Here is a 60,948-nt window from a genome sequence, read left to right on the forward strand (position 1 = left end):
AAAAAGTTTTTCCTCATGTTTAACCTGCACCTTCCCAAATGCAACTTGAGTCCATTGTTCCGTGTTCTGCCATCCGTGACCACTGCGAACAGCCTCTCTCCAGCCTCTTTGCAGCCTCCCTTCAGTAAGCTGAAGGCTGTTATCAAGTCCTGCTTCAGTCTTCTCTTCTGCAGACTAAACCGTCCCAGTTCCCTCAACCTTTCTTCATAGGTCACATGCTCCAGCCCCCTAATTATTTTGGTCGCCGCCTCTGGACCCTCTCCAGTGTATCCACATCCTTCCTATAACTGGGGGCCCAGAACTGGACACAGTACTCCAGATGCGGCCTCACCAAACCTGAATAAAAAGGAATAATCACTTCTCTGCATCTACTGGCAACCCTCCTCTTGATGCGACCTAATATTCCGTTAGCTTTCTTGGCTACAGTGGCACACTGTTAACTCATGTCCAGTTTCTCATCCACTTCAGCTCCCAGGTCTTTTCCTGCAGAACTACTACTGAACCAGTCAGACCCCAGCCTTTAACAATGCTTGGTTTTCTTCCGGCCCCGGTGCAGGACTCTGCACTTGTCCTTATTGAACCTCATCAGATTTTTTGCAGCCCAGTCTTCCAATTTGTTGAAGTCACTCTGGACCGTAGCCCTACCCTCCAGCATATCTACCTCTGCCCCTAGCTCATTGTCATCCACAAACTTGCTGAGGGTGGAATCCAACCCCTCATTCAGGTCATTGATAAGTATGTTGAACAGACCAGGCTCCAGAACTGAACCGAAGTGGAACTCCACTAGAAACCGACCGCCATCCCGACATTGAGCCGTTGATCACGTCCCACTGGGCCCAACCTTCTAGCCAGCTTTCTATCCATCTTACTGTCCGTTTATCCAATCCACATTCCTTTAACTTGCCATCCACACCACCTGTGAATGCTGAAGTCGCCTCCCATCAGGTCTCTTGATTGCTCCCTGCCAGCCACTCAGCCTGTGTCCTTTTTTTTGGGCCTCTGCTCATAGCAGCCAGAGAGGAAGGACAGGCTCCCTGGCCAAGGCTGTTGGTGGATGGTTTTTGTTTCACTTAGAACAAAAGTGTTCCCTTGGCTCATTGAAAGGTACCGCAGGCTGTCTGATTGCTGGCACTCATAGGGGCAGGGAATACCAGGCTCCAGGCCAGCCATACAAGCAGGAACACATGCCAGGACACAAATGACATCCTGTGTTTGTTGCTGATTTCAGCTTGGAAACTTTTGGGATAACCAGTGCTCCACAGAATCTCCGCTGGCTTCCTCTGAGCCTCCCCTGCAATGCCATCCACCTGTGTGGCATGTGCCATGACACATGGATAGGCCAACCTAGAGAAAGTGGTGGTGAGAGGCCCTAAGAGCTGCCTTTACTAGCTCAGCGGGTGGAGCAGTGGACTTTCGGGAACTCTCAGCAAGTTCTGTGTAGTTGACTGGATGAGGGTGGGCACAATGGGGTCTTTTTACCCTCCCCTTGCTGAGGAAGAGCAAGAGAAGAAATGAAAAGCCTTCAAGCACCAAGGTGTCTGGAAAGGTCTGACAATGTCCTTTTCAGGAGCCTTTGCCAGCAGCAAGGACCGATGTAGTCACTAATTGCTCTGGGGCCTATGTTAGGAAAACCTCTGCTGAAGCCTGGGGTTGAACCAAGGACCTTTAGATCTTCAGTCTAATGCTCTCCCAACTGAGCTACTTCAGCAGCTGCTCAAAAGTTGCCACCTCACTATTGGAAATGTTTTTCTCAGCTATTGTTGCCTTTGCGAGTGTCCTTGAGAGGCAGGAGGAATATTGGCAACTTCCTTCAGCTTGAGTTCCTCTTTTGCCCCATTTCTGCCTTACTTCCTGGTTCACCCAGTGGCCGCAGGGGACTGCAGGATACTGATGGTAAGGAAGAAGATGGGATCTGACCCTTTCACCACAAGAGTATCTTACCACATCCTGGCCACTTAGCCTCAGGATCATTGTGTGACCGGATGGTGCCCAAGCTTTTGAAGAGGGACAAGAAGTAAACAGGGCCACTCGTGTGTAAAGGCCAAGAGTTACAAAGCAAAGCAACCCCATGAAGAGTCTTTGAAGAAGTGACCCATCGGGATGAAGCATCCAGAGGTCCTCAAGTGCTCTCGGCCATTCTCCCTGTTGAAGGAAAAGATCCAGGATCATTGAACCATGGAGATAAATGTGTGGTTGTGCAGATCATGTCGGAGAGAGAGCTATGGTTTCTTCAACCATGGGATTCTCTTCTGGGCATACACGTTGCAAGGAGGAGATGGGATGACTTAACAAAGAGAAGATTCAGGGGCAGAAAGAGTCCCAGTATGGGCTCAGGAACAAGGTGAGTGGGTTAAGAGAGTTGTTCCCAGGCAGAGGAGTTAGCTCAAGTGGTAGAGCGCTCAAACCGTTGTCCTGGTATAAGTGAATAACACGAATTCAGAGCTCCTCCTTGCCTGGCTATGTGTAGATCATTTATAGGTCCAGGGCACAAACGGAGCTGATGTGGAAAGACATGACACGACAGAGTGCTGAGGAGGACGGTGAGCTGGCAAAGGGTTTTTTTCTGCCCTCTTGGGGCATATGAGGATGGAACTGAAGAGAAGAAAATCCTCTTTTGCTCTCTGAGGGTGACAGAAACATCAATTGCTCCTCTCCAGACCTGAGGACAAGAAGAGACTTTTCCTGCCTAAGGCCAGGAGCTCAAAGGAGACAGAGAGGGAGAGAGAGAGAGCAGAGCCCTGGCTGGGCATCTCCAGGGATCATGATTCTAGCTAGTTCAAGTAGCTCTTTTGAAAAAGGGGCTTCAAAACAGGTTCCATTGTTTGTAGATGCTGAATGTCCAAATAGCAGAGCAGTATTTCCAAACCCATGTTGTGTGTAGCTCTGCGATATCAGAATCAACAACTCTGGAATCCCTCTTCTGGAATCGCTTATCGAGGCAGAACACTCCAGTGCACACACAGCCTTTGTGTCCCTCAGCCGTAGCCATGGGCAGCCACAGGGATGCTGTGGCCTGTGGAATAAGATCGGTGAGTCAGAAATTATGTTCAGACACAGGGGAATTAGCTCAGTTGGCAGAGGGCTCATTTAGCACACGAGAGGCTTTGGGATAAATGCCCACGTTCTCCAACAGAAGTGGTGACTTTTTTCCTTCTTTTCCAAGGCCGCGTCAGGCCGGGAGCGAAGCTTCTCCAGTGCCCTCTTCCATTTCCCTCCATTTTGCTCCCTGCAAAGAAACAGCCCATTTGGGTTCGAAAGCTGCTGGACCCCGGCCTCCTTGGCCTTAACGATTTCTCTTTAAAACAAAGGTTAACCTGGGTCATGTGCTATGATGACCTAATCTTTCAGATGTGACCAGTTCCCCATTTCTAGGGAGCTTCCAGCGCTGACCACAGTTTCCCCAGTACAGCAGTCCCAGGACACCTGTCCTCTGGGTCTTCACTGGCCAAGAGCCTTCCCCAAGCAATGTGGACCATGAAAGCCCTGTGGTTGCCATGACAATCTGGGCACTGGAGTAGGTCTTCCGGAGGTGGGGGACAGTTTTTTACACCCCTGAGAGACACCACCCAATTGTCTAGCGCGGATCTGTGCAAAGAGTCACCCCCCTTGGGAGCTAAACCTCCCCAGCTCCTCTGCCGGACAGGATCTAAACTCCAGCAGAGCGAAGCAGGCCCAGGTGTGGCTGGCAGGAGTCAGGTGTGGGCAGACAGCAGAGCTCAGGCTGAGGCAGGCCTCATGGCTTAGCTGGCTAAAACACCTCCCTTCTAAACAGGAACCCCTGGTTTCCTGTCCCAGGGGTGCCCAACTACTGCCCTTTCAGGAAACCTGCCAGGACATTGCACCACACGGATGTGAGATATAACCCCCAATGCCCATTCTGCTGGTTTCCAAGATGCTGACAGGGACTCGTAAGAGAGCTGCTGACACTTCAGTGCTCCTCTGCTGAGGTCCAGGGATCATAGATTCAAGTCTGTTGGTCAGTAATTATTGTTTGTGTTCCTTCATGCTGGTCCCTGCGTGTCAGCAGCCACCCCACATACTACTGGCGCCTGGGGGGCGGGGAGGCTGTTTGTGGCTGTGTCCTGGCCAGGGCTCTCCCCACCTTTGGTTCTCTGTGTTTTTAAGCCTCCCCATGGAGTTGTGAGCATTAGTTGCCTCCTGCTCCAGCTTCCCAGAGGAGGGGAGCTGTGGTGGGCTGCAGCCTGCAACTCCTGCTCCCTCCTGCTTTCCCCTGACTTGTCAGCCTGGCCCTGGGCCTCTTTCCTTTCGCATCAGAGGGACGAGGGACAAAGCTGAGTTGAAGTACAAGGGCCAAACTTGCGGGCGTGAGGTGCAGCTGTGAGAAAAGCAATGCCTGAGAGTGTGTGAAAAAAGGGGAAGACTTTGTCTTATTGTTAACCCCAATACGACCAGCTGGCAGGATTCTGACCAGGGATGCCATGGGAGGGACCTGTGAAAAACATATCATTTGTCACAGAAGCGGCTCTTGTTTCTGTGCTGGAAATCACCTCGTCCTTAGGAGTTCTAAATCTGCCCTTCCCCAAGCAACGTGGACCACAAAAGCTCTCTGATTGCCAGGATGATATGTGCGCTGAGCGAGGTCTACATTGTGTTGCGGGGGGGTGACAGTTTTTACATAGAGTCATGGAGTGACACCACCGAATTTTCTAGCCCGGACCTGTCCAAAGAGTCACCCCCCTTAGGAGTTAAACTCCACAGGCTCCTCTGCCTGACAGGATCTCCACTCAAGCAGAGCTGAGCAGGCCCAGATGGGGCGGCAGGGAGTGAGGTGGAGGCAGACAGGAGAACTCATCTGGGAACAGGTGCCATGGCTTAGTTGGCCAAAGCACCTGCCTTGTAAGCAGGGGATCCTGGGTTTGAGCCCCAGTGGTGTCTGGTTACCATCCATCTTTGGGGTTGGCTACTGTTGTCAAAGTGGCCACCAGTGTGGTGCTCTGCTCTCTTCAATGCTGATATCACTTGGCTGCGTGAATGTGTTCCCTCTGTGTGCTGCCCTGGCTCTGCAGATAGCTGACACAGCAGACTTGAAGAGAACTCCTAATGACCACAGAGTCTAGTAAGGTGCAAAGGCACGTTGGCCAGGTACATTGCTGTATTGGATACAGTAGAAGTTCCCTGTAGAGTTCTAAGTCAGGGCATACTACAAATATGCACCCACGGTCAATGGACTTAGCTTGGTCAGTGGCAGGACTTTCCACTGCCCCCTCGGCCAGACCCAGACCGCATCCCAAGATTACGTTCTTATTCACAGCTACAAACAACTTACTCATCACTCCTGACGTATTGAGGTGCACCCTTCTACGTAATCAGGTGCCACCTCTCACCTTGTACATGGTGGTTTGAACAAAACTCTATCCATCATATTACCCTTCTGCCCCTGTCATTGGGATGGGTCGGCCTGTTCTTTCTTATCTGTGGAATGGTCCAGGGTCGGGTGTTCTGGTACCATGTTCCTTTTTTCAACATGCTAAGTAGATAGGTTTCTGCAACATCAACCCTCTTCTTGCCAACTTCTGTGAGCAATGCATTCCTTTTGCTTACAGCTGCACTTTGCTTTCTGTTAGCAAAGTTTTGACCATTACTTTGGTTCAGGCCTCATACTAGGCCTGTACTTACTACATTCCCCCACTTTTTGTCCTTTTATGGGGAGGATGTTTACCCATCGTTCCGGAAAAGCATAATGTATGGACTAAGGATAACCCAGTGGGCTAAACACTGTTGTGTGGTTATCCGATGTCATCATCCATACATTCATGCCCCATCTGTCTTTTAGTCTGCACATTCCCTCGTACGACTATTAGGCAGATTTTATTATCCAATTATTTTTTAGTCCCTTATGATGGGCCTGGGAATGTTAGGCCCGGGACCTTGAGTTCGTGGGGGTGTGTCAGGCACCTATTGTCCTACTGAGGGCTTCGTGGGGATATAGAGACTATCCCAAAGATACAAATGTGTATTATGGAATATATGTGCATATGGAATATTTAATATATAGGTTTTATAACTTGGTGATATACCAATGTAGGTTACGGATATATATGGATATATATATGGAGTGTATATGCACATATGTCTCATTTACCAATGTCCCTACACTATTCGCATAGTAAACCTTAACTGGCTCTTGTACCCATCTAGGCACTGCCATCATGAGGTTTATACTCTTGTTCTCCTCATGATTCTGTCGTGGGATTTTATCAAATTCAGCAAATTGCAAAAAGATCGGCCTCATGTGATTTATGCCCTGTTGTTGTCTTTGGTTCATGATGGATGCCTGGTCTAAGATACGTGGCCAATTGTGAAGCTGTAACTGTAGCAAACTTTGCTGTACAATCTCTATTACCCTATTGCCATAGGCTGTACAGGCAACTGCCAGTGAAACGTCATTGTTTTGTATGCTGTTGATAAGAGACAGAATAGTAGCATTTAGGTGTTTAAACCCTTGTGCAATTAAATGCATATTGTCAATAGTGATTGCATTCTGATCCAGTAATAGACTACTAATTCCTCCCCCAGTTTTAACTGCTTTGCCTATTCCATTCACCACAGTGTTGATTTTTAAATTGAGATTTTCAATATCTGCCGAGTTCCATAGGGACATGCCAAGGCTAGACCCTCCCAGGGCTGTTCCCAATATATCCCCTGTGTCTCTATGTTGTTGTGGGGTATTTAGAGGGCCCTTCCAAAGTTGTAGCTGCATTTGCATCTCAGAGTTAAACCAATCCTTATAATGGCTAGGACATTGCCTTGGCATGTCCATACCTGTAAAATCCAGTCAAAGTGGCACATAAAGCCATCCTACATTCTCCACCATATATTCCGTCGTCGGGTGTAGGAAGATTCTGGATGTGGGCCATGGTTGTATAAATGGGCATCTTCCTTTGGGGTAGTATCCATGTGTGGAGGTGGGGAAGAGGATGGTGTTGGGGCTGCTGTAGGACAGGCATCCTCACAGACCTGCACATGGTAAATACATTTACTGGTACTCGGGGTTATAGACCAAGTCCCTGTGTATGTACCTGCATCCCTTAATTGTTTACTGCGAATGCGAATAGATGCACTCCACTTATTTTGCACATTTGTAAATTCCACCCTATTTAGCCAATCCCCATATGTTTTTACCTGTCCTTTAATGTAACTGATTACTGGGCTTACTGCTCGAAACCAATCCAGATATACTGTATTGGTTTGAAGCAGGTGTGGTTGTATAATGCATGTTAGAGTAAGGTCCTCCCCCACCATACCTGTAACGTATACCTCCATAATTTGCTTTGGCGCCACTAGAGCACGCTCGACATCCGGAGTTGCTCGTTTCCTTTCCTTATTTGTATGATGCTCATGGGGTTGTGGTGTACTACCTGGGTGAGAACGGGCGATAATCTCAATGGATTTACAGTTAACAACAACATCAACCTTCCAGCAGCATGCATACTCCCCCTGTGTCTCTGTACTTAAAATCAGTTCCTTTTCAATTCGTCTTCGTTCATTTTCAAGCTTTGGGATGGGAACGCGTTGAGTTTGGCTGCCGTTTTTAACTGTCCATCCCCACGCCATCAGAATCGGGAAGGGCGAAAACCTGAGGATGTTTTCCATTTGTCGCTTTCCTTGAGTTTCACACACCAGCTTTAATACAGTCCCGATAGGGTGCTGCTGACTTGCTGTCTCCCATCTGTCAGGGTTATCTGCTGTCCCGGGTTACCGAATGTGTTCGGTTGATCTTAATGACTTTAACCAGTCCCTTTGAGTCTTGGTCTATCACCAAAACTCCTGCCAAGGTCCATATCCATGTTGGCATCTTAACCTGTAAAAATACAAAACAACACTCGCTTCTCTCTTACAGATATATATATATATTTTTTAAGCAGTAATACTTCATAGCCATTTTATGGAGGCTAAAATAGGTGCCTCCATCAATCCCTGTTTTAGACTTTCCCATGCCTTAGTTGCCTCTTCTGTCCAGGTCCACTGTGGTCCTTTAAGTACCTCATACAGGGGACCTGCCTTTTCTGCGTATTCTACCATAAATTCTCTGCAAAAGTTAGTGAGTCCCAGAAAGGACTGCAGAGACTTGGTGTCTACCGGCATGGGCAGGTTAACAAGACACTTTACTCTTTCCTTATCAACAGACCTTCCCCCAGAACTGAGTCGAATTCCAAGATACTGCACTTCTCTCTGTTTAATCTGAGACTTCGAGGGGTTAAGTTTTAAGCCGTAAGCTTGGCAGCTAGTCAACAGCTGTTTCAGGAACTCTCCATGCTCCTGCTCTGTTTTACTGACTATTAAAATGTCATCTACATACTGAACAATTCTTCCCGTTTGTAATAGCCCCTCTTTCTCTGGCATATTTCTCACTGCTGTATGGAAAATAGTTGGTGCGTCACAGTACCCCATTGGCAAAACTTTCCAGCAGTATTGCATGCCTTGGAATACAAAAGCTGTTCGATACTGAGACTCTGGGTCTAAAGGTAGACTCCAAAAGCCGTTTGCCACATCAAGTACTGAGAACCATTCCATGTCAGGGGTGACCACCTCCAGCAGCTCGGGGTACGCTGCCACAACAGGAGCCCCCTGTTTGGCAGTCTTGTTTAACCCCCGATAGTCAAGAGTTAATCTCCATGTACCATCAGGTTTTTTTGACTGGCCAAATTGGTGCTGCGTTAGGCGCTGAACACCTAATTAAATTTCGTTTTTCCAATTCTGTTATTATTTGCCTTAATGAGTCCTTTGCTTCCTGAGGTATTGGGTACTGCTTTATAGATGGGGGTGTATCTCTCTCCAATGTAACAGAGGTCTGCATTTTACCCGTATCTAGGGAGTCTGCTGCCCAGACAGTTTGAATTTCAGTCCACCATCTCTCCCAGCCTTTTGGTGCGGGAGGCGGTTGTTTAGGCTTTATGGCTTTTACTGTCTGTGTAGCCAGTCCCATAGGGATTAGATTGGTATCAGTTGTACCTTGCATTACAGTGAGAGTTTGTCTAATACACATATTTGGAAAGTCCCAAATTAATCCCAGTTGTTTCATGGTTTCTGCCCCAATTAAGTTCTCTCTCCCTGCAATGGCGCACTTCTCATGAACGGTATGCATCCCCAACTGCAGGGGAAGGATTTTCACATCATATGTTCAGTTAGTTCCAGATATTCCCTGTATGTGCACAGACTCTCCAGCTGGGTATGCATCAAAACTGTCTCTTACGATAGGAATTCCAGCCCCTGTATCCAGTAGAAAATCTACTAGCCCTTCCCCGACTCGAATGCTTAAATGGGGGCGTCCCCATACATCTACCGTCATGGGTTGCTGAAAGATGCATTCTGAGTCGAGGATAGGGCTGTCCTATGCTATGGTATCGGTAGCAATTGGGTCGTTCAGTCCTGAAGTCAGGACCGTCGCCCTGGCTACCTTCGTCCCCGTCTTATCTTTTTCCTGTTGAGACTCCTTGCCAAACATGCATTCCTGCAGCTGTGCCTGCAGCCTCTCAATCTCTCCTTTCAAGTTCAAGTTTTCCTGTTTTAGAACTCCAGGAGGTACCCACGAACTCTCTCTATCACCTCCTCTGACTCTATTTGGTCCTCGACCTCTCCAACCCCGGCCACAACCATGGGGAGAGTATCTAGGACCCTCTGTCTTCCATTGTCCTAACTGAGTACGCAGCTCATTAACAGGAGTTCCTTCCTGCTGCTTAATTGCCGTCTCCACCTTTGCAATCCATTCATCCCAGGGTACCTCTTTACCTCCATTCTCACAGCAAGCGTTCATCCAGTCTAACACACCGGGAGGCAGCGCCTCCAAAACAATTTGCTTCAAATCTTCCACGTTAGCAGACCCTGCTGTTAATCTGAGATACGTTTGAATTCTGTCCGCCAGTTTGGCTGGAGCCTCCCCCTGCAATCTTGCAATTTCTTTGAGAGTAGCTAACTCACTGGACAACTTAAAGTTCTTCTGGACCACACGTTTAAGCATTTGTGCCACATCATCATCAAAACCGAGGGTGTGACAGTCCAGGGGTCCCAACAGTGTTTGCACCAAGGTTGGTTCCTGCAGCGTGTCAGTCCCGACTGCTCTGAGTGACTGCGAGAGCCTCTAGGGAGCCATGCCAGAAACTCACTGAAAAGTTCAGAGGAGGGAGGTCCAACAGCTCCAGCTAGCGCAGTTAGTTCATTAATCTGTAAAGCGTCGAGCCTGGCTGCAGAGCTGCTCACGCGCGGGGGATGGGAGCAGGTTCCTGATCTCTTTTCCTGGCTGCATCGTTACGGCGGGGCCAGGGCGTCCTTAAATGCTCAGTTAAATTTTTCATTACAGTTTCCACTTCACCCCATAACTTTAATGCAGGGGGGGTCTGTGACCGCGGGGGATCATCGGGTCCTATTTCTGTCCCATTTTCACCCATTTCTCCTGTTTTTACTGGAGCTGATCTAGGTTTTGGGGAGGGCTTATCCAGAACCTGGCTTACATCATAAGGTGGCGGTTGCGGTGCGGTAGCCCCTGCCCATGGGTCACAAAAGGGTGGGTCACCAGGGCCATTCCACAGGTCCCCAGTGCAACGCCCATCCCAACTGTCCCAAGTTCCTTCTCTTAATTTGGCAAGAGCCACCTGTTTCCATTTCTGTCCCCATTCCTCAGGCACTGGAACAGCACCTGAATTACATTGAATCCCAGGGGATGGCACTTTTTGCTTCTGCAGGTTTTCTACAGCTGTCTCCAGTTGTTTATTTTCCTGCTTTACTTGCTCGAGCATATCATGAGTCTGGATCGCCTGCTGCCCTGCTAAAAGAGCTTGGGCTTTCCAGTGCTCAACTGCACGGGTTACCTCTTCTACTTCCCCTGTTTTTTCTGTTACTTGTTTGGCCAACAGGCCAGCATGCTGTCTAAGCCATCTTACAGCCATAGACATAAGTTGCAAGGTTCTTGCTTTTTTACTTTTATTACTATTTTTTAGAGCCTCTGTTTCTACCATCGCTCTACATATGCCAGTCCACGTTTCCCCACTCTCTTTTTTAAATTCATATCGGCCCCCTTTACTGGCAATCCAGAGGGTCCAAGAGTTATCAAACTCCGTGGGGATCATAAGGGAAGGGATCAGGGGGTTCCCTAGCTCGAGGTTTTCTGCCATGTTAGATCGCGATTCCTACAGCGGGCAGCTTGCTTACTCACCAGGTCGGCGGTCGGGGTCACCAGTGTCGTCAGAGTTGGGGTCATCACGTGTCATCACGTCGGGGTCACCAGTGTCGTCAGAGTTGCCACCAGCGTGGTGCTCTGCTCTCTCCAATGTATCACTCGGCTGCATGCGTGTGTTCCCTCTGTGTGCTGCCCCAGCTCTGCAGATAGCTGACACAGCAGACTCAAAGAGAACCCCCAATGACCACAGAGTCTAGTAAGGTGCGAAGGCGCGTCGGCCAGGTTTATTGCTGTATTGGATACAGTAGTAGTTCCCTGTAGATTTCTTAGTCTAAGTCAGGGCATACTACAAATATGCACCCACGGTCAATGGACTCGGCTCAGTCAGTGGCGGGACTTTCCACTGCCCCCTCGGCCGGACCCAGACCACATCCCAAGATTACATTCTTATACACAGGTACAAACAACTTACTCATCACCCCTGACGTATTGAGGTGCACCCTTCTACGTAATCAGGTGCCACCTCTCACCTTGTACATGGTGGTTTGAACAAAACTCTATCTATCATATTACCCTTCTGCCCCTGTCATTGGGATGGGTCGGCCTGTTCTTTCTTATCTGTGGAATGGTCCAGGGTCGGGTGTTCTGGTACCATGTTCCTATTTCAACATGCTAAGTAGATAGGTTTCTGCAACATCAACCCTCTTCTTGCCAACTTCTGTGAGCAATGCGTTCCTTTTGCTTACAGCTGCACTTTGCTTTCTGTTAGCAAAGTTTTGACCATTACTTTGGTTCAGGCCTCATACTAGGCCTGTACTTACTAGAGCTACTGTTAGTAAAGAGGACTGGTGCATGTTAGATATGACCCCCAAATGTACATTCTCATGATTTCCATGATGCTGACAGGGACTCATAGCAGAGCTGCTGACAGCTCAGTGCTCCTGGCTCCTCTATTGGTGGGGGCAGGGTCCTGGGGGGTGGGGAGGCTCTCTCTGGGGGCCTGCAGGCCAGGGCTTTCCCCACCTTTGATACTCTGTGTTTTTCAAGCCCCCCCATGGAGCTGTCAGCATTAGCAGCCCCCTGCTGCAGGTTCCCAGAGGAGGGGAGTTGTGGTGGGCTGCAGCCTGGGATGACTCCTCCCTTCCGCTTTCCTCTGACTTCTGAATGCTGGACTGAATGCTGGACTAATCTCGACCTTCACAGCCTCCTCTGGTGAGGAGTTCCATTGGTTGGCTGTGAGCTGTGTGAAAAATGCTTCCTCTTTGGTTCTGGTAGAGCTGTTGTCTATTAATTTCATTCAGTGATGCTCGTTCTCGTGTTGTAAGGAGTAAATAGTGTTTTCATATTTATGGTCTTGTCAGGGGTGGTGTATTCAGAACCCCCTTTATGTTTCACAGGGCAGCGTAAACTTGCGGCCACAGTCAGTAGTCCAAGTGCTGTCTGCAGGGCAGCGTGGCCTTGTGGACAGAATCAAGGCAGCAAGGTCCTTAATGGATGGGCGCTTTGGAAGGGGGCGGGGTCACAACCACAGACCCCACAGCAGGGAGCTGGTTTCTGGCTAAATCACGTGGCTAAGCAAGTCCAGCAGTCTCTGCAGCTGTGCCAGGATTGTGTTCCCAGCACCCCCACAGAACGTGAAGTTTGCGTCAGTTGGGAACTGGCTGTTTTCCTGGCAGAAGGCCCCTTCTGCAGCCTGGGAAGCAGCAGGAGCATCTGAGCTCCTGGAGCTCCTTTTGAAAGGTAAGTCCTGGGGTTGGGGGGCAGCTGAGGTGGATTAAGCCTGGCTGTTGGTTGGGGCCGTGGCAGGGGAGTAGCGGGATGAAGGCTGGGGTGGGTTAAAGCTGCAGGTGGTGAAGTTGAGCCAGGGCCATGCAGCCCTGCAGAGGATTGAGCTGGAGCTGAACATAGTGGGGGTGAGTCAGAGCTGCACGGTGGGTGGTGATCCAGAGCCATGCAAGGGCTTGAACTAAGACTGCACAAGGCCAGGTGTGGTGAGCCAGGGCCAAGGGGGCAGGATTTTGAGTTTGCTTAAGGTGCATTAACCAGTGAAACCTAAACCTCCCACACACCTGAACCACTGAAACATAACCTCCCCTCTGCCCCGTGCACCCTGAATTACCAAAACTCAACCCCCCCGCCAGCCCTGCGGTGCCAAACCTAAACCTCCCACACACCTGAAACACTGAAACGTAACCCCCCCCGCTGCCCTGTGCACCCCGATCTGCCAAAACTCAGCTCCCCGCATGTGACCACTATTATTCTAATCAGGTGCTGCATATGCAGGGCACAGCTTCATTAGCATCTGTTGAAATGGCTCATTAGTATCCCCCTTTTGAAAGTGTAGCCACAGCCTAAGTGATCAGCTCTTCTGAGAAAGTTTTGAAATCGATTTCATAGTGCTGAGAATTACTTTTTTTAAAGCAAGTGTGAGGAGAGAGAATAAATCTGGTGTTTAAACATTTCTATGTTCTGAAGTTGTTGAAAGAATTCTCGTGTTCTGTTCTGCACACACACATTTCTTTGTGATAACCTGTTGCAAATGTTTAGGCCGGAGCCTGGTTCTGCTTTTCTACTTTTTCCCCACAGCTACGTCTGCACTGGAGAGTGTTTTTTTCAAAAAAGCTGCAGCTCTTTCAAAAAGTCCTGTGGAGCATTGACACACGAAGCCTGTGGCTACACTGCCCAGCCCTTTTGGAAGTGGCATGGAAATGTGGCCAATAGGAAATGCAAATGAGGTGCAGATTTAAATATTGCATGTCTTATTTGCATAACCACTCAGGACCTCAGTTCTGGAAGAGCTGAAATTGAAAGTCCCAGTTGTGAGTGCAGCTGCTTCCCTCTCCTCTAGCAGCTGAGCCGGTGAAGGACTCCCCCCAGTTTTTATAAGGGCCCCCACCTGCCTGTGTCAGGGCAAGCAGTGGCTTCAGGATGCGAATGAGGGGAGGGCAAGGTACCACACAGCAGCAGGTCAAGCTCCTGTAGTGGAGTCGTTATTCCATTTACCTGACGCACAAAAGGTCCTTCCTTTAAAACCAGGCAGAAGCCTCAATGCCTCTGTTTTTCGAGCTCCCCCTTATGCCCACAAGGGCTCGTCTCTTTCTGCCATAACCTTTCCCTCTGATAAGCCCAGCGCCCCTGTGACAGGAGTTGAACCAGACCCTGCTCTGCAGCAGGAGAGCCCAGCAGGTGCATTGCAGCGAGTGCACAGAAACCGTGTCCCTGCACGTACCTGAAGGCTTTTCCCTCACTGATGTCCCTGGCGAGGAACCACAGAGCTGTCTTTGCCTCTCAGCCAACAGAAGCTGTGCCAGGCAAGTGCCCCTGCCCTCTCCCACACCTTCCCTCCCAGCCCCAGCCTGCTCCTGAACCTGCCTCCCACCCCAGCCTGCTCCCCATCCGCCCCCTCCCTCACAGCCTGGCCTGGCAGAGAAGGGGCCAAGCCAGCTGGAGTTGCTGTGCTAACGGAGCAGCTGGAAAGGAGCAGAGCATGTCAGGAGCAGACACAAAGGCTGCAAACCCTGCCGATGGCCGGCCATGGCCCTGGTCCGTATCCACCCAGCAGGGGCACATGGAGAGAGCCGGTGCAGGGCCCAGCCCCAGAGCAGAGACTGACCACGGCCGGGCTGTGCTGCTCTCAGGACAGGGCACAACAGGGCCCTGCTCACCCCAGCAAGCAGCACTGCAGGGTACAGGAGTGAGCGTAGCCCTGTTGGGCAAAACCTGCCCCTCCTGTGTCCCCGGCCGGCCAGCGAGTGGCAGAAAGGTTCCTGGCAGGGTGAAGTTGGGCCATACAAAAAGGTTCCAGGCATGTTGGGTGAGGTGGCTGGGGGTGAAGGCAGCGGACTGCTAATCCATTGTTCTCTGAATGCACGTGTGCAAATCCAGCTCTTATCGAACCTTTCCAGTCACCAGCTGGCTGAGCTGTGTTGAGTTCCAGGCTAGTGTGTGATGCCACTTCCACTACAGCTGAGCCTGCCGCCTCCCAGCTCCTGTGCTGGGCAGACTCCAAGCACAGGCCATCTGTGTGAGGCTGAGCTGAGCTCTGGCCGCAAGGGGTGGGATGATTTAATTTGCCTCACAGACCCCAGGCTGTCTCCAGTGTCAGCCCAGCAGTGCTGTGTTCACCTCAGTCCCCTGCAGTGCTGCTGCCCGGGGAGAGCAGAGACCCAAACACTGCCAGGGTGCAGGGGTGCAGTACCCAGGCAGACATGGGGGCCAGGTGGGGGCAGCCCTGGTTCAGCTGCAGCCAGCGACATGGGCAGCTGCCTCTGAGGAAGGGTCTGTTCTCAAGGCTGAATCAGGGGCTCTGGTCTCTCCCAGCTCCTGGGCTGGGCTGGGCAGTGCACAGCTGGGAAAAGAGCAGATACTTGCCCAGGGAAAAGAATGTTTCTCTGCCCCAACTGCAACAGATACTTCCACAGCACCAGCTCCAGGCCCTGGGGCAGGTCTCCATTCAACTGTGCCACCCTGGGCAAGCCCTGAGTTCTTCTGTGCTTCTCAGCAGCTGGGGATGCCTCTTTGGGACATATCTCCTGCCCCATGGCTAAAAGGAGCCCTGCAGTAAAAAGGCCCCACTTGGAGATTGGCTGATTTTGTACCACCTTGTGATGCTGGCCTCAGCGTGCAGGCTGCTTTTGGGGTGGGTTTGGTGGAGGGGAGAAGCCAGGTGGGGGGGCTCTTTATGGAAGTCCTCTGGACACATGTAGTCATGATCCCCCTTCTTCTTCAGCTGTCCTGAGGTGCTCTGTGGCATTAGAGCCATCCCACGGATGTGTCAGTACCAGCAGCTGCACCTCCGGGTGCCCGAAGGAGGACACGTGAGCTGGGCTGCTGCCCGGAGCCATCAGGCCCACCAAGAGTGGGTCCATGTCTGGGAGGCCCTGTGGGAGTACTTTGATTGGGGTGGTCCCAGTGAGCACCACCCAGGCCACCCCTCGTGCACCCCTAGCACACTCACAACATGGCCTGCACACCTCCCCCACCACCCACTGACCACCCCCACCACCCACTCACTGTCCCCACCACTCACACACCAGCCCCACCACCCGCACACCAGCCCCCACCACCTGCTCACCGTCCCCACCACCCACTCACCGCCCCCACCACCCGTTCACCGTCCCCACCACCCGCTCACCACCCCCACACGTAACACGGGTGTGTGTGAAAATAAAACTGATTCCTTGTTAAACAACCAAAAAGCTCACCTCTGAGTGTGGAACGTAACAAACACCATCATAACTCAGTATGGACATGGGGGGGAAACGATACACACTAACTATTTACATGGGGGGACGGGGCGCATGGGACTGCCCAAGGGTGTGGGTGCTGATGGGCGCTGGTGGCCGTGGCCTAATCCGTGGGCTGTCGTCTGCCAGGCCCAGGCATGCCAGGGTCATGCCCTGGGGGGTGTGTGCCCTGTGGGGTACGTGCCTGACAGTCCAGCGCCGTGGTCAGGGAACGCCCGTTGGGCAGATGCCTGGCTGGAGCCGTAGGAGGGGATGTCCAGCACAAGCTCAGCCTCATTGTTGGACCACTTGGACGGTGGGTGACTGGCTCCTGCTCTGGCCCTGGGCGTGCGGGGCTGGGCTCCGGTCCAGACTCAGGCTCCACGTCCTGCTGGGTCTCCTCAGCCATGGCGTCAAGGAAGGCCGGGGAGAGGAGGTGTCGCTGGGGCCCAGGATGGCGATGAGCTCGCAGTAATAGGGGCAAGTGGTGGGAACAGCCCCTCACCAGCTGGCCGAGTCCTGCGCCCAGGCGTAACCCTGCTGCAACTCCTTGACCTTACTCCTGATACGGTGAGGGGTGCAGGCAGGGTGACCGTGGGTGGTCAGGCTCTTGGCCAGCTGGGGAACACTTCTGCGTTCTGCTGCTTGTTTCCCATTACGTGGAGCACCTCCTCCTCACTCAGCCCCAGAGGTCACGGAGCTCAGAGTCAGTCCAGGAAGTGCTCCTAACAGCCGAGTGCTGCCATTGCGGACCCCACTATTTCAAAGTAGAGGGACGTGGAATGTCTGCACACGTCCTACTTCGATGTCAGATGTCGACGTAGGGCTCTGTTCCCATCTTCTGATAGGAGCTGCAGCTTTGACATCACACTGGCTAACATCTATTGCAGCTTTGAAGTCGCGTGTCTCATGTGGAGATGTGGCACGTGCTATTTCGAAGCTGTGCTTGCTACTTCCATCTCGCTTTCTCGTGTAGACGCACCTTCTGTGTTCTTTCCAAATAACTACAAATTGCCCCGTGTGCCCTTTCCATGTGAGAGCCATCTAGTGACTGACACTCACCTTTCCACTGCCCTGGCGAGACGGGCGGCAGGAGTGAAGAATCAGAACATTCCAAGCAGAAATCTCCATCCCTCCATTGAACACAAACCATCACTGCCCCTGTCCAATAACACTTTTCCCATCACACTTTTGAACCCGCAATCTCTTGTCCTCATGTAAGTGAATAACAAGAGCTCCTCATTTCCTCACCATCCCCTGGAAAATTGGAGCTGATTTGTTCACCCAGTGCCCACCTGGAGCCAATGCAGACAGATGTGAAGCTACCAAGCACTGAAGAGGGACACTCAGCTGGGGAGAGGATTTCTTCTCTCCTCCTTGTGCAGGTGGGAATAGAGACGAAGAGAAGAAAATCCTCTTCCACTCTCTGAAGATGATGAAATACCAGTTTGTAGAAGAGACAAGAAGAAGAACACACATTTCCTGCCTTAGGCCAGGACGTCAGAGACAGTTGCTGGAGAATTACTCAATGAGCTGAGAGCATTAGTGCAAGAAGGGAAGCGCCCAGTATGGGGCTTGAACCCATGACCCTGAGATTAAAAGTCTCACGCTCTATCAACTGAGCTAGGCAGGCCACAAAAGAAGAACTTTCTCAGTTCTGTCACAGAGGAGAAGGAGTCAAATCTGCATGTCAGCTGGCTCTCAGTCAAATGTCCGTGGCAAAGTGCTCACAAGGGCCAGACTCCAGTCTTTGTTCTTTGGGCTGCCGGAGGTGCGATGCAAAGAAAACAGACTGTTGGAGTGAATCTTGGCCAAGCCTCTCACTGCTGCTGCGAGCTCTCCCGCACACCTCACACACCTACGGCCATTTCTGCACAACAAATTAACGCTGACACCGTTTACCCCAGCGCAGAGCCGGTGCAGGCAGTCGAACACATTTCTTTTTCATACAGAGAGAACACGCAGCTGAAGAGAGTTTTCCGTGGGAAATTGCCTGTTAGTGACTCTCCAGAGAAAGGGGCATTAGTGGCTCACAGGCGGTTGTGCTTTACAACGCTGGGCGAAGGGAGTAGAAAGGGGGACCTGATTCACTCACCCTTCAGTTCCACTGGGGAGGGCAGAACCCTAACCGAGTGTTTTCCTGCCTTCAATGTGCCCAGCACCGGGTGGATCAGGCTCTGACCTGCCCCAGATGAACATCGGTCGCCCAGAGCAGTTAGTTATGGGGCAGGAGAACGGGACAAAGAGGCTCCTCCTCATGCTCGTTTTCATCACCCTGATTCCTCTCCAGCCTCGTGGGCAGAGCTGAGGAAGGAGAGTCCCTGCGGCAAAGCCCCGCGGGTGTCTGAGATGTCACCTGCCCTGCAGCCTGTCCCGCGTGGCTGTTGTCATGGCCTCTCTGAGAGGTCATCACCTTCCAACTTCTTTTAACCAATCAGCTGAGGTGCTGTAAGAGGCCCTTGTGATGTCACTCCCACACCTACCTGTACCCTGCAGGGTTCATGTCCTGACCCTGGCAGGCCCTTTGCATGGCTGAGCTTCCACCCCTGTGTCACCCCCACTCACTCAGGGACATTCTGGGGCTCAACTCGGCTGCACATGGGAACACCAGAGGCTTCTCTGTGCCACAGGCTGTTTGCAGAGATCATCTCATCTGACCTCCTTGCACATCACAGGCCTCCTGCATGGCGCAGTCGGGAGCAGGGCACCAAAGCGCACACCAGACAAGCACTTGGTCTGCACTGGAAGGTGCCCAGGGCTACAGAAAGCCTCATGCCCCTGGGGCATCTGGAGGACATTAATGCAGTGACCGGAAGGGAAAGGACCCAAAGTCCACTCTTGGGGGTCTGCATCATAACTCACATGCAGAACAACTCTGTGCTCCCATCTGCACATTTCACAGTTTTATTTCTCTCTCAAGCTGAAATTGAATTCTTTGAGCAGTGAGTTCTACAATTCCTAATCGGGCCAGAGTAATGACCAATAGATAGATAGATAGATAGACACCAAAAATCCATTAATCTATCTATCTAATTGGGAATACAACTATATGTCATAAAATTCCTTCCCTTTAATTTTAATTAAATTGAATTCCCCTTTAATTGCAGCAAGGGAGATTTCGGTTGGACATGAGGAAATATTTCCTGTCAGGGCAGTTAAGCACTGGAATAAAATGCCTTGGGTAAAGGCAAAATCTCCATCTTTGGAGATATTTTAGAAGTTGGATAAATATCCAACGGGGAATATCTAGATCAGGGATAAGGAAACTTTTTACTTTGGTCCCCACTTTTCATCTCTGAAATTAGGAGCTACCCCACAACCTGTCGAATGTGATCAGAACCTACAGAAATTTCAGTGATGTTCATAGGTTTAAACGCCCCTTTGGGCGTGTGAAAGAAAAGAAGTCTGTAAAATAGAAGAACTTTTTTCGTCAGTGTATAAATGTGATGACACAGACATAGAAACAGTAACAGATTTCATCATTTTTCATTAGATGGATGAGCCTGAGACCCAGCAGGTAACTGGGCTGTGCCCCCTTCTGAAATTTCATGCCCCCTGAGGTTTGCTCACCCCACGATAGATGGTGCTTGGCCCTGCCATGAGGGAAGGGGTCTAGACTTGATGACCACTTCAGGTCTCTTCAATTCTAGAGCCCTATGAGTCTGTGACTCCCACTGGCCCTGGCCCTGGCCCTGCTTCACTTCTTAAGACTTTTGAATTTCTATGCCCTGTTCCTTAGCCTTGGAGTGTCAAGTATTCTCTTTAGTGGCTGGCACTTCCTCTGTAGCCCCTGGGGGAGGCACTGAAGGGGGAACTCATATCTGCCCTTGACTGCAGGAATTGCCCGTCTTTCCCATTGGCCAGGAAGGGGGAACCGCAGCCAATAGGAAGTGGTGTGTGGTGCCTACTAATGACAGGGAGTGCATGGAGCCACTTTCCCCTCACCCCCAGGAGCTGCTGCTTGTGGGAGGTGAACTTGCTTTAGCCCCACTGCGCCACCCCATGGCTGCACCAAAGTTTGATATGCCCCAATCTACGCTGCTGCACAAGAGATACTTCAGGTACCCAAAGCACTGCAGCCCCTGGAGGGTTTGCTGGAGGCAAAGGACTGTCTAAGCAGAGTCCCTGACCCTGTACATCAGGTCTGGCATCCCCAGGGCCTCTCTGTTCCCTGCCAGCATGGCCCACACAGCACAGAAGGAACACAGGGCTGAGACTGGGGACTCAGGTGCCCGGCTGCCATTGGAATGAATGGAATGAAACGGGAAGTGCTGAGGTGTCCTATGCAGCAGCGCAGTCAGCATGTGGGTAAGGATGGACCTGCCACCATATGCTTAGCTGGCAGAGAGCAATCTAGAGCTCTGATAGGAGGAGACACCAGCATGCACATGTGGTGAGGCTGGCCAGCCTGTTGGAAAGGGGCTTGGGCCATCTCCATCCCTCCCCTCGATTGGCTGCTTACTTCATAGGGTGTCATAAGGAGGAGGGAGAAAACTTGCTCTTCTTGGCCTCTGAGGATAGAACAAGAGGCAATGGGCTTAAGCTGCAGCAGGGGAGGTTTAGGCTGGACATTAGGAAAAAGTTCCTAAGTGTCGGTGGTCAAACACTGGAATAAATTTCCTGGGGAGGTTGTGGATTCTCCATCTCTGGAGATATTTAAGAACAGGTTACAGAGCTGTCTATCAGGGATGGTTTAGACAGTACTTGGTCCTGCCATTGGGGCAGGGGACTGGACTCGATGGCCTCTCAAAGTCCCTTCCAGTCCTAGTGTCCTATGATTCTATCACTGATTCACCTGACTGAGAAGCACTTGGGCCCTGGGCACAGCCTGACCAGCCTTTCCCCATCCCAGGAGATGATGTTGATCACAAGGTTCTTGTCCAGTCCTCATGGTGTTGACCTGACGGACAAAATTCTTGCGGTCCAAATACACCCCACCGGGGCAGGGTCTCCAGCCCATGAGGCAGAGGAAGGCTTAATAGTCACCACCTCTACAAAAGGGACAGGCTTCCAAGTGGGTCTGGAGCAGGGGAGGCTGGGGCTTGCCTGGACACAGCTTCCCAAAACACAAAGCCAGCCCCCCAGAAGCTCACACTGCACCAAACACTACCCCAGGAAGGGGCAGCAGGAGCACCCTGCCAAGTGGCACCTGCCCTCCACAGCAGCTCCCGTGGTTTTCTCTGCTCTCCATTTCCTCCCCAGTTCTGCTGGCCTCAAAGCTCTAGGAATCAGGGAAGTCATAAACACAGGAGACCACTGCCCCAGCCAGTCATGGCCCCCAGCACTTCTGCAGAGGTTGTTATGGAACTCTGGAAATCCTCTTCAGACACATTCAAGTGTCTAAGTGTCTGGCTGTGCTACACAAATTAGTTCAGAGATGTTAAGGGTGGTGGGACCTCATTCCTCTGCTGGGTGGGATGCTCAGCAGGGTCAGGTACGTACCCTACAGGGGACACACCTCCGTGCCACAGGGCGGGGGCACCAGACATGACCTGGAGCCCACACACCCCCAGGGGACCCCGACCCGCAACTGCCCAGCCACAGCAGGGTCCCAGGATGGCGGCATGGCCAACGGCACCCTGCTCAAATTGCCACACATTCTGGGTGCACATGGCCCAGCTCAAAGACCCACCTGGCCCTGTGTGAGCCAGGGCTGCCCATTGCAACAGCCTGTCCCTGGAGCAAGGAGCTGGGATTTGGGGCATGTGCCTCAGTGCTGTGAGCTCCACCCCAGAAAGTCCCTTGCTGCATTGCAGAGCTTGTCTACATGAGCCGGTGGCATCAACTCAGTTCCATTCTTATTACAGCAGCCCAGAGGCTTTCCAATTCAGGCGGCCTGGATTCCCCCTCTGCCAGCTGCCATCTCCTCCTGGGAGCCACAGGTCTGATGCCAGGGCAAGAGGCAAATCCCCCGGGACCATATCCCAGCCCCAGCTCCCCCGTGGGGCAGACACAGCAGGGCTCACACTCAGCAGAAGAGCCGCCCTCGGCCCCAGCACACACTGTCTGTGCTGCCCAGGGAGTGAATTGCACTAAGGGAGCCTGTGAAGCGAAGGGGCCTCACCACAGACCTGCAGCCCTCGCCAGTGCAGACGTGTGGTGCCCCCCACTCCTGACCTACAGCCCCTAACAGCCCTGGGAAGCCTCTTACTCATGACTTGTAGCACCCACTAGCCCAGCTCTGTGGTGCCCCTCACTTCCCACACGCTGTCCGGATACTGGGCTCGAGGGCACCTCTGAGCTGGGCCCCCAGTGCCAGTCCTGTCTACACAGCTCCACACTCCCTGCAGGTGAGTGACTGTTGTGAAGAGGATCCAAAGGGCAGCTGGTCCCTGTGAGAGGAGTCTGGGCCAGGGCTGCCTGTGGGATCCCCTGGAAAAGCCAAGAGCCCCTGGGAGGCCATTGACTGGCTGCCAAGTCCCCGGCCCTGCTCAAAGGTTTCACACAGGGAAAGCTGTAAAGTCAGCCCCACCCCCAGGGCACAGGGATTTGCACTGGGCTGGTAATAGAGCAAAGGGGTTGTGTGGAGGGTCACAAGTGGGGCTGAAGGGCAGAAGGAGACAGAAAGGCAAAATGTTCCTCTCGTTACGCTGCATCAAACACTCCCCCTGACGAGCTCCAGCTGGGGCAGCGCAGCCCATCCCCCCTCCGTGAGAGACAGGAGATAACCCTGCCCCAGAGCTGGGCCCTCCTCGCCCCACCCCTGGGGTGTGAAGAGGGAGAAAGGAGGGAGTGGGGAGCACAGAGTGAAAGTGAGGGGGGGACTCAGGCTGAGGGAGCAGAGGACGGGCAGGACTCCAGGCTCTGCTGGTGGGATCCTGGCACTGGGGCAGGTGGGGAGAGAGGAGGCTTCCCTCAGGCACAATGTCTGTGCTGGGGAGTGGGAAGGGCTGGTTGTGGGCAGTTCATCACAGTGGTTCAGCCCCACAAAAGCTCAGCACCTGACAAATTAGGTTCGTCATCTTTGAAATGCTTTTTGGATGAAGACACAGACTTAGGCAGACACCTCTGTGTCAGGAGCAACAAAACTCAAACAAGGGGGGGGGGCAGGGCTCAGCTGGCTAAAGCACCTGCCTAGTAAACAAGAGATCTTGGGTTCAGTTCCCAGTGGTGTCTTGTGGAAAGTCCTAAACAACATTTTCCTACCTGTGTCTGGGGAACAGAAGAGCCCTCCCTTGGCAATCCCGGCCCTTGCTGGGGAAGGTAAAGGCTGATGGGAGAGGGGCATTAGGAAAGCATCCAGTCACAGAGCAGAGCTCAGGCAAAGGGAGCTGGGACTGGTGTTGGGAAGGTGACTCCTCTGGCTGCAAGAAGGGAGTCTGATCCTCCCAGCGCTGGGGCTCTCTGGGGCTGTCTGTGCACACAGAAGGTGGCAGTGGGGCAGGGCAGGAGAGGGAGAGTTACTCTCCTCTCACATCCCTTTGTTTGTCACTGACAAAACCCAAACGTGTGAGGAGAAAAGTCCCAGAGAGGCTCTGTGGCTCGCCTGGCCATGGACCTCCCAGGTACATGGGGATTAGGAAAGCAGCACCCAGTGGTGCCTGGCCAAATATTTCTGGCTGCCTCTCACCTGCTTTGCAGCACCTCTGGGCTGTGCTGGAGAGTTCAGAGCTGCAGGAGGCGGCTGCCGTCCTTCTGGAGGAAGAAGTAACAGACACTGACAGGTGGATGGGCTGAGGTGGCTGCAGAGGGGCCTGGGGAGCATGGGAGGAACCCCAAAGCCCTTTGTCTGTTACTAAGGCAGGGAGGTGACACCCTTGATTCTTGTTATTCACCACCAGGTCTGTGCAGCCCAGTGCTCAGCACTAAGTCCTGGGCCACTGAGCACGAGGGAATCCCGGTCACAGTGTGTGCTGCCTCCTGGCCCTCTCCAGACAGGTCAGCGCTAACCAGCTCCTGCAGCACATTTGTAACACAGACACAATTGCCTGAGCCGGCAGGAGCTACGTTCTGCCCTGTCTGCGGGAGCAGCTCCTGCCCCAGCCCTGCCACTGCAGAGACACCCCACGCTAGTGAGCGACAGGGAGAGTCTCACTCCCAGGTGCTCACACCCAGCTCTGCCCCCCCAGTGGTAATTCCCCCTCCCCCAGCTGCCCCCAGTGCTGAACTGATGCACCCGCACTGCCGGGGAGCAGCCTGGGACCCCTCCTGTGGCTTCCCTTTGCTTCCCCTCGAAATGTCCTTGTCCTGCTGGGAGCAAAACCCCTGCAGGGACATGAATGGTGCAGGTGGGAGCGGGGCAGGATCCCCCCAGGCAGGGGCTGCACCCACAGGCTGTCTCTGTTCTCACCCAGCCCCTGGGCAGGGCCAAGGTCTCAGTGTGTGACGGTGCAGGGCAGAGGGAGGGGGAGGGCGGGTGCCAGGGGGGAGGGGTGGCAGGTGTGGGGGGAACCCGGCTGGCCTTGTGGCTGAGGGAGGAGGGGAAAAGGGCAGTGCGCTAGTGAGTGACAGGGCAGTGGGGGGGGTCGGCAGGGTTTGAGGGTACAAGGGGCTCAGGGCAGTGGGGAGGGGCGGGAGAGACAGGGTCTGAGGGACACACTGCAGGGGCCCAGGACAGCTGGCAAGGGGCAGCCGGGGCTGAGGGGACCCCCCTAGCTGGGCTCAGAGCAGTGGGGGATGGGTGACAGAGGGAGAAAGGGGAGGCCAGGCTGGTGGGGGAGGGGAGAAAATCTCATTCAGGGGCCAGGGGCCCTGCAGCTGCCTGTTGCTCATTTCCAGAAGGCCCCTTGGGAGGCCCTTCTCTGCAGGCTGGAGAGCTCAGCTGGCCAGAGCCTGGTACTCAGAGCACCAAACTCGTGAGTCCCAGCCCCATGCCGGCCACTGAAGGGTGTTTCCTGTTGTCCTTCACCTGACCCCTCTGGGCAGGAGAGCAACAGAGATGAGGGAAACAGGCTGAGTGGCTGGCAGGGAGCAGGCCAGAGTCACCACCCCCGGCTAAGGGAGGGGCTGCAGCTGGGGTGTGGGCCAGGAGAGGATTCCCCAGTTCTTCAACACGGCAACACCCACCTCACACAGGAAGAGACACCAGGAACACAAGGCCAAGTGCACCAGCCGTCCCCACAGCGGCACAGGCTTTCTCTGCTCTGCATCACCTCCCCAGGCCTTCCAGCCTCACATCAGACTGTCAGGCAAAGCCTGAGAAAGGAAAGTGCTCCCTATAGCGCTCCTGTCGCTGCCTGTGATCATACAGCGGTTCGTACTCTGCATTGTGGCTATTACGATTTTGGTTCCAATCCAATCCAAAGCAGCAATAGCCCAGTGTTTGGGTCGTGCTGCTTTTACTTCACCAGGAGGATGGTGAAATACTGCAGTGCTTTACCTAGACGGGTGGTGCCATCTTCATCCCTAGAGGTTTTCAAGTCCTGGCTTGAGCAAGCCCTGGCTGGGATGATTTAGTTGGGGTTGGTCCTCCTTTAGGCAGGGGTCTGGACTGGATGACCTCCTGAGGTCCCTCCCAGCTCTAGGATTCAATGATTCAAATCTCGTCTCCACAGGAATGGGCCTGGACAGCTCAGTGTCTGACTGGAGGAAGTGCCATGGGCCACATGCTAAGGAAGCCCAGGGCGGACAGAGGGGTCCTGGGAGAAAGAACAGCTCCAGGGAAGCAATGAGGGCAGAGTGCATGCTGCCAGCTGAGGGTGAGAGGTGCCCAGTGTGCAATACCAGCCTGTTCAGAAGTGGAAGGGTCATCTCAAGAGGGGTGAAGACCACCACTCAGGGCTCTGCTTCCTGCAGTCAGAGGCACCTGCTAAGGCTGCCTTGGGAAGCTCTCCAAGCTGCTTCCCTATTTCCTGCCATGTGAGGGCAAGGGGTGACTCATGCATACCATATGCAGGACTTTGGTTGAGCTGTGCAGGTGGGTTGAGGCAATCCATTTTGGCTGTGGAATTTGGCAGTGTGTCCACAGGTGCCCATGTAAGTTATGAGAGGAAGGCAGAAGAAGGGATTGTTTGGGACTTGAACCAAGGACTTCTCTCAGCCAAAGGAAGAATAATACCCCTAGGTCTACAAGCCACCCTGAAAAGAGCCTCCTCCAGAATCAGGTTTGAACAAACAGCCAGTGCTCAGCTAAGTGCTGCTTCCAAATTCACCTTTCCAAGGTCTCTTCACAGTCCTGAAGCAAGAAACCAACTTCACACTCTGGACAGTTCACAAACAAGACCGTGTGGGAGAAACACATGGGGACCTATCCAGGAATTGTACAGGAAGATACCCCCAAGAGACCCTGCTCCAGAAGGTTACACAACGGAAGTTACAGCTGTTTGGGTGGATCTGCAGAATGAACGATGAACCAGCAATCACGCCCCTGGTATTTGCAGTATCAGACTGTTTCTGTAGGAGAGGCAGAGCCCACAGAGATTGGGTAGATGACACAGTAGATGGGTGCAGAGGTCGTTACGCAAACTGAGCCACTCCGCACTGGACAGGGAAAGATGGAAGGAAATCGTGAGGGAGGCGTCGGGCAGCAACGGGCGCTGAGCTCATGGCTGTTATTGATGATGACGGGCTCTATGAATTAGCTGGTTAAAGCAGGTGCCTTGTAAAGAGGAGACCCTACGTTCCACTCCCACGATTGCCTGGGTGTTGGGCTTTGCTGCACTTGGCTTTGGCCACTATAAGGCCACTTGCCTTTCTGATCCTTTTCTGTGACCCCTAAGGGCTTTTCTGATGGTTTACATCAGGCAGGAGCAAACTTTCGACATCAGGACCCACTTTTTCTCCCTACAATCAGCTGAGACCCCCACCCTGGAAGGGATGAGCTGCGCTCCATTCTTGAGCACAGGGGGGCTGGCGGGGGAGGCGGAGGACACCGGCTGTGTGTGAGTGCCTGGGTCAGTGTTTCCCAATTTTACTTGGCCACAGAAACCTTTTAAACTTGAAAGATTTTCACAGAATCCCAAATAACCCTTTAACCCCTCTCAGCCCCAAATCTGCCCCCCCATCCCCAGGCTTAGTCCCTCTCAGACCAAATCTGCTCCCCCAATCCCCAGTCTTAACCCCTCTCAGCCCCAAATCTGCCCCCCACATCCCCAGGCTTAACTCCTCTCAGACCAAATCTGCCCCCCCACCCCCAGGCTTAACCCCTCTCAGCCCCAAATCTGCCGCCCCATCCCCAGGCTTAACCTCTCTGAGCCCAAATCTGCCCCCTCATCCCCAGGTTTAACCCCTCTCAGCACAAATCTGCCCCCCTCATCCCCAGGCTAAATCCCTCTCAGCCCAAATCTGACACCCTCACCCCCAGGCTTAACCTCTCTAAGCCCCAAACCCTCCAAAATACCTCACCCAATCTGAGGCTTGAATGTACCTCTGCTCCTCCAACTCTAGTCCGGAGGGCCCGGCATAGGACAACGCAGAACCTGCCTGACTCCCCTTCCAGCAGTGGCAGAGGAGTCAGCAGTGGCAGCACCCAGACCTGCAAATGATGCGTTAAGCCCCGTGCAGCTCTGGAGCCACAGGTTGCTGAACCCGACCGGGGAACCCTGACTGTCACTTTGGGGAACACCGATTGGGGAACACTGGCCGTGTGAGAGGTGACAAATAAAGACACGTCAGTGACAAGACTGGAGCTGAACTGAGATCTTTGGGAAGTGGGAGGAAGACGTCTCTGGTGAGCCCCAAAGTAGCCGTCCTGGGACTTGAAGCCTTTCATCGGAGCAGGTGTTTACTCCCTGGTGTGTGGGGGTTGCAACCTGGCACTTAGGGAACTCGCCTTGGCAGGGATAAAAGGTCTCAGTGTGCGGAAGTTGGTGTCACGCGGGAGAAGTGGTTCCATCTAAGGTTGGGCAGTTTGGACTCCCCAGAGATGGAGGAGAGGGAAACTGGGACAATGTAGAAAGGGAACTCCAAAGAGTGACCACATGGCCCTCTGGCAAACACCAGACACCAGTCCCTGGGGATAGGGGAGCTGCTCTCCTGTGTCAGGGCTTTTCCATGATAGGGGGCTACTGAATCATGATGAGGCCCCAGAGGTGGATGTACCACAGCGAGATGAAGGGGAGCAGAGAATGGGGGATCCACAGCCCCCTAGTGGGCGTGTGTGCTGAGAATAGGGGCTGTGAAACATCCCAGGAGGGGGGCCAGGGAATGCAGCAGCCACCCCATGGCAGGGGTCCCTGGAAGTGGAGCTGTCATGTTGGGTAAAGGTGCAGCTGTCCCATGGAGGAGACTCCCCATAGCAGGAGCTGCCCCCTGAGTTGTGACATGCTGGTGAATGAGGCAGCTGCCCCATGGTGGGGGGTTCCTGGCAGCAGAGTGACTGGCGGAAATAACAGCCTAAACAGGTGACAACTGTGGCAGCACCAGTGAGGGAGTGGACAGAGCTGAGGTCTCTGGAGAGTAGATCCCTGCTGTGTGGAGGACCTGCCCTTCCATCTTCCCCAGCCCTCCCAACAGGCCATGCGCATTACAGTGACTCTGGTGGCATTTCAACCCACAGCCTTTGAATGACCGGTCTTAACTCCACACAACCATGGCAGCTTAGCAGTCCAAATTGTTTTCCATTGCACCACAGAGCCCTGTGTGCTATACAGCACATCATCTCCTCTGGCACTCAGATGCCAGGGGCACCCAGCATATGGGGTCTCCTCCCTGACAGTCCTGGCTAAAGAGCCATCAACGCACCTCTCCTCCAGGGACTTAGCTCATTCTTTCATGCACCCAGCTGGGGTTGTGCCCTTCACAGCACAGTGACACACCTCTGAGACCCCAGAATTTAGGAAAACTATTCAAAAATGAGATTGATCCATGCAGGGCATAAGATTTTCAAGAGACAGACAGACAGACAGATTATTTTTTATGTTCCTTTATTGTTCCAGAGTCTTAGGGTGGATGACTTCTTTGTTTTGGTCTTCACTGACAAGTCTGAGGAAGGATTGCCTAACACAGTGAGTGCTAGAGGGAAAGGAGTAGGGTTAGAAGTTGAAATATAAAAAGAACAAATTAAAAATCGATTCAAAAAGGAGATGTCTGCAAGTCACCAGGGCCTGATGAAATGCATCCCAGAATACTCAAGGAGCTGATAGAGGAGGTATCTGACCTTTAGCTGTCATCTTTGGAAAATCATAGGAGACAGGAGAGATTCCAGAAGACTGGGAAAGGGAAAATATAGTGCCCATCTATAAAAAGGGGAATAAGAATAACCCAGGAAACTACAGGCCAGTCAGCTTACCTTCGGTACCAGTAAAGATAATGGAGCAGGAAATTAAAGAAATCATCTGCAAGCACTTGGAAGGTGGTAATGTGGTAGGAAACAGTCAGCGTGGATTTGTAGAGAACAAATCACGTCAAACCAATCTGATAGCTTTCTTTGATAGGATAATGAACTTTGTGGGTAGGGGAGAAGGGGTAGATGTGGTATACCTAGACTTTAGTAAAGCATTTGATACGGTCTCACATGATATTCTTTTAAAAAAACTGGGCAAATACAACTTCGATGAGGCTTCTATAAGGTGGGTGCATAACTGGCTGGATAATCGTACTCAGAGAGTAGTTCTTAATGGTTCTCAATCCTGCTGGAAAAGTATAAAAAGTGGGGTTCCGCAGGGGTCTGTCCTAGGACCGGTTCTGTTCAATATCTTCATCAATGATTTAGATATTGGCATAGAAAGTACACTTATTATGTTTGCAGATGATACCAAGCTGGGAGGGGTTGCAGCTGCTTTGGAGGATAGGGTCATAATTCAAAATGATCTGGATAAACTGGAGAAATGGTCTGAGGTAAACAGGATGAAGTTTAATAAGGACAAATGCAAAGTGCTCAACTTGTGAAGGAACAATCAGTGTCATACACACAGAATGGGGAGAGACTGTCTGGGAACAACTACAGCAGAAAGGGATCTAGGGGTTCTAGTGGGCCACAAGCTAAATATGAGTCAACAGTGTGATGCTGTTGCAAAAAAAAAAAAAACCACACATGATTCTGGGATGTGTGAACAGGTGTGTTGTGAACAAAACACGAGAAGTCATTCTCCCGCTCTTCTCTGTGCTGGTTAGGCCTCAGCTGGAGTATTGTGTCCAGTTCTGGGCACCACAGCTCAAGAAAGGTGTGGAGAAATAGGAAAGGGTCAAGAAAAGAGCAACAAGAATGACCAAAGGTCTCGAGAACATGACCTATGAAGAAAGGCTGAAAGAATTGGGCTTGTTTGGTTTGGAAAAAAGAAGATTAAGGGGAGACATGATAGTGGTTTTCAGGTATCTAAAAGGATGTTATAAGGAGGAGGGACAAAACTTGTACTTGTTAACCTCTGAGGATAGAACAAGAGGCAAAGCGCTAAAACTGCAGCGAGGGAGGTCTTGGCTGGACATTAGGAAAAAGTTCCTAACTGTCAGGGTGGTCAAACACTGAAATAAATTGCCAAGGGAGGTTGCATAATCCCCATCTCTGGAGATATTTAAGAACAGGTTGGATAGATATATATCAGGGATGGTCTAGACAGTACTTGGTCCTGCCACGAGGGCAGGGGGCTGGACTCAATGACCTCTCAAGGTCCCTTCCTGTCCTAGCACCCTATGATTCTGTGATCAGTAGATGCCAGTAAATATCCATTTCACTCCAGAAACTGAAATTCCAGTTTGGAATTACTGAAGGGCACAGACAGGGCCCAGAGGAATGAGGCGACGGGAGCCCTTGGCAGAGTTGGATTTCAGGCTGTGGAGTTCTGAGGGTTCCAGATGTGCTCTTGACAGTTTTGGTTTTAACGGTTACAAAGTTTGGAGTTTGGAATGGGTGTCTGCTGCCGTTCAGTAATTACTGTCTGAGCACCGTATTGTCTCACCTCCTACCATGCAGAGCTTCCCACGGCTCTGCCCTTTGAAATGGATAAAACCTTCGCAGCTGGGAGCGTGTCAGGAGATAAATGTAAAATACTATAAATATTAATTCTGTCAGAACTATGGATTAAATTCACTGAATTCTGCCTAGGGCTGAATATCACCCCTTAGACACACCCAGTTCTGGCAGCTTATCAGGAGTGGGGGATTCTGGTGTCCACATGCAGCCCCAGTGACCTGCCACAGCAGCACAAGTGGCAGATTGCAGGCTGGGCGCCCAAGTATGGTCGGCTTTTCCCCAAAGCCCCCAGGGCTGCAATGACACCAGCTGGCTCTGCCCACTCCAGCCAAGAGCCGAGTCAGTTCCGGGAAGGGGAATGCCCAGTATTTGCTGCAGGCCGGGCCTAGTCTGAACTGAGGAAGTTGAAACTAGCCCTGTTCCCCAGCCCAGAGGGAGCCAGGGATGCAGTGAGCCCTGTGAAAAGTCTCCAGGAGGAAGCGACGTGTCCTGTCTGTCTGGAGCATTTCAAGGACCCCGTGATTACAGAGTGTGGGTACAACTTCTGCCCAGCCTGCCTCAGCCAGTGCTGGGGGGGGGGCCCGATCCAGCCCCCTCCTGCCCTCAGTGCAGAGAGACTGTGTGGCAGAGACACCTCCAGCCCAACAGGCAGCTGTAAACGTAGTGGAACTGCTCAGAGGGCTGAGTTTGCTGGCAGTGAAGGGAGCCGGAGGGGACGGGGTGTGTGGGGAGCACCAGTAGGCTCTGAAACTGTTCTGTGTAAAGGATCAAAGCCCCATCTGTGTGGTCTGTGACGGACCCTGGGCTCACCGCGCTCACACGGTGCTGCCCACAGAGGAGGCTGCCCAGGAGCACAAGGGCGGGAAATTCAGTCTTACATTTAAATTGAATCACTGGCTAATTTGATTGGCACTTTCCTGACACACTCGTCATTCAGCCTGTGAAGCCTTCCTGGCACGGGAGAGGCTGTAAGGAAATAACGGATCTCTCAGTGTGGGAACAGAGGCAAACTCTCCAGTGTCAAAGGAGAGCTGGTGTGGGGCACTTCCTGTGAGGTACTAAACCCTTCTGCAGGGCAGCCCCCGCTGGGGAACTGGGGCCACTTGGGACAGAGGGGAAGGGGTTAAGGGACAGTGAGGCTAAATCCTAAGGGCGGTTTACGCCAGAGAGCTGCCTTTGGGCTGGAGGAGAGGGAATTGGGAACTGGAGTTGCTATCAGTGACTTATATCATAGAATTTCCTGATATTACCTGTGTTTCCATCGCAGTACTTGTGAGAGACCCTGAGGAGACCTGGACTTTGTGCAACACACTTATACACACTTATACACACCTACACTTATACACCCTTGACTCCATCTGCTGGGCAGCAGACTGTGAGGTAAATTGGGGTAGTGACTGTAACCTCTGGTACATGGTGAGAAGGCTTCCACCCTCCCCCAGTGTCATGGGTACACATCACATCCCCTCCTAGGCAGTTTCTTTCTTGCATTGATATTGATTTTCTCAGCCAATACAGCAGCTCTCTCCCAGCTTGCACTGATGTCTTGGCCTTTGGTAGCACACGGCTGTTCTTGTTCTCCGATTTGGTGGAAGCAAAGACAGTACAAATGGATAATTTCATCCTCTTTGGAGTGTGGCAGAGGATTTTCTTCTCTTCATTTCTATCCTCACCTGCCCAAGGAGGAGAGAAGAAAACTTTTCCCCAGCTGACTGTCCCCCTTCAGTGCTCTGCAGCTTCAGGGCTTTCTGCATTCGCTCCAGCTGTGCACTGGGCATGTACATGAGCTATGATTATCCAGGGGACGGTGAGAAATGTGGAGCTCGGTGCTCATCCGACTCACTTACACAAGGACAAGAGATGGAGAGTTCAAAAGTGTGATGGGAAAAGTGTCATTGAGAAGGGGAAGGTGATGGTTTGTGTTAAATAAACCTGGGGCCTGCCGGAGGGGAGGTGGCAGCCTGGCTGGGGTGTCTGTGGCTGTCTGCAGGGCAGGCATGACGGTAACCCCGTGAACAGTATGGAACATAAATGCTATTGGGAGAAAGCTTTTGCACATGCTGGGGACAGGAGTGGAGCAGTCACTGAAGCAGGCAGCTTGTGCGACATTACCTGTGCATGGGCTCAGAGCTGGGTAGAGCAGTAAAGGTGGAACAAGCCTGCACTGCTGTGAGGAAAGGGACACTGAGGCAGTCCTACTGAGGAGTTTAAGTCAGATTGCAAGAGGCAGAGTCCTGAGCTCTGTGCTTTACACCAGAGGACCGGCTGCTTGTGTTTAACTGACTCTTCTCTCCCCCAGCTTACACGCTGCACTCTGCCTTTAGGGCTTGTTTGCATCTGCTCCCTCTCCTGGGCCTGGCAGGGCTGTGACTGTGCTGCTGGACCTCCTGTGCACTGGGGATGGAGCCTGGGAACACCATGTCTGCCTCTCCTAAGTGCTGTGGGTGCAACCAATGGCAAGAAGAGAATCCATTGAGGGTCTTGCATTTTGCTGTCCTGGTTTGTTGAAGGGGTCCCTGGGCGGTGGCAGGAAACATTGAGCAGATATGAACATTGTTGGTTGGAGGGTTTGTCTCTGTTTCTCCTCCTTGTGAAAAAGGCAAATTGGATAAGCTGTTGCACCACTGCTACTGATGAAGTTTTTAGAAGTTCTTCGTGCCCTTTGCTTGCCCGTTCTTCGAAGGGAAGCTTGCTGATGCACTGGCTCCTGTGAACACTTCATAAAAGCACCAAAACACCAGTGTGTATTTTCTGCAGTGTACTGGTTAGCACATTGGTTGAACTTGTAAATAATTGCTTGTTCTAAGCCAGGTAGAAACAGTCCTGCTACCTCTTCTGTGGGGCCAGCTCATTTCTGGAAGAATCCTTAAGAGCTCTGCCTTCTTCCTCATTGGTTATTTTTTTCCTTTCATGAAACTTTAATATCTAAGGATGGGGGAGAATATGAGCCAATAAGAGCTCCCATCACTTGGGTGCTTGGTTGCCACCTCCTAGCAAAGATGATGATAGAAGAATTCCAACCCTCAGGGTGGCAAACTGGCAGTTTCTCCTTCATCCATTTCTTTTCAGCTAAAGTCAAAGCACGTCCCAGCATTAGGTCAGGGTGACTGTGTATAAAAACCTGCTGTGCTGGAGAACGGCTGTTTGGTGTTGAAAGAGTTGTGCTACAGTTGTGTATGGAAACTGTCTGCCTGACTCATAAAATATTAAAGAAAATTAGTGGCTCAAGAACATTCTTTCCAGCAGTGTCAAGATGGCTGCGTGGTCTAAGGTGCCAGATGTAAGATACTGTCTTTCCTTTCCCTGGATGTTCTGGCCTCCAGAAGGAAAGGTGGGTTCAAATCCATTTCCTGAGGCGAGTGGCTTTCTCCACATGCTGAATTGGCCTTGATTCAATGCCTCACCGAACAGTGCACCAGCGGTTGCTTTGGATTTCTGTTACATCAGGGGCAAGGGTGAGGCAGAATTCAGATATGAACCTCTCGGGAAAGTGAAGGTGAACCTCCCACTCTGGCAGTGTGACCACACAGTCAAGGGGCCAACACCCACCATCTGCACCAGGCTTCTCTTCTCTGCTCTGAGAACTGCATGAATACCAGCTCTGTAATGCAGCACAGGAGCTGTGTCACCAGCCCCACCGGGTAGCTGAGCCTTGGGTTAGTTGGCTGGTCTCAGCCTGTGGCCAGAATGATGCCATGGGAAGGGGAGGGAGACACACACCTGTCTGTGGTGCCTGCAACGCCCTGGGGGTGTGGAAGGGAAGGGAGAAAAGAAAACAGGCTGAGTCCCTCTCTGCTCACACAGGGGATGGGAACTGCTGTGGAGATTTCAATAGCATCAAGGGGCTCAGAAAGAGCCAAAGGCATTAACTTGATCCCATCAAACTCCCTTTTACACTTCCCTGTTTCCATCCCTCCCCTATTGCTCTGCCTCTGGCTTTTAAAGCTGCTCACCCAGCTCAGGCCTTCCCCCTCCTTAGCCACACAGGGGCAGGCTGAGCCTCAGGCTGATCAAAGGCAACCAAGGGAACAAGGGATCAAACCCTCCCAGACACACAGTCCCACCTGACACCATCACAGAAATCACCTGCAATCAGCATCAAACGGCAAACACCCAGCGAACTCACTTCACTGCCACCAAACAACAGTGCACCCACTGGTACCTCTCCAGCAGCGCCTTCTGCTGCTCCCCATCTTACGCTCCCGTCTCAGGCCCCTGGCCAAGACTTCATGTTAAGTCACCAAAATTGTTGTGTCCCAAATCAGGCCTAGTTGGCAGACAAACGACTGCGGGGTCCCAGCCACCGTTCCCTTTTTGCTGCCTTACAAAAAGAGACATGGGGAGAAAAATCACCTACTTGAGCAAGTTCCATCTTTGTGCTGCAGCCGCCGTCGGTGTTCCCTGTAACCGGTGGGCTCGTGCGAGTGCTCAGCAGAGTTTCCAATGCTCCCCAGCCCGTTAGCAGAGCATCCCCAGCTCGGTTTCTTGTTTCTACTGATGGTGCACATTTGCTCAGTCACGAGTGTGCATAAAATGCATTCCACACCTGCATGGAAAAGGTCAGAGGGAACATTGACCCCCAACTCCTGGGACCCGACACCATTTTCATCCCAGCCCTGAAAAATGTCCTCATCAGATTGGGTTGGGCCAGAAAGAGCCGGATCATCGCTTAGTAAATAATATTTGCAGCCCAAGGCAAAGGGCACAGACCAGGCTTTCACCATTTGGGGCCGGAAGACCATGAGCATCAGGATGCCTGAGCTGGGTCCACAAGAGCCTAAAAGATGAGTTGCCTTGATTTTAGCCAAATATGACCACCACCACCAGCTTCGGCTGAATTGGAAACACCACCTGGGAAGTGAGACAAAGACCTTGTCTATATTACACCATTAGTTTAACGTCAGCTGCCCTGCACTGACCTAGCTGTGGAAGTGACAACGATTCCTCAGCTCTCATCCCCTATTAGCCCTCCTCTACTTAAGATACCTTGATGACATTATTATGATTTGGATTCATGGTATAGAGATTCTAGAAGAATTCCACAGAGACTTTTACAATCTCCACCCCACCATCAACTTATGCCTCGATTACTCCACGCAAGAGATACATTTCCTGGACACTACAGTACTAATCAAGGATGGTCTGATCAGTACCTCACTGTACCGGAAACCCACTGATCGCTATACTTACCTACACGCTTCTAGCTTCCATCCTGCACACATAACGAGATCCATTGTTTCCAGTCAAGCCCTTAGATATAATCGTGTTTGCTCTGATCCAACTGACAGAGACCAAAAACTACAAGATCTCTACAAAATATTCATAAACTTGAATTTCCCACCAGGAGAAATAAAAAAAACAACTTGACAGGACCAGACGAATACCCAGAGACCAGCAACTCCAAGACAGGCCCAAAAAAGCCAAGAACAGAACACCACTGGTCATCACCTACAGCCCCCAACTGAAACCACTGCAATGCATTGTCAAAGACTTACAACCTCTCCTTAATCGGGATGCCACACTCCAGAAGGCCCTTGGTGACAGGCCTGTTCTCTTCTCCAGACAACTTCCCAACCTTACGAGGATTCTGACCAATATCTACAGTCTATCCCGCAGGAACACCAGTTCTGGGTCTTTTCCTTGCAACAAAGCCCACTACCAGCTTTACCCACATATCTATTCTGGAGATACCATCACTGGACCTAACCAGAGTATTCACAGAATCACAGGCACATTCTCATGTTCCTCTGCTAACATCATTTATGCCATCATGTGCCAACAATGCCCGGGTGCTTTGTATATTGGACAGACTTCAAACTCTCTGCGACAAAGAGTTAATGGGAACAAAACAGACATCAAAACACTCCTGATCCACAAAACAGTTAGTCTACATTTTAATGGAGTGGGCCATTCTGTTAATGACTGAAGAGTTTGCGTCTTATTGAAAAAGAATTTTCAGTCTGCTTTGGAAAGAGAAACTGCTGAACTCTCTTTCATATTCTAATTCCACACAGTAACACTTGGTTTCAACCAGGATGCGAATTTTCTGGGACATTATAGGGGCTCTTTTGCATACTTGGTTTAATCTAATTCTTGACCCTCACCCCGCCCTGCCCCTCTGCTCTCTTATTTGCTCACATTGATAGTTTTTTTCTGATTTGTCAACCTTGATTACTGTTTTTGGTTCTCTGTGTCTAAAATATTGAGTCTGTTCTGGGCTGGCTGTGGTCTGAAGAAGTGGGTCTGTCCCACCAAAGCTCACCTCATAAATTCTTTTGTTAGTCTTTAAAATGCTACTTGACTGCTTTTTTGTTTTCATTTCAATTGGTGCCTGTTGATTTCAGTGCCTCTCTACTTTCCTTTTACATCACCTGCACAGCTGGCAAGAAGGAACTAACCTGTCAGAGTCCTCTGTGCCTGATACCTGTCACATGAGAGCCTGTAAGAAAAGTGGCAGATTGGGGAAGTAAAAGTGAGAGGGTTTGATTGACTCCAAAGGGCGCTGTATGCTAATCAGGAGGGGTGTGTCTGCAAACAGCCACATGCGACCACCTCTGATACACTGCGTCCCAAAGCGGGTGAATTGGGCTTCAGCGAAAGGGGTGGTTGATTTTAGACTTTTGTCCCTTAGTTGGAGGAGGGTGGAAGCAGCTGTTTGAAAAGGTTCCCCATGGGCAGGAAGCTTGTGCCTGTTCTGCTGGGTGTGCAGCTGAGGAGTATGTGGTTAAGATTGTACTTTTAGGGATCATTTCTGTAGTGTGTAACTAGAGAAGTGCATGTGGGTGTTCTTGGTCTTACCAACCATGATGATGAATTGAAGTGTTCTCTTCGGAGTATGAGGTAAACAAGCAGTGCTGCTGTTTGTTCTTGATGATTGTTCTTGTTTTCTTTTGGAAGCAAGAAGAAGAGAACCTAGTCTGAGTGGTTGGTTTTTATTGTAAAGTTTAAAAGAAGTTTTTAGAGTGGAGAGAATTGCGTTAACAGCTTTTACATGAAATGTTCAGGAGCAGAGAGAGTGAAAATGGTGTTTAAAAGTTTGTGTTTCTTAGCTGTTAAAAGAATTTTATCCTTTTTTGATATACACACACATTTCCTTTCTTACACTATGCTGCAATTTTCACGTGGGGACCTGGTTCTGCTTTTCTACCCTTTTCTCCGTGGCTGGCTGAATCTGAACCACAGAGTGATGTCAAAAGGCAAACTTTCCAAAGCCACCTTCTGACAGATCAGCTTTTGAAAGCAATCGTCCGCACGCCCCAAGCGAAAGGAGATTGTGAGCCGCTCTTTGAAAAGACCAGGCGCTTGGTTTGCAAGGAAGCAGCCACATGTCACCGGGTGCTCTTTTGGTAGAAAAGGGGCAGAAAATGCCATGGCTGCGCTAGCAAGGCAGATAAGCCCTTCTGGGGGCTGCAGCCTGGTGCTCCTTTAAAGGGCTCCTCCAAAACACACTCATTCTGCATATGCCAAGGGCTGGCTTGTACCCAGAGCACCAAGAACTCAACCACATGGAGAAGCCACTTGGTGGCACACAATGGCCCCCAGAGACTCCCTGATGCCCAACCCATCCAGACCATGGTCAGCCTGTAGGCACTGCTCCGAGCTGCCACCCTCCAGCAGCGACTGATGGGACAGGCTGGTTCTGGGGGATTGGAATGACACCCGCTGGCCCCATAACTTCAGTATGACAAAGAGGCTATTTCTGGAGTTAAGTCATTGGCCGTGCCCTGCCCCCCAGCACCATGACACACATGTGCACCCCACACTCCCCTTGCACAAGGGGGTAGCCATTGCTATGTGGAGGCTCACTACCCTGGACAGCCACCAGTCATTTGGCCATCAATTGGGGGTGGGCAGGGCCACCATTGCGGCTGTTCTGCTGAAGGTAGGGCATGCTTGGGGCACCTCCCCACCATGGGGAGGAGGGCTACCAGGCAAGGGGGACCCTCAGAGACAGGGGAGAGGGACAGGGTGGGGTGGCTGGGGCCAGGTGGGGGGAGGGGAAGGGGATGCATGGAGCACTCCACCATGCACACATGGACATGTTCTCCCCACACACCATTCAGGTCTTCTGGGCAATCAAATACAACCTACTTTACTGGGTTGTCCGTGTCTGGGATCTGCAAGTCACCCTAATGGGGGCTCAGAAGCTGGACTTCCCCAAGTGCTTCAGAGCTCTGGATGGGACCCACACTGCTATCCAGGTCCCAGAATGCAGCACAGGCATCTTCATCAATTGCAAGGGGTACCATTTTGGGGTGCTCCAGACCTGCGTGGACACCAAGGGACGATTTATGGCATTCTGTGTGGGTTTGTCTGGGTGAGCCCACAATGCAGGTATCTTCCAACTCATGGCTCTGCTGCAGCATGCAGGATGGCAAATGAAATGGCAAATGAAATTTAATGTGGGTAAGTGTAAGGTAATGCATGTTGGAAAAAATAACCCAAATTACACGTACTACATGATGGGGTCAAATTTAGCTACGACAGATCAGGAAAGGGATCTTGGAGTTATAGTGGATAGTTCTCTGAAGACATCCACGCAGTGTGCAGCGGCAGTTAGTAAGGCAAATAGGATGTTAGGAATTATTAAAAAAGGGATCGATAATAAGACAAAAGATATCATACTTCCCCTATATAAAACTATGGTACGCCCACATCTCGAGTACTGCGTGCAGATGTGGTCTCCTCACCTCAAAAAAGATATATTGGCATTAGAAAAGGTTCAGAAAAGGGCGACTAAGATGATTAGGGGCTTGGAAAGGGTCCCATATGGGGAGAGGCTAGAGAGACTGGGACTTTTCAGTTTGGAAAAGAGGCGATTGAGGGGCGATATGATAGAGGTATATAAAATCATGAATGGTGTGGAGAAAGTGAATATAGAAAAATTATTTACCTTTTCCCATAATACAAGAACTAGGGGACACCAAATGAAATTGATGGGTAGTAGGTTCAAAACTAATAAAAGGAAATTTTTCTTCACACAGCGCACAGTCAACCTGTGGAACTCCTTGCCCGAGGAGGCTGTGAAGGCCAGGACTCTATTAGGGTTTAAAAAAGAGCTTGATAAATTTTTGCAGGTCAGGTCCATAAATGGCTATTAGCCAGGGATAAAGTATGGTGCCCTAGCCTTCATAACAAGGGCAGGAGATGGATGGCAGGAGATAAATCACTTGTCTTCTGTTCTCCTTCTCTGGGGCACCTGGCATTGGCCACCGTCGGCAGATGGGATGCTGGGCTTGATGGACCTTTGGTCTGACCCAGTATGGCCATTCTTATGTTCTTATGTTCTTATGTTCATCCCAACCTGGGAGCTACCAAATGGGGACACCACTAGCCCCCCGATATAATGCCCAATGCCATTTACCCCTTGCATGAGTGGCTGAGTTGGCCCTACAGGGGACACACTGAGCCCAGCCAGGACATTTTTATTTAGTTCCTAAACTGGGCTTGCAATATTAGGTGGCTGGAGGGCACTTTCAGGGCCCCCTCAGGATACTGGAGGCCATCCCGCGCAATGTACCAGATGTGGTGGGTACATGCTGCTCCCTCCACAACACCATGGAGGTAAAGCAAGAGCCGTTCATGCAGGGGTGGGTTTTGGGTCTGGCCACGGCTCCAAGCAGCTGGCTGCTTTCCCATGCTGTCAGGCACAGAGGGTCAGGGTGCAGGTCAGGAAGTTCCTCTGGGAGGCCTTTGTGCGGGGGCCCATGTGACCCCCCAACATCCAGCCACCACCACAACTCCCTTCCCACGCACCCAACTCTCGCTATCAACCCCACCCCCCAACACTCCCATACCCTCCCGGCCTCCCAATAGACACCAGGGACAGGGAGTGTTGCTAAGGAAAGTATTTCATGAAACTCTGGCAATGGATTCCAAACTGCATAAACAGAAGTGTAAATGATTAACAAGAGGGATGGGGGACTATAGACAATTGGGGACCTGGGGTGGGGGCAATGGAACTTAGAGGAGGTCTTGGAGAGGGGGTGGGGTAACAGAACTCAGAAAGGGCTCTGGGGAGCGGGTGGGAGGCCACAGTCCATATTCTCACAAGGGCTGGGATGGAGCTTGGACCATCAGGAGGTAGGGACAAGGAAGGGGTCCAGTGGGCTCAGGCTTGGGCTCACTGGGGGCTACAGGAAGAGAGGGAGGGGATGGGGGAAGGTTGGGTGGGAGCAGGGCACCAATGTCAGGGACTGTGGGTGGATGGGTGGGGGGAACTGTGGGACACTGTGAGGGACATGTGCAGGGAGGAGCTACAGGGGCTGTGGGAGGGACTGGTGATGGGGTGGGAGGCTGAGCCAAGCACGTGGTCACAGCCTGTGTGAGGGTGTCCAGGCTGCCTGCCACCCAATCCCAGGCCTCCTGCTCCATCACCAGCCTCTCCTGCATGACAGCAGTCACGTCCTGCAGGGGGGTGGTGTGAGCAGTGACAGCAGCAGCTTCCTCCTCCCCACAGTGGTACCAGCACATGCCCCAGCACTGGCCCCATGTGGGCGCTCTTAGGGGTGCAGTTCCAGCCCCCTCGCCCTCTGGTGTGGGCCTCTCTGGCTTGTGTACAGGCCTTGTCTGGCCCCTGGATGGTGCAGCTCTGGAGACAGAAGGGGACCCAGGGAAAGGCCATCAGTACCATGACCTGGCCCTGGGGGCTGTGTGCCCCCCTCCACCTTGTCCCCCCATCTGGTCCGGGGTCCCTGAGGGATCTGTGTGGCTGGGGGGTCCCTGCGAGGGTGGGACATATGCAGTGTAGCTCAGCCTCCCTCCCTGGGCATGCAGCCTGTGGTGCTGTCCACAGGGGCAGGTGCTGAGTGTTGCATGAGGCCCCCATTGAGGCTCAGAGAGCACAGCCATGTGGGGTGCATCCAGACTGGAGCTGGTGGCTGTGTGAGTGGGCCACTGCTGGCCTCCCGTCGCCTTGTGCCAGGCATCCAACATGCACGAAACCGACCTTGGTGTCCCTAGAGGAACTCAGGGGAGGCCCAGGTGGAGGGGGCCCAGATGGAGACCTCTCAGGACACAGAGATGATGAGGACCCCATTGCTTGAACCCCTGTCATGGCTCTGGGCTTCTGTTCCTGTGCCTGTTGGGTGGGAGCTGCTGCCTGCTACTGGTCCTGACACCTCCTGCATCCCCCTGGCAAGCGCCATCTGACCTGGTGGTTTGTAGGACGTGGGTGGTCAGTGCTGCCTCCTTGGGTCCCAGGCGGCCGTTGAGCTCCTGGAAGTGGGGCAGGTAGTGGCCACTGCCCCTCGAGTGGCTGGCCTCATCCTGGGCCTGGCAGTCGGCCTGCCACAGTTCCTTCACTTTTCTCCCCAGTAGTTCAGCTGTTCAGGTGGGGTGACCCTCGGAGCTCAGGCCAGAGAACAGGTGGCTGAACCTGCAGCATCCTGGCACCAGCCAGTCATGTGGAGCAGCAGCTCCTCATTCCCCAGAGTGTCAGAAGTCCTTAAACTCAGTCTCACTCCAGGAGGGGCCCTCGTCTGCGTCCCCTGGCTGGGCTCCTGACACACCTCAGATGGGTTGAAGGGGGCTCTGGGGGTTACAGGGCTGTGGTCAATGGCCATGGATTGCCCCATGGAACTTTCACTGGGGCAGAATGATCCCCCTCCCCCACCATCTGCTGCCCGAGGGCCACAGTTCCCTCGAATGCTCCCTGGGGACGTAGAATACATTTTGCTGTGTGCACCAAGGCCTCGGCAGATGTGCACCTCCAAGAGAAACACCGGCTGCTGCCTGTGGGGCTCTGCTAATTAGCCGGGCAGCACCTGCATCTCTCCTGAGCAGCCGCCCAAGCACACAGCTTCCAGGGACACTGCTGGGGCCGGGGCTGAGGAAAGGGGAGGGCAGCAAACCCCACCAGCTGTCTGGCAGTGTTCCTGACCAGCCTCGGCCCACCGAGCATTCACCAGGGCCTCTGGCCTGGGGGGCAGAGACAGTCTCACAGCTGTGATGGCCGAGTGGTTAAGGCGTTGGACTAGAAATCCAATAGGGTTTCCCTGCGCAGGTTCAATTCCTGCTCACAGCGAGGGCTGTGTTTTAGCCACATCCTGGAACCAGGACAATACAGCAGCACAGGCCGTGAGACACTGCCCAGGGGCTGTCTGTGACCAGTGTGTGCAAGAGGTGAGGGGAGTCTGTGCCTGGGGGAAATGCTGACCCTGGGGCATGGTCACTGCTCTGGCTGCTGCTGGGCCCAGCCTGTCTCCTACGTCAGCCTGACAGTGTGACACTCACCTGTTTAATGCCCTGGCAAGGACTGGGCAGCCCTGGTTCATCTGCAGCCAGAGAGGGCAGCTGCCTCTGAGGGAAGGGCCTGTTCCCAAGGCTGGCTCAGGGGCTCTGGTCTCTCCCAGCTCCTAAGCTGTGCAGTACACAGCTGGGAAAGGGACAGACACTTGCCCAAGGGGAATGAAAGTCACAGTCTCCTCTCTGCCCCAACAGCAATAGACTGATCTACACAACCAGACACAGGCCAGCATCCCTTCCTATGGTTCTCCCACAGGTTGTGGGGACCAGCTTAGTGCAGGGCCAAAAAGGGGGCACAGCATAAAAACTGTCATCACCCCTTTTCTGGGGCAGCCACCATAGCTGGGAGACCCCGGCTCCTCTGCTCTGTGGGGCAGAGTTAGTGATGCTCCTTTGCATACCCACAATTCATTGTGCGGTGTGTCCAGAGTCCCTCATCCACGAGCTGCCTTTGCTCCTGGAGCCTCTGGTTCTGGGGCTGAAATTTGGCTGGAAGCACCTCTGGGTAATGGACTGCACAAAGGGGAGGCTTTGCGAGTTGTCTGTGGGGGCGCTGTGATGTGAGAAGAACTTGCTTTCCCCCAGCTCCAGCTCCTTCAGTGGGTTTGGTGTATAATTTCTTCCTTGTTTTTTTTTTTTTTTTCTTCTTCTCTCTCTCTCTCTCTCTCTCTCGTCTGTTTGAAAAAATGTCTCTGCAAAGAGACGTGTGAGAATTTTTACCTGGTTTGTGTTTCATGTGTGTTAACAATTTGAGTTTTATGTGTATGCTCTTGAATGTTTCATGCCGTTTTTTCCAAATGTATTTGATGTGCTGTGTGGATGAATCTGTGATTTTATTGAATTTTTTGTATGCTGCATAATTTTTGCCCTTTTAAGGTGTGGGTCGCTGTCTTCTGGAGCAGCAGGGTGGATAGGTTGTAGGCTGAGGGCTCTATAGCCGTGTCTACACATGCATGCTACTATTTCGAAGTTAGTGCCGCTACCAAGGTTTCTGCAGCCACAGTGCAGAGTGCTAACCACTGTACGATCATGGCCAGCTGGGGAAGCTTTTTAGTGAGCTTTCTTTTCTACGGCATGTAGCTTTTGTCTGGCCCTGTCGACTTGTTTTTTTACTTCTCCTGGTAGGTAATTCAGGTTTATGAACATTTGGTAAAGTTCTTGTAGTTTTTGGTCTCTGTCAGTTGGACCAGAGCAAATGCTACTTGACTGCTTTTGGTTTTGATAGTGTATAGCGTAGCATGGCTTCCTCTTTGTTACTATTTGAGTGTACAAAAATCTTCAAAACAAATTATACAAACTGAAGAAAAACCAAAGAATACCCCCTTTTCTCACCCACCCCCCATCCCCATGAGGGAGCTGGCAGGGAAAAAGCAAGTTCTTCTCACATTACAGGGCCCCCACAGACAACCTGCAAAGCCTCCCCTTTGTGCAGCCCATTGCCCAGAGGTGCTTCCAGCCGAATTTCAGCCCCAGAACCAGAGGCTCCAGGAGCAAAGGCAGCTCGTGGATGAGGGACTCTGGACACACCACGCAATGCATTGTGGGTATGCAAAGGAGCATCACTGACTCTGCCCCAGAGAGCAGAGGAGCTGGGGTCTCCCAGCTGTGGCGGCTGCCCCAGAACAGGGGTGATGACAGTTTTTATGCTGTGCCCCCTTTTTGGCCCTGCACTGAGCTGCTCCCTACAACCTGTGGGAGAACCATAGGAAGGGATGCTGGGGGGGGCGCATGTGCGGGTGGGGCTCAGGTGCTGGGCCAGCAGTGGCTCCTCTCTGGGGGAGGGGGAAGTGCTATGAAGCCAGGCCGCCTGCAGTGCCCCTGGGGGATCCTGTGCACCACACTGGGGCACCTGCCAGCCAGGAACCAGCCGCCTCAGCCCAGCAGCAGGGAAGTTGTCACAGGTGCACCTGCCTCCTCCCCCTGCTTGGCCCATCACAAACAGCTCCCATCCCCCAGCTTCTGCTGTGTCCCCTGCGCTCTGGTGCAGAGGCTGAGATTTGGCGACACAGCAGTAGCTGCGGGGGGAGGGGGCAGGGGATGGTGCTGAGCCCTGGGCTGGTCGGGGTCACAGTTATGCCAATACACATCAACCCAGCAAACCTGTCCCTCGGCTGAGATCTGGGTACAGAGGGGAAGTGACAATTGCTGCTCATATTGAATAGGAACAGAGAGAAAGCCGGGCTAGTCTGTGTACTATCAAAGCCATGAAGCAGTCCAGGAGCACTTCAAAGACTGGCACAATAATTTATTAGGTGCTGAGCTTTCATGGGACACAAAAGCTCATAACCCAATCAGTTATTTTGTTAGTCTTTAAAGTGCTACTGGACTGCTTTTTTCACAGAATCACAGAATGATAGAATACTAGGACTGGAAGGCACCTCAAGAGGTCATTGAGTCCAGCCCCCTGCCCTCATGGCAGGACCAAGTACTGTCTAGACCATCCCTGACAGATATTTATCTAACCTGATCTTAAATGTCTCCAGCAATGGAGATTCCACAACATGGAGTTTGGGGCGCAGCTGGTATTCTCCTCAGTCCTGTCTGTCAGTGGTAGGGGCTCAGGCAGAGACAGGTCCATCCTAGAGGTGAATGCCTGGCTTCGAAGATGGTGTCGCCGGGAAGGCTTTGGCTTCCTTGACCATGGGATGCTATTCCAGGAAGGACTGCGAGGCACAGATGGTGTTCACCTTTTGAGGAGGGGAAAGACCATATTTGGACACAGACTGGCTAACCTAGTGAGGAGAGGCTTCAAACTAAGTTCGATGGGGGCAGGGGAGCAAAGCCCACAGATAAGTGGAGAACATGGCAATCTGGGAGGTGGGTCAGAAATGGGAGGCAGCATGGGCAACAATGTCAGAGTAAAAAGAGGGTGAGGGCAAAACAGGGAGGCAAGATCAAATCAATATCTTAGATGCCTATATACGAATGCAAGAAGTATGGGAAATAAGGAGGAAGAACTGGAAGTGCTAATAAATACATACAACTATGACATCATTGGCGTCACGGAAACGTGGTGGGATAATACACCTGATGGGAATGTTGGTATGGAAGGGCACAGCCTGCTTCGGCAGGATAGACAGGTAAGAAAGGGCGCAGGTGTTGCCTTCTATATTAAAAATGGACACACTTGTACTGAGTTGGAGATGGATGTAGGACATGGACATGTTGAGAGTCTCTGGGTTAAACTAAGAGGGGTAAAAAACAGGGGTGATGTCCTGCTAGGAGTCTACTACAGGAGCCTAATGGGGTTACCCTGTCCAAGTGCAGCACAGGCGTCCAGCAACACAACCCTCTCCAAGGATGGGTGGGGGGGGGAGTCCAGAGAAACTGTCAGCTTCACTCACACTTCTTACGCGCCGGGGAGAAACCGCCCCTGCTTTGGGCAGTGGTTCAGTAGCACTGACAGCGCCAGTGCGGCTGTGGTTCTGTTCCAGACTTCGCTCTCTCAAAATCATGCGCTTGGACTCGCCACCAGTCAGCCAGCAACAACCCATTTGGCTACACCCAACATTTTAAATCCCTCTCAAGCCTCCTGGAGAAAATTTAGGAACAAAAGTTGACTCGAACCGCCAGGCAGTTCAGCCGGCGATGGGAACAGGGAGGCAGACCGGGGGAGTTTAGATGGATCCCTTACTGTTCACATGCGCGCTGTGGCCCCATCCTGTTCTCCGTCGTCACCCTTTCCAGCTGGAGCTCCAAGCCATCCTGTTTGTGATGCCAGTTGTTGAGGAACCCCATTCCCCTGGGGTACAGTGTCCCCCAAAGCCCGAGGCTAGAGGTCAAAGCATGAGGCAAGAGTGAGATCTAAAAGGAAACTTTATTCTGCATGTATGCAGGCTGCCAGCTTGCAAAGAAGTGGGAGCCCTGAGAACCAGTTGTAAGGACTCTTTATACAGTTTGTTTAGACAGTTTAGTCAGTAATTTTCTTCTTTGCCCTGATACATGTCTGTAAGCAACAGATGTGCCTGAGGCCAGTTTACACGACAAAGGAACCCGATAAAACAGACAGAGGAGCCGACAGGATGAATCATCGCTAGGCAACAAGGTAGGGACTTCAAAGAAGTGCAGATGACCATCTAGTTTCCCTTGCAGAGTGAGGCCAGGTTAGAATGAAAAACCATTTTAACACTGAAAACAGTTTCCCCCCGAGTTTTGGGCATAACGGTGGGTTCGAATACGAGAGGCAGAGCCCAGAGAGAACAGGGAGACGATCTGGTAGCTCGGCGCAGAGCTCGTCTACAGAAAGGAAGGCGCTCTGCACTAGAGAGGGAAAGATGGAAGGAAATAGTGAGACGGGCATTGGACACCAATGGACGCTGAGCCCATGGTCGATGAGGATGGTGCCAAGAGCCTCCCTGGTGTGTTCCCTCAGCAGCCACATGCCCACCTTTCTGGGCAGGAAAAGAGGCCCGGCAATCAGTGATGCTTCCGGCCGGCAAAGGAGACTGGAGGCTCTGACGTCTCGCACATCAGCCCTTGACTTTCCAGCAGGCCATCACGGGTGCGTGTCAGGACCAATGGCAAGCAAATGAATGGCATTTGAGAGGCGGGGCGAAAGAGCCCACCAATCGAGCCGCTTGTGGCGTGTCCTTGGCATGCAAAAGGAGCCCTGATGGAAAATGGGCAGGAAGACAGCCTGTGCTTCCCCTTTCTGGCCTTCCTGCCAGCTGCTCCTTATTGGCCCACTGGCTCAAGCGGGGAAGTGAGGTAGGAAAGGGGCAAAAAATGGGTCGGGCTGAGGGAAGCAGGCAGCTCTCACCTTGCCTGGTGGGGCCACAGGCAAGAGCTTCTTTCTTGTGCACTACTGCCGAGCTCGAGAAGCGGCAGGGGCAAGGGCTGCAGAGCTGTTGTCGAAGGAGCTCACTTGGGAGAGGGCTGTGCTGAAGCTTGAAAGGTGTGGGGCCCATTGCCGGGCTTGGGGAGGACCCTTTCCTCCTGGGCGGAAGCAGGGCTTTGGCTGCTTTTGGGAGAGTACAGCTGCCTCTTCCTGGATTGGCGTTCTCTGCTCTGTCAGGGGGTGTTTCCTTTCTTCTCTTGTTCGGCAAAGGGGAGGACAAAAAGAGCCTCTCCTTCGAGTTGGAATTCAACCAGCCACCTGAGGAGAAGATGCTTCACCTTCCCCACAGTCCTGCGCTCTACCAGCTGAGCTATCGAAAGTGGGGGAGAGGGGAGCCACCGCTCTGCCCAGCTAGGCCCGGCTGCATGCGTCGGGGCGAGCGCCTCCCGAGCGGACGGCATTTCAGGGAAGAGGCAAAAGAAGAAAGTGGAGGTTCTGTAGCCCACTGGGCTCTCGTGTTAGCCAGGCCTGCAAAATGGCTCCCGCTTGAAAGCAGACAGAAACACGGCATCTCATCCTTGCTCATCCCCTTTCTCTTCTGGCAGGCGATTCTGTTTCTCCCGCTGGCCTGTGCTCTACCATCACCTCCCGGCCCAAGAGAACGCCCCTTGGTGCCATCGGGGGCAAACTAGAGGCAAAAGGCCAATCAGCTCTTCCTAACAGCTTTCAGCCTTGGCCTCCTCTGCCCTTGGAGGCCAGCTTTTCCCCCGGCCTGTTTTCCTATACTTGCCAAAGAGGAACTAGAGGAAAGAAGCAAGTGCCACTAAGAAAGATGGCGTGGCTTTCGGCTCCAGACCCAGCGCCAAAGCTGCAGCTGAGCCTCTGTTGCTCTCCTGTCACCTCCGCTAAAGCTCCAGGGGAGAATCCAGGTCTCGATGGAAAAGGCTGGACGGGACATTGTCTGTGGGTGTCCAGCAAGGCGAAGGGAGGGCTGGTCATAGTGTGATGGACCTCAGTGGGAATTTTGGGAAGGCCAGCTGGGGCTTCCGAGCTCGGTGTGCGGCTGGGTTTGTTGGGTTACATCACAGTGGTTTTCTCTTCTGAGGTGTGGTGCTTTTTGTGGGGGGAACTTTTATCCCCATGACACACCTCATGCAGGAGCCGTTGCTCTTTGTGCCAAGGCATGTGGCTGGGATCCAGGACTCAGGACCCTTTCCCAAATGTACATATTCCCCTTCCACCACACACATCTGACACTGTTCCACTTCAGACTCTGGAGCGTTCACTTTCCCTGGCTGGTGCCTCAAACGGCTTGCATATGTGGGGGGTTAGCTCAAGTGGTACCTCCTCCCCTTTCAGGTGCGGCGAGAGTCGGTTCCATGTCCATATCCTCCCACTGCTGGTTTTCCTTTCCCAGGAGCCCAGAATTGTCAGCCTGCAAATGTCTCTCTCTTCTGCAACATTGGCCTCCCTCTTACTAAAACCAGCCACAACAAACTTCTTCAACCTAATTTTGTCGTACAGACATAGCCAGAGGCATTTGAACCAGGCTGAATGGGATTTCTCGGGTGCCACGCAAGTCTCTGCTAAAGTGTGTCTGTGTTTGTTTGGCTTTGGTAGTGGATTCCTGTTTCTATAACTTTCTCGCTTCCTAGAGAGGGAGTTCTTGAGGCCAGAAGAGGTGGCAAGGAAATGAGAAGCAGAGAAAGCCAATGGAGCTGCTGTGGAGTGCTGGTGCCCTTGGGAGAGTGATCCTGCTGCTCCTACCTGAGTAAGGAGTGCTGTGCAGTGAGGGCTGGTAGCTCTGGGAGGCTGGGTCCAGGGATGTCCAACCCTCACCTGCTCTGCTTTCTTCTTCATAGGTTTTTTTTTTTCCCTTTCATGAAACTTTAACACTTGAGGGACAGTGGGGAATAACAGCCGAAAAGGATCTGGGAGTTGGAGTGGGCGAGATGCTGGACAAGAGTCAACAGTGTGCCCTTGTAGCCAAGAAAGCTAATGGCATATTAGGTTGCGTCAAGAGGAGCGTTGCCAGTAGATCCAGAGAACTGATTATTCCTCTTTATTCGGCTTTGTTGAGGCCGCATCTGGAATACTGTGTCCTGTTCTGGGCCCCCTTTTACAGGAAGGATGTGGATACACTGGAGAGGGTCCAGTGGAGGGTGACCAAAATAATTCGGGGGCTGGAGCAAATGACTTTTGAAGAAAGGTTGAAGGAATTGGGACTGTTTAGTCTGCAGAAGAAAAGACTGAGGGGGGACTTGATAAGAGCCTTCAACTTACTGATGGGAGGTTGCAAAGAGGCTGGCGAGAGGCTGTTCACAGTGGTCACGGATGGCAGAACACAGAACAATGGACTGAAGTTGCGGTTGGAAAGGTCCAGGTGGAACATTAGGAAAAACTTTTTCCACTCGGAGGGTGGTGAAGCATTGGAATGGTCTCCCCAGGGAAGTCGTTGAGTCTCCATCCCTGCAGGTGTTTAAGTCTCACCTTGACAAAGCCCTGGCGGGGCTGATCTGATGGGTTTGGTCCTGCCTCGGGCAGGGGGCTGGACTCGATGATATTTTTAGGTCTCTTCCAGCTCTTTTGTTCTACGATTCTGTGATTCTACGACCACACACGCTCAGAGCCTCCTACACTCACATGTTTACCCAGATGAACCCCCACTGCTCTTAGTGACAGCTCTGTGGGAAGCTTTACGATATATTTCAACAACAGAGAACAATTTTTCTCTTCTGAGCTGTGAAAACTTCGTCTTTCTAAGGCTACGTCTGCACAAGCCAAACACTTCGAAATGGCCATGCAAATGGTCATTAACAAAATGGCCCACTCCATTAAAGTGCCGGCTGACAGCTCAGCAGCTCCAGCTCGAGCAAGAGTTTATCAGATTCACACTGGTGTGCCAGTTCGAGGGGACTGTAACTGCGCCTACTGAGTCGCATGGGAGGGAAACAGGCATCCATTGTGTCTGTGAGCTCCAGCTCAGACAGAGAACTTCTGCCTGGTTCTTCTCTCTGCTGCAGGTTGTTCAGGGACAGAGCTCATCAGCGCTCTTGCTAAGAAGCTGTAACATTTGCAAGTTCACCCTGGTTGTTAACACAACTTTTTGTTTCTGCCGCTGCCTAAAGCAGGGTCAGCCAGTCAATCAACTGCTCTGGGACGCTGCCAATAGGGCTGCAGAAAGGAGTCTCAGCTCGGGGCTGGACTTCATGGTGAAGCGGACAGGGAGCTGCAGACAGGGGAGTTTCGGAGGCAGAGCAAGTGATCCTGCCGCGGCAGAAGCTACCAGGTGAGAGCGCTGGCTTTTGGGGCGGGTGAGTGAGTGAGTGCGTGAGTGAGTGCGTGTGCTTAACTGTTTGAATTTGAACTGCCATTTTGATTTCAGGTGGGTGAGTTTCAGTTTCAGTTTCTGAGGCGGGTGGGATGCCTGTCTCACCTTTGTTCCCTTGATTGCCTTCATCAGCCTTTCCCTGTGTGACCCCCAGGGGGAGAGCCTGACCCAGGCCAGTCGGCTTTGAAAGTCAGAGGCAAGGGCGACCAGGGGAGAGACACGGACAGGGAGCTGCAGACGGGGACTTGAAGAGGGAGTGTGACAGAGGGAGGCCTACGATGGTTAGGAAGACCCCCAACACCTGTGCGAACACGACTCCTGTCTCCTCCACCTGCGCCTGTAGCCAGACAGACTGCCTGGCCATGGATGCCTCTGCCCCGATGCTGGTGCGGCTTTGCAGGGACTGTGACTTGCAATTCCCACTCACTGATACCCAGGCTGGGGGCACCATCCAGTGTGAAAGGTGCCTGCTGGTGGAATCTCACAGGGGGCAAGTGGGAGAGCTACAGGAGGAGGTGGCCAGGTTGAGGAGTACCCGACTCCACGAGCAGCTCCTGGACAGTATTCATGTGGAGACAGCTGAGGTGACTGTCCCAGGACACAGGACGGCTGTTAAACCACTGGTGGAGGAGGAGATAGATCGGAGGGACACTGGCAGCTGGTTACTGCTGGCAGCAGGCAGTGTTCCACCCCTGCTCCGAACCCTCCTGCCGTGGTACTCGGAAACCGTTACGCGCTGTACTTGATACAGGAGACAAAGAATCGCCCCACACAGCAGAGGAGAAGCCTCGTGCCCCCACGGCTGGGAAGTCTGCTGCCACCCCTGCGAGGAGGAAGTGCAGATTAGTGGTGCTCGGGACTCTCTTCTAAGGGGGAAGGAGGTGCCCATCTGTCACCCTGACAGTTCATCTCGGGAGGTGAGCTGCCTGCCGGGGGCCCGTATCCAAGACATTACAGAGGTGTTGTCGAGGATTATCCATCCCTCTGACTACTATCCTATGCTTCTTATCCATGTGGGCACTAATGATACGGCAAAGTGTGATGCTCAGCAGGTCAAGAGCGACTTCAGAGCTCTGGGGACACGGGTGAGGGAGTTTGGGGCACAGGTGGGTTTCCTTCCAGAAGATCCCCGCAGGCCGGACGTCTGCACGTGTACTTCGGAGTCAGGAAGAGCTTCTTCTGGACTCCGAACCATGTGCTGATATGCTAATGAGGTGTGGAAAATTTGCATCCATGCCTCATTAGCATCTTAGAGATAACTCATTTGCCTGAGGCTTCCAGAAGATGCGGCACGTGTCGACACAGCCAAAGGCTATGTCTGCACAGCAGCATTATTCCTGAGTGAGGTATTCCAGAAGAGCTGTTCCAGAATAGCCGATTCCAACATAGCACAGCTACACACAATATGGATTTCAAAATATGGCTCAGCTATTTTGACATACAGCAGCTGCAGACACCGAAGCCTATTCTGAATACAGTCATTGGAAGGACTATGGTTTATTTTGAACAAGGCGCTATTCCCTCCCTACACAGTCCCTATGTCAAAAGAGCTTTTTGAAATATTCAAAATAGCTGAAGTCATGACCCCAAGACACACTCAGCCAGGGCTCTGCTCTCTCTCTCTCTCTCTCTCTCTCTCTCTCTCTCTCGTTCTGTTTCCTTTGACATCCTGGCCTAAGGCAGGAAAAGTCTTTTCTTGTCCTCAGCTCTCGTAGAAGTGAAGAGAGGAGAAATTGGTATTTCCATCATCCTCAGAGAGTGGAAGTGGATTTTCTTCTCTTCAGTTCTATCCCCACCTCCCCATAGAGGAGAGAAAATAACCCTTCCCCAGCTGACTGTCCCCCTCAGCACCTCTGGGGCACCTGGCATTGGCTACTGTCAGCAGACAGGACACTGGGCTCGATGGGCCTTTAGTCTGACCCAGTATGGCCGTTCTTATGTCTTATGTCTTTCCACATCAGCTCCATCTGTGCACTGGGCCTAGACATGAATTACGTATATCCAGGGGACGGTAAGAAAATGGGGAGCTCAGCGTTCGTGTTCCTCACTTACACAAGGACAAAAGATGGAGGGTCAAAAGTGTGATGGGAAAAGTGTTACTGAGAAGGGGAGGGGATGGTGCGTGTTGAAGGGCTGGATGGAGATTTCTGCTTCGAGAGTTCTGATTCTTCACACCTGACACTTGTCTAGCCAGGGCAGTCGGGGCAGGTGAGCATCAGTCATGAGATTGGTCTTACATGAAAGGGCACCAGAGGCTCTCTGTAGCTATTTGGAAAGAATAGAAAGAGGGGAACTGCTGGCTGGGTATTAAATATTCAGGAGTTTTCTGCTGCCAGTTTTCTTGAGAAGTCGGCAAACTCCCATAACCTGGTGGTGACGGCATTTCTACCACTACTGCACTGGAGCAGAGCAGCCCCAGGAGGCCTTGAGTTGCCTCAGCCCCCAGGAGGCAGCTTGACTTCACTCTTCTCCTCCCACTTCTCCTTTCCATGTGGGTAGGTCTGTTTGGAGACACCTGAAGCTCCTGGTGACCAGCTGCTTTGCTCTCCCCTTGTTCTGGGCCCCTTTGACCACAGTAAAGGGATTGACATAAGCTGTCTGAAAGCTTTGACCAACAGATCTTAGCTCACACCAAGCACCACAGGTTTAAACTCCAACACCCCCCATCTCACCAAGGAGCAAATCATCCCTGCTCTCCAATTCCAACAGAGCACTTGCTGGGGGAAGAGGAAGTAAAAAGCAAAGCTGTGTTAGCTGGGAATTGAACCCAGGCCAACTGCATGGGAAGCAGCCATGCTAACTCCTACAGCACCAGCACCTCTTTAGAAGTGGGGGGTGGGAGGGGGGCTAAAAGGGCAACATGCAGAAATATGAATTACTGACCATGTGGTTTCCACCCCACCCCGGCTCTTTTTTCATTAGTTGTAGGCATCCTTCGATCCCAAGGGATCCTGGGTTTGCGCCCCAGCTGGACTGATCCGCGCAGTGTCTCCTGTGGCTGTGCAGTCCAAGGCGGGAGTGGCAGTCCTTTCCGCACAGTGAGCAGCAGGAGGCAGACGTCGCTCTGGGGTCACGGGCACGGACCTCTCTGAGGGCTCTCCTGCCTTCTGCTTCCTTCACCAAGGTAGTTTCATACATAACAAGCGCTTCCTTCACTCCCTGTTTCCAGACATGCCTGTCTGAGGCGAGCGAATGCCAGGTGTTCGCACTGATAGAGAGAGCACTGAGGTCACACTTGCACGTGTCCTTGTAGCGCAATTTAGGTGGCCCTTTCGGCCTCTTTCCAAACGCCAGTTGGCCGAAGAGGAGGTGCTTCGGTATTCGGCCATCCGTCATGCGTGAGACATGGCCCAGCCAGCGCATACGCCTCTGTTTGAAAAGGGTGACCATGGAGGCGGTGCCCTCTCAAGCACTGCGCTACTGGGGACCTTGTCCTGCCATGAGATACCGAGTATGCGCCTAAGGCAGCGCATGTGGAACGTGTTGAGCCGCTGCTCTTGTTTTGAGTGCAAAGTCCATGTTTCAACGGCGTACAGCAGTGTGCTCAAAACACAGCTATCAAGTGACAAGTTGCCCCAGGGCCAGGGAACCTCCTTCTCCCCCACCGAGCATTCACCAGGGTCTCTGGCCTTCAGGAAAAAACAGCCTTGGAGCTGTGATGGCCGAGTAGTTAAGGCGTTGGACTTGAAATCCAATATGGTTTCCCTGTGCAGGTTCAAATCCTGCTCACAGCGAGGGCTGTGTTTTAGCCACATCCTGGAACCAGGACAATACAGCAGCACACACCCTGAGACACTGCCCAGGGGCTGTCTGTGAGCAGTGTGTATAATAGGGCTGGGGAGACTGTGGTTGGGTCACTGCTCTGGCTGCTGCTGGCCCAGCTGAAGGCTCAGCAGGTCGGTTTGGCCATGTCCATGCACATAACCCTGAGGCTTCCAGGTTACATGTTGGGCAGCTTGTGGCTGGGACAGAGGAAACACAAGCCACATATCACCAGGAAGGTCAGAGGGAGGCTGCACCTCTCCCAGGTTCCTGCTCCTCCCCTCTGGGGTAAACTTTCGAGAAGCAGAGCTCTGAGAAAAGCACTGAATGACCTGCCCCAGCTGGGGGTGTGCTGCAGAGGGAATATCAGGCCTGCAAACTCCCCAGCACGGCGTGGATGAAGGCTTCTGAAGGCTTTGTATGTCTGTGACCAGCCTTGTAACTCCTCCCGTCCTCTTCATTTGTTTTCTCTTGATCACAAACTTTTTTTTCCCCACACTGCAGGGATGGGCGGCAGGGGGCCTATTGGGGTCAGAAGAGCGCTGTGGACATGCGAGTGGGGAGTTTAAATCACTTCTCACTGCACCAGAGCCTTCAGCAGGAGAGACACGGCATTGCCAGGAAGGGCCACCCCAGGCTCACAAAATCACACCAGCATCAGGACTCCAGGGATCTCTGGGCACACTGCCAAGTTCCAGCGCACCAACCGATCGCCTGAACCCTTCCATCTGGCTGGGCCAAAGACCTGGCTCCACCAGGCGCCAGTCACCCCACTCACTCTCGTGCAGGACAGGAGAGGGAAGCAGCTCAGAGAGCTTTAGGGCTGTGCATCAGTAAGGCAGCCCCAGGAGGTGCCTCTGACATTGAACTCAGACTGCAGGAAGCAGAGCCCTGAACAATGGCTCCAGTCCTCCCCACCTGCCCCTCACCCTTTGGGGCTGGCTGGCATTGCCCTCTGGACACCTCTCACCCTCAGCTGGCAGCATGGACTGTGTCCTCATTGCTTCTCTGCAGATCCTGTGTCTCCCAGGACTCCCTCTCTCTGCCCGGGGCTTTCTCAGCACCTGGCCCTACAAAGCTTCCACCAGACAGACAATCTGCTTTCCAGGCCCATTCCTGTGGCTATGGGCTTAGAACCACAGAATCCTGGGGCTGGAAGGGACCTCAGGAGATCATTGAGTCCAGCCTCCTCCTCAAAGCAGGAGCAACCCCAACTAAATCATCCCAGCCAGGGCTTTGTCAAGCCAGGGCTTAAAAACCTCCAGGGATGGAGATTTCACCACCTCTTCAGGTAACGCATTGCAGTTCTTCACCGCCCTTTTGAGGAAAATAAAAGCAGAACCAGCCCTGTGGTGGGCTATTACTGCCATGACTTGGATTTGAACCAAGGTTTCTGCAGCCACAGTGCAGAGTACTAACCACTGTACGATCATGGCCAGCTGGGGAAGATTTCCAGTGAGTTTTCCTTTCTTGGGCATCACCCCCCAGTCTGGAGCCTGGACCACTGCTCCAGCTGTAGGCAGGACTCTTTGGGCTCCAGGGCACAAAGCAAATTAACAGCCAGCTGCCCAGAGAAGGATTTGAGCCCAGCACTGCCAGATAAAGAGCCTGATGCTCATCCAACTTCTGCTGGTAAAAGGGGCTTTTCCTTTTGGCCCTCGATACAAGTGCAGCCAGGGCAGCATTAGAGGAATGTACAATGTTAAAGACGCCCACATTAGAAAAGGCTGGGGGAGTTGCCTCAGGTGGGAAGCAGATGGTTCTGTCTTTTGCTGCACTTCTACATAACACACATTCTCTGTGCTAGAAAGTGCCTCATTCTTCTGGAAAGAGAGAAACCTCTGGCTTTTTACAATGTGTCTCCTTTGACGCAAATAGAGCCCTCAGCCTACTACCTACCCACTCTCGTCCTCCAGAACACAGTGACCCACAGCTTAAAAGAGCAAAAATTATACAACACACGAAAAGTTTAATAAAATCACAGAATCATCCACACAGCACAGCAAGTACATTTGAAAAAAATGGTGTTAAACAGCAAGAAACATTCAAGGAAATACACATAAAAATCAAGCTATTAACACACGTCAACCACAAACTGGATAAAAATTCTCACATGCCTCTTTGCACAGACAGCTTTATAAACAAACAGACAAAAATTATACAAGCAAGAAAGAAAGGAGCTGGAGGAAAGCAAATTCTTCTCACATCACAGTGATGACACAGACAACCCACAAAGCCTCCCCTTTGTGCAGCCCATTGCCCAGAGGTGCTTCCAGCCGAATTTCGGCCCCAGAACCAGAGGCTCCAGGAGCAAAGGCAGCGCGTGGATGAGGGACTCTGGACACACCACGCAATGCATTGTGGGTATGCAAAGGAGCATCACTGACTCTGCCCCAGAGAGCAGAGGAGCCGGGGTCTCCCAGCTGTGGCCGCTGCCCCTAGAATGGGGGTGATGACAGTTTTTATGCTGTGCCCCCTTTTTGGCCCTGCACTAAGCTGGTCCCCACAACCTGTGGGAGAACCATAGGAAGGGACGCTGGCCTGTGTCCGGTTGTGTAGATCAGTCTATTGCTGTGGGGGCAGAGAGGAGATTGTGACTTTCATTCCCCCTTGGGCAAGTGTCTGTCCCTTTCCCAGCTGTGTACTGCACAGCTCAGGAGCTGGGAGAGACCAGAGCCCCTGAACCAGCCTTGGGAACAGGCCCTTCCCTCAGAGGCAGCTGCCCTATCACTGGCTGCAGCTGAACCAGGGCTGCCCACTCCTTGCCAGGGCATTACACAGGTGAGTGCAGCACTGTTGGGCTGACATAGGAGACAGGCTGGGCCCAGCAGCAGCCAGAGCAGTGACCACACCCCAGGGTCAGCATTTCCCCCAGGCACAGACTCCCCTGGCCTCTTCCACACACTGGTCACAGACAGCCCCTGGGCAGTGTCTCAGGGTGTGTGCTGCTGTAGTGTCCTGCTTACAGGATGTGGCTAAAACACAGCCCTCGCTGTGAGCAGGATTGGAACCTATTGGATTTCTAGTCCAACACCTTAACCACTTGACCATCACAGCTGTGAGGTCACCTCTGCCCCCCCAGGCCAGAGACCCTGGTGAATGCTCGGTGGGCCGAGGCTGGTAAGGAACACCGCCGGACAGCTGGTGGGGTTTACTGCCCTCCCCTTTCTTCAGCCCCGGCCACCACAGAGACTTTGATAATCTGCACCCCACCATCAACTTATGCCTCGATTACAACATGCAAGAGATACATTTCCTGCACACTACAGTACGAATCAAGGATGGTGTGATCAGTACCACACTGTACCGAAAACCTACTGATCACTATACTTATCTACACCCTTCTAGCTTCCATCCTGCACACGTGGCTAGATCCATTGTTTACAGTCAAGCTCTTAGGTACAATCGCATTTGCTCTGGTCCAACTGACAGAGACCAAAAACTACAAGAACTTTACCAAATGTTCATAAACCTGAATTACCTACCAGGAGAAGTAAAAAAACAAGTTGACAGGGCCAGACAAAAGCTACATGCCCTAGAAAGGAAAGCTCACTAAAAAGCTTTTCCAGCTGGCCATGATCGTACAGTGATTAGTACTCTGCACTGTGGCTGCAGAAACCTTGGTTCGAATCCAAGTCATGGCAGTGATAGCCCAGCTCAGGGCTGGTACTGCTTTTATTTTCCCCGAAAGGGCAGTGAAGCACTGCAATGCGTTACCTGAAGAGGTGGTGAAATCTCCATCCCTGGAGGTTTTTAAGCCCTGGCTTGACAAAGCTCTGGCTGGGATGATTTAGTTGGGGTTGCTCCTGCTTTGGGAAGGAGGCTGAACTCAATGATCTCCTCAGGTCCCTTCCAGCCCCGGGTTTCTGTGGTTCTAAGCCCATAGCCACAGGAATGGGCCTGGAAAACACAGGGTCTGTCTGGTGGAAGCTTTGTGGGGCCAGGTGCTGAGAAAGCCCCGGGCAGAGAGAGGGAGTCCTGGGAGACACAGGATCTGCAGAGAAGCAATAAGGACACAGTCCATGCTGCCAGCTGAGGGTGAGAGGTGTCCAAGGGGCAATTTCAGCCAGCCCCAAAGGGTAAGGGGCAGGTGGGGAGGGCTGGAGCCATTGTTCAGGGCTTTGCTTCCTGCAGTCTGAGTTCAATGTCAGCGGCACCTCCTGGGGCTGCCTTACTGAGGCACAGCCCTAAAGCACTCTGAGCTGCTTCCCTCTCCTGTCCTGCACGAGAGTGAGTGGGGTGACTGGCGCCTGGTGGAGCCAGGTCTTTGGCCCAGCCAGATGGAAGGGTTCAGGCGATTGGTTGGTGGGCTGGAACTTGGCTGTGTGCCCAGAGATCCCTGGAGTCCTGATGCTGGTGTGATCTTGTGAGCCTCGAGCAGCCCTCCCTGGAAATGCCGTGTCTCTCCTGCTGAAGGCTCTGGTGCAGTGAGAAGTGATTTAAACTCCCCACTCGCATGTCCACAGCGCTCTTCTGACCCCATTAGGCCCCCTGCCGCCCACCCCTGCAGTGTGGGAAACAAAAGTTTGTGACCAAGAGAAAACAAAGGAACAGGACGGGAGGTGTTACAAGGCAGGGCACAGACATACAAAGCCTTCAGAAGCCTTCTTCCATGCTGTGCTGGGGAGTTTGCAGGCCTGATATTCCCTCTACAACACACCCCCAGCTGGGGCAGGTCATTCAGTGCTTTTCTCAGAGCTCTGACTGTAGAAAGGTGACCCCAGAGGGGAGGAGCAGGAACCTGGGAAAGGTGCAGCCTCCCTATGACCTTCCTGGTGCCACGTGGCTTGTGTTTCCTCTGTCCCAGCCACAAGCTGCCCAGCATGTAGCCTGGAAGCCTCAGGGTTATGCGCATGGGCATGGCCAAAGAGACCTGCTGAGCCTTCAGCTGGGCCCAGCAGCAGCCACAGCAGTGACCCCACCACAGACTCCCCTGCCCTATTACACACACTGGTCACAGACAGCCCCTGGGCAGTGTCTCAGGGCCTGTGCTGCTGTGTTGTCCTGGTTACAGGATGTGGCTAAAACACAGCCCTCGCTGTGAGCAGGATTTGAACCGGCACAGGGAAACCCCATTGGATTTCAAGCCCAACACCTTAACCACTCAGCCATCACAGCTGTGCAACTTTTCTCTGCCCCCCAGGCCAGAGACCCTGGTGAATGCTCAGTGGGCTGAGGCTGGTCAGGAACACTGCCGGACAGCTGGTGGGGTTTGCTGCCCTCCCCTTTCCTCAGCCCCGGCCCCGGCAGTGTCCCTGGAAGCTGTGTGCTTGGGCGGCTGCTCAGGAGAGATGCAGGTGCTGCCTGGCTAATTAGCAGAGCCCCACAGGCAGCAGCCGGTGTTTCTCTTGGAGGTGCACATCTGCCCAGGCCTTGGTGCACAGAGGAAAATGTATTCTACATCCCCAGGGAGCATTCGAGGGAACTGTGGCCCTGGGGCAGCAGATGGTGGGGGAGGGGGATCATGCTGCCCCGGCTAAAGTTCAATGTAAAATCGGAAAAATCACAGCTTTCTAATTCAGAAAATATTGTTGCCACAAGGTGCAAATAGAAGAACATTTTCATTTACGCTCAGCAGGTTTCCAAAAGCCGTCACCTAGGTACACTTCTCACAGTGGAATCACTTCCTTTGTTATCCTTCCCTCACATCTCTCCCCAGGTGGAACTTCTCCCAATGGCCTCCTT

At 52.5% G+C, this 60,948-nt stretch overlaps 8 non-coding genes and 1 pseudogene across 8 annotated transcripts; 5 read left to right on the forward strand and 4 right to left on the reverse strand.

The window, feature by feature from the left end:
• Positions 1 to 1,635: 1,635 nt before the first annotated feature.
• On the reverse strand, positions 1,636 to 1,708 carry TRNAF-GAA (transfer RNA phenylalanine (anticodon GAA)). The gene has a single exon. It is a non-coding gene; the product is annotated as a tRNA-Phe (tRNA).
• Positions 1,709 to 4,822: 3,114 nt separating this feature from the next.
• On the forward strand, positions 4,823 to 4,896 carry TRNAT-UGU (transfer RNA threonine (anticodon UGU)). The gene has a single exon. It is a non-coding gene; the product is annotated as a tRNA-Thr (tRNA).
• A 13,023-nt stretch (positions 4,897 to 17,919) lies between these two features.
• Positions 17,920 to 17,992, reverse strand: TRNAK-UUU (transfer RNA lysine (anticodon UUU)). The gene has a single exon. It is a non-coding gene; the product is annotated as a tRNA-Lys (tRNA).
• Positions 17,993 to 37,873: 19,881 nt separating this feature from the next.
• LOC142016214 (small nucleolar RNA U3) lies at positions 37,874 to 38,073 on the forward strand (annotated as a pseudogene).
• A 5,017-nt stretch (positions 38,074 to 43,090) lies between these two features.
• Positions 43,091 to 43,172, forward strand: TRNAS-AGA (transfer RNA serine (anticodon AGA)). The gene has a single exon. It is a non-coding gene; the product is annotated as a tRNA-Ser (tRNA).
• Positions 43,173 to 55,153: 11,981 nt separating this feature from the next.
• On the forward strand, positions 55,154 to 55,235 carry TRNAS-UGA (transfer RNA serine (anticodon UGA)). Its single transcript has one exon. It is a non-coding gene; the product is annotated as a tRNA-Ser (tRNA).
• Positions 55,236 to 56,627: 1,392 nt separating this feature from the next.
• Positions 56,628 to 56,699, reverse strand: TRNAH-GUG (transfer RNA histidin (anticodon GUG)). Its single transcript has one exon. It is a non-coding gene; the product is annotated as a tRNA-His (tRNA).
• Positions 56,700 to 58,835: 2,136 nt separating this feature from the next.
• On the forward strand, positions 58,836 to 58,907 carry TRNAH-GUG (transfer RNA histidin (anticodon GUG)). The gene has a single exon. It is a non-coding gene; the product is annotated as a tRNA-His (tRNA).
• Positions 58,908 to 60,299: 1,392 nt separating this feature from the next.
• On the reverse strand, positions 60,300 to 60,381 carry TRNAS-UGA (transfer RNA serine (anticodon UGA)). The gene has a single exon. It is a non-coding gene; the product is annotated as a tRNA-Ser (tRNA).
• Positions 60,382 to 60,948: the final 567 nt, after the last annotated feature.

This window comes from Carettochelys insculpta, chromosome 7, assembly GCF_033958435.1.
Source record: "Carettochelys insculpta isolate YL-2023 chromosome 7, ASM3395843v1, whole genome shotgun sequence".
Classification (NCBI taxonomy): Eukaryota; Metazoa; Chordata; order Testudines; family Carettochelyidae; genus Carettochelys; species Carettochelys insculpta.